This window comes from Euleptes europaea, chromosome 14 (assembly GCF_029931775.1).
Source record: "Euleptes europaea isolate rEulEur1 chromosome 14, rEulEur1.hap1, whole genome shotgun sequence".
NCBI lineage: Eukaryota > Metazoa > Chordata > Lepidosauria > Squamata > Sphaerodactylidae > Euleptes > Euleptes europaea.
The window spans coordinates 32281219-32352760 of NC_079325.1; the positions used below are offsets into that span (position 1 = coordinate 32281219).

The 71542-nt window shown below is 46.1% G+C and overlaps 2 protein-coding genes across 2 annotated transcripts; both read right to left on the reverse strand.

Moving 5' to 3' along the window:
- Positions 1–5738: 5738 nt before the first annotated feature.
- Positions 5739–33864, reverse strand: LOC130487035 (1,5-anhydro-D-fructose reductase-like). The gene is made up of 10 exons (XM_056860404.1): positions 33656–33864; positions 18722–18889; positions 17492–17608; positions 15958–16035; positions 14893–15009; positions 12948–13054; positions 11282–11360; positions 10407–10490; positions 9476–9564; positions 5739–5790 (listed from the first exon to the last, which is right to left on the reverse strand). The coding sequence occupies exons 1-10, from the start codon at positions 33725–33727 to the stop codon at positions 5748–5750; spliced, it is 954 nt and encodes a 317-aa protein (XP_056716382.1). The 5' UTR covers positions 33728–33864; the 3' UTR covers positions 5739–5747.
- Positions 33865–60103: 26239 nt separating this feature from the next.
- Positions 60104–68337, reverse strand: LOC130486799 (low molecular weight neuronal intermediate filament-like). The gene is made up of 4 exons (XM_056860097.1): positions 67612–68337; positions 62351–62668; positions 60741–60865; positions 60104–60335 (listed from the first exon to the last, which is right to left on the reverse strand). Exons 1-4 carry the CDS (start codon positions 68335–68337, stop codon positions 60104–60106), a joined length of 1401 nt encoding a protein of 466 aa, XP_056716075.1.
- Between the last annotated feature and the right edge of the window lie 3205 nt (positions 68338–71542).

Consider the following 71542-nt stretch of genomic DNA (forward strand, 5'->3'; position numbering starts at 1 on the left):
ATTTAAAAAAATAATAAATTAAGTCGGACCGACTCCAGTGTTCTGAGTTCAGTCTCTCGCATATTCATGAGAAAAAGGGTGAAGTGACAATCTCTTGTCATAAGCTGGCAATTGTAAGTCTGAAATATGTGGGTCAAATGGTCCATGCCCTAATTTACCTCTCCTCATACATGGTAAAACCCAGGGTGGAGTGAACAGGATGTGGCCTCAACCTTGCCATCTATATAGGGCTGGCCAGCCTCTAGGTACTAGCTAGAGATCTCCTGCTATTATTACTGATCTCCAGCCAATAGAGATCAGTTCACCTGAAAACGGCCATTTCAGCAATTGGACTCTATGGCATTGAAGTCCCTCCCTTCCTCAACCTCCACCCTCCTCAGGCTCCGCCCCCAAAATCTCCAGGTATTTCCCAATCTGGAGCTGGCAACCCTACATCCAGAGCGGATCTACTGTGAAACTAATGAAGCTTAAGCTTCAGGGCCCCTAATCCTGGAGGGGCCCCCTGAAGCAACTTTTTTTAATAGTGAATTTCTCAACAAAATCGATGGAATTTTTTAGTGATCGTATCATAAGCCAATGGGTTAAAGTACTTAATATTGACTTTAGAATATGCTCTAATACCCATTTCATATGGCCTAAAAATGTTCCTGTAATTGGTCAAATTTCAAAATTTTCTCGGGGGCTTGCAGAGTTCGAACCCCCAGCTGTAAGGGCTCACTGAGCTCGCCAGAATCTATTCACAGCCTACATTTTGGCAGCTGGCTCCTCAAATGCTTCGTTGGTGCGCGGCTTAATAGTTCTGTAGTTATATTTCATCACTGTACGGCCCATTTTCAAGGAATCCACCCCACCCACCCCCTGTGCTCCACCATTTCGGCCTCAAGGTCCTTGCAAGGGCAGCAAGGCCCTGTGGACCTTGTTGGACGATGCCCTATTGTTGCTGGTTGCGAAGGGCCCCCCATAACAGTTCAAGCTTCAGGGCCCCCAAAATGTAGGTCCGCCACTGCCTACATCTATAGCAAACAGTGACTAGTTTGCTGACGGTGGAACCAGCGATGCTGGAAGTGAACATCTCAGCAAAAGTGAAGGTGCATCGACTGCAGCCCTGGAGCCCAGGGGTCAATTGAGCCTTAGGTCGGTTGAAATGTAGATAATATGCAGCTTGCAAAAGGTAGCATTTTGTTTTTGAACTCTTAAATAGGGGAGGAATGGGTTGGGTTTCAGCACGGGCCTGATTCTCCTATTCAAGCCAAAACGATTTTTTAAAAAGTTCTCGCATGTGGAATACTTTTATTTTGCTCACAGCAACCACAAGTAAGGTCAGAGCTACATGTTACAGGACAGTTACCAACCTCCAGGTAATAGCCGGCGATCTCCTTCTATTACAACTGATCTCCAGCCGATAGAGATCAGTTCACCTGGAGAAAATAGCCGCTTTGGCCATTGGACTGTATGGCATTGAAGTCCCTCCCCTACCCAAACCCCGCCCTCCTCAGGCTCCACCCCCAAAATCTGCCGGTGGCGAAGAGGGACCTGGCAACCCTGTGTTACACAGATCACGGGGCTGCCACAAAAAACAGCAGCCCTGAGTCGCGTTCCCTCCCCCAATTCTGAAGTACAGCACAGCCATCATTTGATTGACATGATACAGGATTCCAAGAAAATAGGTGTCCTAATAACATCGGGCAGCAGTTGAGGGCAGCAGGAAAAGAGGAAAAGGTTGAGGGCAGCAGGAAAAGAGGAAGACCCAACAAGAGATGGATTGACTCAATAAAGGAAGCCACAGCCTTCAATTTGCAAGATCTGAGCAAGGCTGTCAAAGATAGGACATTTTGGAGGACTTTCATTCATAGGGTCGCCATGAGTCGGAAGCGACTTGACGGCACTTAACACACACACACAATAACATCGGGACACGGTAGGTTATGGAAGGGTGAGGAGGAACTCCGAGGACTGCCACAGTTGGAGGCAGAGCCATAGGAGTTGCAACATGGAGTCCTGCCTTGGGTTGAAGAGTGAGAGTTAGAAAGTGTTAGTTAATGACACTAGGGGGCAGTGTTTGACCAAAGAAGGAAGCACAGGCTGTTCCTCCCAGGTTTCCTGGATACCTTTTTGATGGAAACCCAACAAAAAATACCAAGCTTCTCCTCTCTATCCATCTCCCCTAGGGTTGCCAGGTCCCTCTTTGCCACTGGCAGGACATTTTGGGGGCGGAGCCTTAGGAGGACGGGGTTTGGGGAGGGACTTCAATGCCATAGAGTTCAATTTCCAAAGTGAACGGATCTTTATCAGCTGGAGATCAGTTGTAATAGTGGGAGATCACCAGCTATTACCTGGAGGTTCTGGAAACAGCAGCACGAAGGCTCACAATAATGTAAATATTATAGATATTACTAATGCAAAAGAATTCTGAAGAACTTGACAATTTATATAATATTTATAACCGAAAAAGGAAAAGCATTACTTCATGCATATTAACAAATTCAACTCAAGGTAAGTGCATCCAAAGCAAAATACATGTATGATGGGCAAAGTGCCCTCAAACAAATTAGGAGAAAGTATTCCACTAGCAAGTGGTAAAAAGTCTCTGAGGTGCACTTGGTATGTCAAAGAAAGCCGAGGGAAGCCGAGACGATACCTCCGGCTTTCTTTGACATACCAAGTGCACCACAGAGACTTTCCAGAACTGAGTTATTATCAGCATAGGTGTAGTGTTTGTTGAGATTACCTGGAGGTTGGCAGCCCTAACACACACACAGGAAGAAGTCAGCTCCAGTGCAGCACTGCCCAGCAGGTAGCACGTGCCTGGATTTTGAACAGACACCTTCCTTGTACTGTGACATTCGTGTCATTTAAATTAATGAAACTACCCAATTTGGCTTTAATTGACTTTACATTCATGGATCACCTTAAATTTATCTATGAAATTGTTAATACAATGACTATCAAGTAATCCCTTTGCTCTCGTCCAGAAAAGGCTCTGTGAATGGTGTCAGAGAAATACAAGGAAAATTGCTGGCCTTTGTAATTTCAGTGGAGAGGCACCGTTTATTTTGTCTTGTTCACAGGAACCAGGGTACAACCTGACACCAAAGGCACCATGTCATGGCTTCTTGCCAGCCAGTGTGAAGCACGGGAATGCTGGTGCAAAAGGTCCTCAAAATCATGGCCTGAAACATGCCATGCCCCTTTAATTTGTTACACCCAGCCTGATGAAGAGTTGTGAAGAACTTGAAAGCTTGCACAGTTTTGTGTTATTTTGGCTGGTCCTAATAAAAGGTATTATTTGAGCTGTACTTTGTTTTTGGACATTGATTTTGAACCAGCACTGCGGCAGACAACTTGTATTTGAATTAATTCACTATCAACTTTGGCTGTAGCTCAGCACAGGCCTTTCGTCTGTATAGATGAGGTTGCTAACTTCCAGGTGCAGCATGGATTTCTCCTGAAATTACAACTGATCACCAGATCACATAGATCAGCTCCCCCCAGAGAAAATGGCTCTTTGGCATCACAAGCCTGCTGAGCTTAGGGGTGTCAACCTCCTGGTGGTGGCTGGAGATCTCCTGCTATTACAACTAATCTCCAGCTGATAGAGATCAGTTCACCTGGAGAAAATGGCCGCTTTGGCAATTAGACTCCATGGCCTCCCCTCTCAGGTTCTGCCCCAAAATCTCCAGGTATTTCCCAACCTGGAGCTGGCAACCCTATGTGTAGATGAGTGAAGTGGATAGAGAACTGGTTGCAGAACCATACACAAAGAATATTTGTCAATGACATTTCATCTGAATGGAGAGAGGTATCCAGTGGGGTGCCACAGGATTCGGTTCTGGGTACTTTTCAATATTTTTATAAATGATCTGGATGAGGGTGTGGAGGGACTACTCATTAAATTTGCAGATGACACCAAATAGAGAGGATAGAGGATAGAATTCATTGAGATCTGATCACACTGGAAAAGTGGGCAAATGTGAACAGGATACAATTCAACAAGGATAAGTGCCGACTGCTACATCTGGGTAACAAAAATGAGGGAGGGACATGCATACTGGATGGGGGATACAGTTCTGGGCAGCAGTGTGTGTGAACAGGATTTTGGGGGTACTGGTAAACTGTAAGTTAAATATGAGCAGCCAGTGTGATGCAGCAACAAAAAACACTAGTGCGATCTTGGGGTGCATCAACAGAGGCATAACATCCAAATCACAAGATGTCATAGTTCTGCTGTACATTGCATTGGTCAGGCCGCACCTGCAGTATTGTGTGCAGTTCTAGAGGCCTCACTTCAAAAAGAATATGGACAGAATTGAGCAGGTGCAGAGGAGAGCGATGAGGATGATCAGGGGCCTGGAGACCAAGCCCTATGAGGAAAGGCTGAGGGACTTGGGAATGTTTAGTCTGGAGAAGAGGAGGATGAGGGGACACACGATTGCTCTCTTTAAGTACTTGAAGGGCTGTCACCTAGAGGAGGTCAGGGAGCTGTTTCTGTTGGAAGCAGAGGATAGGACTTGCAATAATGGGTTTAAATTGTGGGAGGAAAGCTACCGGCTAGATATTAGGAAAAATTTTTTACAATAAGAGTTGTTTGACAGTGGAATCAGCTACCTAGGGAGGTGGTGAGCTCCCCCTCACTGGCATTCTTCAAGCAACAGCTGGACAAGCACTTGTCAGGGATGCTCTAGGCTGATTCTGCACTCAGCAAGGGGTTGGACTAGGTGGCTTGTATGGCCCCTTCCAACTCTATGATTCTATGATTCTAAGTTTCTCCCCCTGGGAACAGCTAAGGGAGAACAGTTCTGCTTCTACTGTACAGTTGTGGCCCCCTCCCCCAGTCCAGTTACTCAGAAATAAGTTGTTCCATTGAATTCAGTAGGACTTTTGCATCTGTCTTTTGGATTGAAGCGTATACGTCTTAGCCCCTTCTTCATACTGTTTAAAACAGCCTGCATCTTAATGTCTGTGTTACGCAACTTTCAGCTGAACAATCCACAAAACTATTTCTCCATCTGCTAGTTAAATCTCCAAGTGCTACAAAAAGTCCAGGGAAAGACTGGTCACGAATCAGAAAACAATTAAATTTGGCAATAAAGCATAGCACACATTCAGTTTGGCAAATGTAGCTATTTTATTGAGACAAGCGGAGGGAGCGTTCCCGGATAACTTGCAGAGTATTTCTCGCCATCATATAAAAATACCATTGCACTTAAAAAATAAAAAAAAGCAAGCTCAGCTTGTGTATAAAATCTATATTTTTAAAGTTCAACTTTTCTTTCCTGAATGCGCATTTCTCTGGTTGGGTCTGCTCAGCTGCTTCCTCCTGCTCTTAACATTTGGCATTTTGGTGCTCAATTGCAGCAGGTACAAGAAATGTCTCAAGGGGGGGTTCCTCTTGCTCAGGGACACGCCGGCCTCAGTACTGCAGAACTCCCTGTGGGTTGGTCCCCCTCCCTCCATATTGCAGTGCTGTGTGGATGGATTAAAGGATAGAGGGGTCCAGAGTAGGCAGACTTCAGGGTCAAGCGAACACTGGATGCACATCCGATGCCCTTCCAAATCTTCCTGGAGACCCAAACCCTTTAATCACCAACCACTGATGTTTGTTTGCTGCTGTTTCATCACCGGAGAAGATCAGTCGCTACTGCGCTAGCAAAGTGAACTTAGCTGAACTTAGATACGAAATGCAAAAAGCCGACTCTGCTGTTTCTATGCCTTTAAGATTGTGGGGACGCATGCCATCACTTATGCAATTACTCATCCTTGCTGAAAGGGTAGTGCTTATGGGTGCCCAACCTAGAACAAAAATGACAATTATAAATCATTAACAGCCCCTAATCTTTTTTAAAAAATGTTTTGCTTCTAATATTAATGGAACCCAAAACATGTGACTACTCCCAGTCTGAGTATTGGTATCAATGGTTCGATATGAATGCAAAGACATTAAAAAGGATAAACAAGTCACTTAAGGGCCATCTGGAGGATGAATATGCCAAATGTGGCTGTGGGTGCCACCAGTGGCAGAGGCAGCAGGGGGTTCTTACGCTGATGGGAAGAGCAAAGGCCCGAGGACCTCACAAGGTCAAAGAGTGGAGTCTGTGGTCCTCCCTCTTTTTCCAGGGCTGCACTGCCCAGATCAGTAGGCGAGAGTCAATAAGTAATAATGTGCATGCATTTCAAAACAAGAGGAAAAAAATGAAAAATCCCCATTCATTATATTCATAGCATAATGAAAATCCTAATGAATGATTAGTTTCTTTTGTTTTCCTGGTGACTGGCGGCTTGGTTTAGAGCTAGGGTTGCCAACCTCCAGGTACTAGCTGGAGATCTCCTGCTATTACAACTGATCTCCAGCCGATAGAGATCCGTTCACCTGGATAAAATGGCTGCTTTGACCATTGGACTGTATGACATTGAAGTCCCTCCCCTCCCCAAACCCCTCCCTCCTCAGGCTCCACCCCAGAAACCTCCCACTGGTGGCGAAGAGGGACCTGGTAACCCTATTTAGTGAAGGGGTGTCGAGCTCATTTGTTACAAGGGCCAGATATGACATAAATGTCACTTGGTCTGGCCGGGCCATGCCTCACCATCCCAGATCAAGAGTGGGGTGGGGGTGGCTGGTTCGTGGGCAGGATAAGAGCTCTCAAGGGGCTGGATCCAGCTCATGGGCCATATGTTTGACACCCTTGGTTTAGATCATTCAAGGAAAACGGGAGTGGGGGGAGGAGAGATGAAACTGACATTGATGTTTTCCAACCATCAGAGTCAAACAGATCTTGCAGCAGAAGAATATTACATTGATCAGCCTGTCTTTCCAGTTTTTCTACTAGTTACTGCTGGTACAGGGGCTTGGGGTGCTGCCTGTCTTCCTAAGGCTCAAGAGTGCTAGCTCCTGCCTGCTCTGTTGTACTGTCACTTCTCTGGGGCGCCAGACTGCTACCTCTGCCCACTGTGTAGCTCTGCTTCTCATCTTTAGATGGCTAAAGGCTTCCTTCTGCTTGCCCTGTAACTACACCAGCTGCCTGGGAGTGCTGAATGTCTGCCTCAACGCTCATTTTAATTTGCCTATAAAACTGGGATTCTTCCTCTCATCTCTCTGAAAGTTGGCAGAGGTGGTCCCTTGAGCAGTACCATCCCTGGAAAATTTCGTTCCATTTTGGATAGAACACACGTTTGAGCTGGAAATCTCTTTCCCATTACGACCAATGGAAATGAAAACAAACGTAACTGTCCAAAATGAACAAATATAATTTATATAATTAAGCTTTTGAAATGCAAACAAATTTCAAATCTCTGAAATTCAAAACCACATTACTCCCGTTGTGCATCAGAATAGCTCTGCCTCGTCCTATGGACTGGCCAGCAAAGTTGACCCCCCCCCCACTGCTTTTGAGACCATTAACTCATTCCAGAGATTATCTTTAGCACTGCTGACCTGGGGTCACTACAGTTTAGATGGCTGATGGGTTCCACTGCTGTTTACCAAATCTGGCAATGATGACAGATCTGTAAATTGCTTCCCCTGAATAAGCAGCAAATAGGGTGCTGGGGAGGCCTGATCAATCCGACAGGCTCCTCTAGTATGGTATATCAACAACCTTGCAGGAGGAAATGGCATTAAACAGTGACACCCCCGACCCAGCACTTCACTTTACCTGACAAATGCCACCAGGGTAGCCATGTTAGATCTCTGTGGTAAAAATAACAGGGAGGCTTCAGGCATCTTGGATTCTGATTGTGACATAATGTCTCTATAGATCTTATCACTTTGCCTGTTTCTTCCATTTACTGAAATCCACTCAGGCCAGCAAGCCGGAAATCAGTGCAGGGGTTATAGCACCACTAGTATCCCATGGGAACTTGGTGACATTGCTGTGGCTTAATATTGAACCCTAGTGGACTTTGTTATATTTTGGAATTACTATGGAATAGATGATATAATGTGGGGCTGAAGAAACCAAGGTGAAACGGCCGTCCCCCATCTTTTGGATTTATACCTAATGGATATTCAATGGAACTGATCATCTTTGAAATATTAAGAGGACTTTTTTGCCTGTGAAATTACATTGTGACTTCTTGTGCTTTAATGTAAATAGTAGTCACACATTGGTTAGGTTTGTTTGCTACATATTGTTTGTCCTTTGGCTTTATCACTTATTATATGCTTGTTTGATATAACTTGGCTCTGTGCATTTGTCTACCATTTACCCGTGCTAACTACCTGGAGGTTGGCAGCCCTAACACACACAGAGGAAGAAAGCTTGTATCCCGTATGGGAATGTTACACTGCAAACTTGTCTTGAGCAACTATATGAATTGTATATCCATATGTTGGAATCTTTATTGAAAAATTGAACAAAAAGGATATGGTTGCTATTGTACCCTGTGAAGGGATTGAGTATTTTGTAGAAACCAACTGAAGCTATGTGAGCTGAGATTGAATAATAGCAAATCTGAAACAGATGACTAAACGGGGCTGAGGAAGATCTGAAAGACTTGACACGATCGTATCCCTGTTTATCTTTCTGCATCTGAAGACTTCAACCTTGGAGTGATTGTGACTGTACTTTTTGAAAATTGTTGGTGTTTATGCTATTCGATTGGCTTGCTGCTAATTGTTAATTTGAATACACTTTGTTGTTATATATTATTGGTATGCTATTGTCTGTACTATTTTACTAACCTTAGGTATAGGTACAGAGGTGTTGTTTTGGGTTGTAATACTACCTGGAGGTTGGCAACCCTTTCTGTAACTTACTGGGAAATCTTCTAATGGGCCATTGCCTTGATGGGCCGCTGGTGGTCAGGAGCCAAGCCAACCCTGGCCTGTGAAGCTGCAGGAGGAGGCAATGAACGAATCTCCACCCATTGCCATCACTGCTGGCCAAGTCTAAGCCACAAGGGCTTCTGGGCTCACCTTGCTCCTGGACCATTTTGATGTCAGTAAACCCCACCACCACCACCACAAAGCAGCCAAGGTGCCCTTGTTCTCAGCATGGAGCATTTTGTTTTTGAATGTGCATAACATACACTTGATCTATTACACTGCTTGATGTATACACATCCTTAAGAGCCCGGCAGGCAACAGAAGGTTAGACTTGGAAGCTACGTTCTAGTATATAAGAAACAAATAAACTCACAGGGAGCTTCACTATACTAGAAGGGCTTTTATACATTGTTTACTGTTCTTTATGATATAATCATATTATCAGGATGTGTGCTAAATTATACCTATATTACTGACCACTGAGGAAGGCCTTCTTAGGCCGAAACGCATCTGGTCCTTTTTTGGATCCTACTTTGGTCAATGTAAGATTGTACATTGCAGGTATTCATGTTTGTATACATTGAATAGGAAAGTCTTGTCTATGCTAGAGGCCTTATGTTTTTAACTTGAATGTGCACCTTATTAAAATTTATATATTTGTAATTTTAGCATTTTTCAGCTCAACCTCTTCGATTTGGAATGTGCATAACATACCCCAAGAGGTCCCAGGGAACTGCTCGTGCCCCACAATGGAGGGATTCCAGCTTTTTCATCTCTTCATCTGTGAGACAGAAATCAAAGACCTACAAAAAACAAAAACTCCACTTGAATAACTTGGCTTACTAGACATGATGTTCGTCATGTGCAAATAATGCCCCACTGGGACCATTTTGGTTTCAGAAAATGGCATGTAGGAAGGCCAACACCATTTGATTTGGTTCTTGATACTTACAGGACAATGATTAGCACATTACCTTTGATACTTTTTGTAAGACAATGACTCTGCTCAAACCCAACCCCTTTCTGACTATATATTACTCTTCCTACACACTTGACACTGAGAGACACTGTCCTTCAGTGTTACTCCTCTGAAGATGCCTGCCACAGTTGCTGGCGAAACGTCAGGAAAGAAAATACCAAGACCACGGTCACACAGCCCGGATAGCCTACAAGAACCAATGCTCTGACCATGAAAGCCTTCTAAAACCATTTTATTTGTTTGTTTGTTTGTTTTATTACACTTCTATCCCACCCTCCCCAGCCAAAAGGCCGGCCTCACGGCAGCTCACAAAAATATAATATATAATAATATATAACATATAATAATAAAACAAGATAAACGCCCCATAAAATCTATTAAATGAAGGACAAAAATGTGTGATGGCAACGTGGGGGTGATATATATACATCTGACAGAAGTGATAGCACATCTTTGGATCTACATTTGCATGTTATTTCAATAAAATGTATTGCATGGGTCTAAGTTTTTAATAATCCATTGCAGTGGTGGGAGACACAATAATCCATTTCTCTAGCAGCATTCCCACCTTCTGGGCTTTTAAGTGGAGAGGCTGACCAACCTTTCAATCCACAGGATCTCAGGAGTGGAAAGGCATTAGGCAGAAGCAAACAATTTGTACTCTACCTTGGTGTTCTCGATGATGTGAGCAGGCGTTTGGCTCTTTGGAATAGTTGCTATGCCACATTGTATATTAAAGCGGATCAAAATCTGTGAAGATATCAGAAAGGGAAAAGTGGAGCTTGTAACTCTTGGAACTGCACCTTCTAAACTCTTGCAACTGTCTGTATAGCATAACAGGAATTCTGATCCCACTTGCTTGGCCCCTGCAACCCTCACAGGAACTATGCTGATAGGTCATGGCAAACACCTATGGCATAACAAAGAATCTACAAAAGTGATTAACCCACAAGTACCCTTGACAGTTCATGTCAGTGGAGAAATTGACTGTCTTCCAGGTAATGAAATGCTTGCATGCTTGCACATGAGCTCACATGCACACGCACCACATGCTTGTTGGCATATCTTCCTTGCGGTAATCTTTAGTCTTCTTCCTGATTCAGTGCCATCTCCACAGCACTAGATCATCTAAACACATCCGTAGAGCAACCAAGAGAGCCCTTTATGTATCAATGCATCTAATTCAGATAGCAAAGGCATGAAGATAAATAGCCTAGACGTTTAGCTTATTATGGAAGTGCACCAAAACCAGAGCCTCGCCATCTTCCAGCAATGTTCTAAGAGCTGGTTATAGGGAGGAAGGGATAGGCCTCCAACAGAGGCTACAGCACACATGATTTGGCTAATTTTATTGGATCATTTATGCTTGCTGTTTCTAATCCATGTGAAGATCTGCATGTCTTCCCAAATAAATTTGCACATACAAAAAAAATTTATCTAATGGTTCCCAGTTGCCATATACTGACATACATGGGGGGGGGGGGGGATATATGAAAAGTCACCCTAAGATCCCAGATATCCTTCCCTGAAAGTCATTTTACCTGAGCAGGAGATTTCCCATGCTTCTTAGCAATTTCCTTCACCACTGGTTCTTCCATGCCATTCTTGAGACCTGAAAGGCTAGAAAGAGGACACAAGTCTTCCAAACCAGCCCAGTTCTACTGTTCTTTTTACTCAGTGGATTGAACCATCCAAGCTTTCCTTGAATCTAGGATAGGAGTTTTTAGTGGCAACAGCGAGTTTTCCTCCACGAGGCTGCAATTTGTGTGCACAGATTTAGTTTTTAGGCTGTTTCAGTTTCACTGAATTAATGTGGAAAGAAATGAAAATACTCAAGATGGCCTGACAAAGGAATGGTCATTTTTGCTTACTAAATTGGAAGCCACACATTTCCTCAAAAATCTGTTTTACAATGAGGTTTTAGTAATATGCAAATATCTGTTTTTACAATCAACCAACCATCTGTCTTTTAACCAGTTAATCCTCTAAAAACCTTTTTGCCAGTTGACGATCTGGGTCATTCTGGTTTAGGACATTTTCTGTGTTAGGGTATACCTGTGTGGCACCTTCATCCATTTAGAGAAACTCAGAAATCTAGGAAAATGCTGCCCCAATCTGGGCTGCTCGCCCAATGGAGACCTTTACCCTGCTCAGTGGGTCATGTAGACATAGAGTTGCCAGCTCTGGATTGGGAAATACCTGGAGACTTTGGGGGTGGAACCTGAGGAGGGCAGGATTTGGGGGGGGAGGGACTTCAATGGAGTATAATCCCATAGAGTCCAACTTCCAGGGTAGCCATTTGCTCCAGGTGAACTGATCTCTGTTGCCTGGAGATCAGTTATAATCCCAGGAGATCCCCAGCCACCACCTGGAGGTTGGCAACTGTATATAGAGACAGCATTGTACACAGAGGTCCTGTGCTCTCAAGTCTGCCTCCTCTGTAGGGTTGCCAGGTCTCCCCTGGCCACTGGTGTGGGATGGGGTGGTAGGTTGCCAGATCCAAGTTGGGAAATTCCTGGAGCTTTGGGGGTGGATCCTGAGGAGGACAGGGACCTCAGTGGGGTACAATGCCATAGAGTCCACCCTCCAAAGCATCCCTTTTCTCCAGGGAAACTGATCGCTGTAGTCTGGAGGTGAGCTGCAATACCAGGGGTTCCCCTGGTCCCACCTGGAGGCTGGCATCCCTACTCCTCTGCTTCCTGTCCACTGGCTTTGAGTGGCCCAGGCACAGGGTCAGCTCAGCCAGTTTTGCTACCTCAAGCAAACCAGCAACAATAGTGCACGTGGGAAAGCGCCTCTGCTTGAATAGCCCTCTGGTCTGCAGCCAGCCTTGAATGCCTGGGATGTGCCTCCTCCCAGGTGCCACCTTCTGTGGGTTTTGGTGCCCCAAGTGGCCCCTTGGGTGGTGATCTGGCCCTGCCTGTAGACTCTGTAGTCGGGATGGCTGCGGGAACCACGTTCCTTTACAAAACTGCACAGGCATTGTGTGCTAAGGCCAAGTCCCAGAAGCTGGCAGGCAGGAGCAGTGGCAGAAAAAAAAAGTTGCAAGTCTGATAACAAGAGAAGCAGACGTTCTTGCAAAGGTGACAGGGGTGTTGTGGCAGCCCGGCTGCTGCCCGTGAACAACAGAGATGAAGAGAGCACAGAAAAAACATAAGCCCTGGTGAGCGGAACCAGGGCTACTGTTCCGAAAGAGGCGAGTCTTACAAAGGACTCTCGGGGGATGTCAGGGGGCTGTATGCTGTCATGGCCATCCCTTTGGACTTGGTGAAGGCAACCAGGGTCTTCTGGGTCTGGAAGGGATGTCGCTCCACCTGTTGAGGAGATTGTTTAGAGATTATCCTGAACCTGTGAAAATGTCTGTTTCCTAGGCCTAATCAGCTTGCCTCAGGAAAAACCCATCCCAAAAGGGACTGAAGGCCTCTCAGGGAAAATACCAAAAGAAATGGGAGTGGAGGTGGGAGGCAGAATAGACTTTGGCCACAGAAGGACTGTGCTGTAGGTTGCCTTATGGCTACCGTCTGAGAACAGATGAGTATGAAGATGATTTAAGTTTTCTTTTCATATAGGTTGCTCTCGCATTGGCTGTTTGGTCCAGCTTTGGCACTAATGTGAAGTCGATTTTTTTTTCCTGTTCCCCCCATAGTATTGTGTTGTTCTCATGCACCTTTCAGCTTTTCCCTGGCTTTGCTGTGAGATCTTTCCCAGGCCTGCTTTCCTTTCCTCTTTTTTTGAAAGATCACAGCAAAGCTGGGATGACTGGGATGTGGACAAGAAAGTCTGGCTCTTTCCCAGTCCTGCCCACATTGGTGCCACTTCCCCTCCCTCCATACTCCATAGATGCCACACACCTCATGCCACCAGAGGACTTTTTCAGTCAAAAACCACAACTGGTAATTGAAATATTGCTGTAGTGTTTTAATGCTACAGAGATGTATCAACTACCAGGTAGAAAAGAACTTCCAGCTAGAAGAAACTTCCAGTGGCATGAAGCGTGTGTGACCATCACAGAGCAGGGAAAATGTGGGGCATTGTGACATGTGGATGCTCGATTGCTGCTGTGAGTGCCTCAGTATTCACAGTAGCAATGAAACCCATCACCATCTGGAAGCAGGCTTCACTGCCCAGAAGCTATTGTGAAAAGCAAAACCCCGTTTGCAACTGCCGCTGCCCATGGTGCTGCATGAATGCCATTCTGCTCGGCCTCCTGCCCACATTAAGCCTCTAAGCAAGCTGTTACCTAGCCTTTCCTAGCTGAAAGATGCATGAGAGCACCACACTATTGTGGGGAATCAGGAAACAAAAACCTACTTCACTAGTGCCAAAGCTGGACCAAACAGCTTAAAAATCTGTTGAGTTATTTCACATTTTTTTCATCAGTTTAAGTTATTTTAATTGGCATATTGCATGGTCCTTAATTCCCAGTTTGCATCCCCTGCTCAACTTGTGCCGAAGAAGAGGATCTCATCCATTTTTATGATTATACTGCAGCTTTTGCATGCTTCCCATGGACTTTTGGCTAGCTGTTATTGGAAACAAGCCCTGCAACAATGGACATCTTGCTTTGAAGCAGCTTTCGTTCTGAAGTGCCTGGCTGTCTTATAGAGTCCAATGAACAGACAGCAAGGAGGAGGTTAGGTTTAAAAGCACCAGTTCTTTATTTAGCTAAACACAGAGCTGGGTGGGCCACCACAGATTAGGCACAGGGTTACCCACGAGAGAAAAAAAGAAGGTAAGCATCGGTTCATTTATGCATTAGAATGGGGTAGGCCCATAGCTGCTTACAAGCAGATTGATACACAAAAGCTCCAATACACGTTAGGTGTCTACTCCACGTTAATTAGCATAGCCTATAGATATTGCCCGAAGGCGTAACTGAGCAAGTGCTTGATCTTGCGAGCTAGGAAATTGAATTACCTCTAACCTTAGGAATGCAGTTTCTAAGACAGCTTTCTCTCTACTGGTGAGAGGCAGTACCAGGCAGAAAGAGTATGATTTGTGGGCTCAAAGCCTTTGGATGCCAACTTCCCCAAAGCTTCTATGTGTGTGCATATGAGTACATAGTGTTTTATACCAGCCCTTATATCTGGGCACTACAGTTCTGGTACTTTCTGGTATTTGCTCACACTCTGGAATCAAAGTCAGACATTACCTGAAGGACATCAGGCTTAATTCTTGCTGCAGAGATCAGCCTTTCTAGTTGACACTTGTTAAAGTTGGCCACCCCAATGCTTTTCACCAGGCCTTCATCCACCAGCTTCTCCATCGCCTGCAAGCAAAGAAAAATTGCTCAGGATCAGGTCCGTTGGCTTGTAGCACTCGCAAGGTCAGAGTCATGGTGCATTTGAGGAGCCTGGGTGGGGCCAGAAGGGCCAGATGAAAGGAACTGCAGCACAGCGCAGGACCCCGGAGAACCCACAGATGTACCACCAGACTTACCCCTTCCAGATCTAGGGTTGCCAGGTCCGTCTTCTCAACCAGCGGGAGGTTTTGGGGGTGGGGCCTGAAGAGGGCGGGGTTTGGGCAGGGGAGGGACTTCAATGCCATAGAGCTAAATTGACAAGGCAGCCATTTTTCTCCAGGTGATCTGATCTCTATCGGCTGGAGATCAGTTGAATTAGCAGGAGATCTCCTGCTACTACCTGGCAGTTGGAAACCCTATCCAGATCTCATAAGTCATCACAGTACACTTTTGCACAAACACAGCAGCACTGCAGAATGTGATGTGGGGGTGGATGGGTTTCAGTAGTCAATTGCCTGAGAAATATCTTAGAAGAAAAGCAAGGGTGCAAATGTGTGCTTGAAGGAGAATGAAATCCTGTCTTGGGACCTGACTTGAAAGGGAAATGGTGACAGATGGGACATTGTAGCAGCCCCTTCTGGGACTAGAAAAATCACAAGACACAGGGGTTGTTTTTTTAAAAAATTGTAAAAGAGATTGCTGTGATCTTTTATGTGCCCCACTTCAATTTCTATGTAGGAAACAAACAGGAGAGTTTTCAAAAAGTGAGCCAGGCATGGTGGGACTTTAACGCCCAGCACTGTACATGTGCCAACCAGTTGTAGAGCACCAAGGTAAGTAGGCAGGGCATAGGAAGATGGAACAAGGACCGATGAATGACTCTGGCTTTCTAATTGGCATCTGGTATCAGTTCAAACTTTCCCCCCTGGTTCCATACTGTGACTCATGGTAAATTGTGTGATGGCTGCTTCTTACCTTCCATGTGTCCACGTAATCAACATCTGTCTGCAGTATTTTGCCATCCTTCTGTGGCATAAGTTCCCCCTTGACGTTCTATGGCAGACAAAAACACACATGAACACATGATGCTGCCTTACACAGAGCCAGGCCATTGGTCAGCCAAGGTCAGTATTGTCTAGTCAGACTGCAAGCTGTTCTCCAGGGTCTCAGGTCAAGATCTTTCACATCACCTCCTACTGGATTCTTTTAACTGGCAAGGGCAGGAATTGAACCTGGGGCCTTCTGTGTGCAAAGCATATGCTCTACCACTGAGCCATGGCTCCCACCCTTTGTTGCACCTGAAGTGGAAAAGTCTCCTGTTCAACCCCTCTAGAGAGGGGCACAGGACCTACACAAAACTTTCCATTGCATTATACTCCGTCGGGCAGATGTGTCCATCTCTTTTGCTTTGCTGTCTTTAATGGCTCCCAGATTCCACAGCCTGCCACTCATTCTGTTCCTGATTAGCTTCACATTGGGAAATCTGTCTAAACATTTTATAAAGTAAAAGGTAAAGGTCCCCCGTGCAAGCACCGGGTCATTCCTGACCCATGGGGTGACGTCACATCCCGAAGTTTACTAGGCAGACTTTGTTTACGGGGTGGTTTGCCAGTGCCTTCCCCCAGTCATCTTCCCTTTACCCCTTATTTATTTATTTAGTAAAACATTTGTTTCCCACCTTTCCTCATGGTTCAAGGCAGTTCCCTGAAGCCAGCATACATGGTTTCCCCCACAATTTTGACATCACAACAACTCTCTGAGGTCATTTAGGCGAAGACAGAATGTGACTGGCCCAACATCACCCAGTGATTATGGCTTTATGATTGCGACGGGATTTGAACCTTTCTTTACGTTAAGCTTCTTTCCCAGGTCAGCACCCACTTTCAGCTTTAGGGCTCTTCCATGGAATTTGAAGTATGAATGGATTAAACAGGTACAGAATGTATTTCCCTCTCCACTGAGTAACCACACAGAGAGTCTGCAGTTCAGAACATGGTGTTTCTAGGGAAACTAAGCCCAGGCATAGCTTCTTCTACAATTTAAGGATTGCTACAGAGTTTCAAGAAGGAGCCCCGTGGCGCAGAGTGGTAAGCTGCAGTACTGCAGTCCAAGCTCTGCTCACGACCTGAGTTCAATCCTAACGGAAGTCAGTTTCAGGTAGCCGGCTCAAGGTTGACTCAGCCTTCCATCCTTCTGAGGTCGGTAGCTTGCTGCCTTACACAGAAGATGATTAGGGAAGGCACTGGCAAACCACCCCGTAAACAAAAGTGCCTAGGAAATGTCGGGATATGACATGGGTCAGGAATGACCTGGTGCTTGCACAGGGGACCTTTACCTTTTACCTACAGAAGTTCAAGAGACAAGAGTTATGTGCCACAGTAAGAAACAAGCATCAAGAGGTTCAGCCAGCTCTCGCAACAATGGATATTGCCACTTGGTGCCCTACATAATGACACCCTTCAAATAACAACAGCAGCAGCAACAACCAGAACACACTGGCTTGTTTTACCTTGATGCTCATTGGGGAATGCATTAAGTACAGATCCAGATAATCCAGTTGTAGCATCTTCATACTTTCCATGCAAGCTGGCTTCACATCTTCGGGAGCATGGTAGGCATTCCACAGCTGCCAAGGGAAGAATATGCCCATGAGTCCCATTGATTGTCATATAAGCTTTCACAGTTAACTTGGTTTGGAATTCTGTGTTAAGACGCTGAAAAGGGACAGGCCCTGCTGAATATGCTAAATCTTGAACCCATTCTTCAGATAGGAATGCTTAAGGGCTCTTCTTGTGTGAGTATAGGATTAGCTCTTGTAGGTTATCCGGGCTGTGTGACCGTGGTCTTGGTATTTTCTTTCCTGACGTTTCGCCAGCAGCTGTGGCAGGCATCTTCAGAGGAGTAACACTGAAGGACAGTGTCTGAAGATGTTACTCCTCTGAAGATGCCTGCCACAGCTGCTGGCGAAACATCAGGAAAGAAAATACCAAGACCACGTTCACACAGCCTGGATAACCTACAAGAACCAATGAACTCTGACCGTGAAAGCCTTCGACAATATATAGGATTAGCCTTTTGATTCTTTCCTTACTATTTTGCCTTTAATCCTCTGTCTATTAATTTGTTCCCAATTATCAGTACTTTCTGTGATTTACGTGTGGTTACTAAAGTTTCTTTTACTAACAATACTAAGAATCTCATTCATTTCTTTTGTATACCCACCTCAAACTCCTGGTATTCCAGAAAGCCAGGAAAAGCCCCTTATATACCAAGGGAAAATCTTTTGATGGTGACAGCTTCTATTAGGGTAAGGATCTTCTTAGCCATGTGTGTGAAAGTAAACAGTTTTTAAACACAACCAGTCCCACTGGGCTCTCAGCAAACCTAGGAGCAGGGGGCTAGAGACTGAAGATGCACTTGTAACCAATGGGACTGAGTATCATAAGTAATTTGGGCCTCAATCACAAGAGCATCCTTCTTCAAAGAGAACAAATGTGCCCGGCTTTCCTCTCAGTTATTCCCAGTCAAACAGCTCTATATCACTTTTCATCACAGGTTCCCACACACCAGGTCAACCAGAGAGCTTCCTTGTTACTCCCCCACCAACTCCCATTTCCACCCATGTGCTCTGTTCCCTCATGAACAGAGAGAGCGACCAACAAGCTAGTTCCTCCAGTCACAGTGTGAATGCCAGGGCAGAAGCAATCCTTCGTATCAATTTTTCAAAAAGTCAGCTCACCTTGCTAGTAATGAAAAGCTCGTCCCTCTTCACTGGACATTCCTTCAGGACCTTCGCAAAACCTTCACCGATTGCCTGCTCGTTTTCATATAAATAAGCACAGTCAATGTGCCGGTAGCCATTTTTGATCGCGAATTCAATGGCGCCTTGAACAATACCTGGAGGAGACTGACAGGAACAGAAGACACCCCCCCCCCCAGTTGGCATTCATTAGAACAGTGATGGTACAATTGAGAGTCATTTGGGACATACAAAGCAGCCTTATACTGAGTCAGACCACTGACGTCTATGAAGGTCGATATCATCTACTCTGACTGGCAATAGTTCTTCAAGGTTTCAGGTAGACATCTTTCACATCATCTGTTACCTGATTATTTTAACTGGAGATTGAACCCAGGAACTTTTGTATACAAAGCAGATTCTCTTCCACTGAACCATATTCCTAGCCTTTTCTCCCCTTTGGGGAGTGGCTGTGGCGCAGTGGTAGAGCCTCTGCTTGGCATGCAGAAGGTCCTAGTTTCAATCCCAGGCATCTCCAGTTAAAGGGACTAGGTGACTTGGTGATGTGAAAGACCTCTGCCTGAGACCCTGGAGAGCCACTGCCTGTCTGAGTAGACAATACTGACTTTGATGGACCGAGGGTCTGATTCAGTATAAGACAGTTTCATGTGCTCCTGAAAGAGATTATGCATCCATAGACTGGAAAGAAGTCTCCATGGATGTGCTTGAGGAAGGGATGAAATAAATATTTCCAATACCCCTCCCCAAGTTACTAAGACATATGTGGTTGTCATAAAGAATATTTCTGAAGATGAAAACCATACCCATTACGCTGACAGCACAGAAGTCAATTAATACAAAAGGAAGACTGGCTGCAGATTTTGAATGTAACACTGGTGTGTGTGCACATATGCACACCATTCTCAAAGGGACATGTAGGTTCTAGTGCCTGATGCACTCTGATGGATGATGCTTTTCAGCAGGCAGTGCATTAGTTACTGGCCAAGTCAAGATTTCAGAGGGGATAAATTTTTAATCCACATTCAAGTGGAAAGGAACATTTGCCCACATTCCAAATTTCCCAAATTTTCCAGTTCAGCCATTCAGATTTCAAAGGTTGCACATTTCAGAGGGTAGCCATGTTAGTCTGCTGATGCAACCCCCCCCCCCCCCAAAGGAGTTTTGTGGCTCTGGTGCTTCCAATAGAATAAATATTTATTTTTGAGGTGCCACAAGACGCCTTTTTGTTCTTAGCTTTCCAAGATGAAACTTTAAGCTTCAACCTTATTTTGAATATGCCATTTCCCCTTTAGAACTCAAAAGCTTTAAACTTGGCAGGTTTGTATTGCTCTCATTTTGGCAGGTGTCAGCCCATCACACGAAGCTCCAACAGGCTGTGCCAAGAAACTCAGCTAATCTGTTGGTTTGTTTGCTGTGGGGCCAAGATGCAAAAGGGAGCTCTGGGCCTCTGAGTCACGCAGCACCCTAGCACACCCAGCCTCCTTTGCTGTTGACACATTTCTTTCTCAGCTGCCAAGCCTAGCTTTTCTGCTTCACTTGCAAGAAAGGTGACCTAGCACCACTGTATAATAAGACACATTGATCAGAACTAGGGTTGCCAACTCTGGGTTGGGAAATACCTGGAGATTTTTGGGGTGGAGCCTGAGGAGGGTGGGGTTTGGGGAGGGGAGAGACTTCAATGCCATTGAGTCCAATTGCCAAAGTGGCCATTTTCTCCAGGTAAACTGATCTCTATCAGCTGGAGATCAGTTGTAATAGCAGGAGATCTCCAGCTAGTACATGGAGGTTGGCAACCTAATCAGAACTTATGGGGGGAAATTCTAGATAGAACGTCAACTGGAATTATTAACAAATTTAAAAAGTTTTAATTGGAATGTTAAACCCAGAGAAGTTGGAATATGTAGTAAGTTGTTCACATAGGGTTGCTAAACTCCAGGTACTGAGCAACCAAAATGAACACCACTGCACTGTTACCAAAGGTAAAGAAGGAAGTGCAGGATGGGCTATTGGTAATAAACGAACAACACAATATTGTAACAAAGTGTATATGGTGCACAATTTAACATCTAAATATAAACAGACACAAAACTATGTACAGAAATATCTCATAGTCCAAAAGGTACAAAAGTCTGGTTTCAGAGTTAGGAAGAAGGTATTCTTCATGTAGAAGTTGCTAGGAAGACGATCGTTTCTATTTCTTCATCAGTTCCATTTAGTTAAAGCTTCTATATATGCACATACAAGTATCCAACTTCAATTCAGTCTCTCATAGAATTAAGTGTAGAACTGTGTCGAATAATACTTTTAAGGTTCCAATACATGATACAACATTGTTGATACACAGTTGTACAGATGATTCTGACAAATTGACTATTCCCAACGGGATAACGCAAGTAACTATTCCCGTTGGGAATAGTCAATTTGTCAGAATCGTCTGTACAACTGTGTATCGACAATGTTGTACCGTGTATTGGAACCTTAAAAGTATTATTCTACACAGTTCTACACTTAATTCTATGAGAGACTGAATTGAAGTTGGATACTTGTATGTGCATATATAGAAGCTTTAACTAAATGGAACTGATGAAGAAATAGAAACGATTGTCTTCCTAGCAACTTCTACATGAAGAATACCTTCTTCCTAACTCTGAAACCGGACTTTTGTACCTTTTGGACTATGAGATATTTCTGTACATAGTTTTGTGTCTGTTTATATTTAGATGTTAAATTATGCACCATATACACTTTGTTAAACTCCAGGTACTAGCTGGAGATCTCCTGCCATTACAACTGATCTCCAGCAGATAGAGATCCGTTCCCCTGAAGAAAATGGCGGCTTTGGCAATTGGACTCTATGGCATTGAAGTCCCTCCCCTCCCCAAACCCTGCCCTCCTCAGGCTCCGCCCCCAAAACCTCCCGCCAATGGCAAAGAGGGACTTGGCAACCCTACATTATTGTTTTCGTAAAGTTTCCTGGAGGTGTAAAGGACTGAATTTAGCATCATCAGCTTGCAAAGCAAATGTTGTACCAGTGTGCCATGATCCCTCCCTATATATAGTGGCCATGGCATCCCATATGAGGCAAGCCTATTCTGCTGCATTGTATATCTGGAAAAATATGTTGTGACGGGCCTTGCCACAGTGACAAACTTAGCGGGCCTCTTACAGTCTCTCATTGCTCAGCAGACTGAGTCAAACGCTGTGGAAGAAGAGCAGGCTGGCCCAAGGGGTCCTTCCTGAAGAATCAGAACAGCTGCAGCTCTTCCATCAATGGGAGCCATAAGCATTATCTGGAAAGTGGAGCTACACTTCCCTCTTTCTTTTTGGGCCTTTGCTGTTTAGCATGGAATTGGCCTGATGATTTCTTCACTCATTGTTTTAAAGACAATTCAGGTTACCTAGCTGCAGTCCTGTTTTTTCTGTGTTGCTGTCCCATTTTTCAGACTTGCTTTGTCGTATATCTTTTAGTCTTTACTTAAAACGTAATCGTAGACCCATTATGCGGTGAATTAAAGCCATGTAACAAGTTACGAGTTGTAACATCGGTTTAAGTGTATACAGCACAATGACTTTTACACAAAATATCAAGCAAACTACCAAAATATTAAGAGTCAAAGCTCTACTGAGGGTTTTGAGTCACTTATCTTCCTTTCAAGCAATTTGTAAGCAATATATATAAAATAATAGTGATTATTGGCTTGCTATAAAGGAAAACTTTGAAACCTTGTGGCAGGATGGAGGACTAACTCTGAAAGAGGGTTGATTTTGTTTTGTGAAATAGAACTGGAGATAGATTTTTTTTAAAAAAGAAGAGCAAAAGGTCTAAGATCACAGAGTGGAAAATGTTATTTTGAGCTTGACTTTGGCAGAGCAGGAGAGAGGGAGATAGCGGCAGGCAAGGAATGTTTGTGTGAGGCTGACAGTGGGGAAAGAAGAGGAAAACGGTTCAAACACAATGGGACACACAAGCCAAAATTATTAGGATCTCAGTGTTGTACGTGAATGGCGAATTACAGGTTTAGAATGGGGAAACAGCACAATATAAAGTGTGATGTAGGAACGACTGCTGTAATTCTGCTTCCTGATGACTGCGGAAAAGACATTCTTCAGCCAAATGGCAACACAAAACAACCTTCATCCTGGATAGTCCATATAAAATTTTTCAGTGCTGTGTATTCCTTGCTGGTGTGACACGGGATGTTCAAGGTATTTGGTTCCTGTATGTGTGTAATAGTCAACAGGGATTTGATATTACCACACTCACGGTATTCATGATCTCTTCAAAATCTTTGCGTGAAACATCTGAAGAAGAGGTTCTGCTTTGAAACAGGAAGATTATCAGACTCCTCTTACCTGCTTGATATATTTGTACACCAGTATAAAAACTCTGTTGTTCTTGTGCATACTTTTCACAATTCTTACACTGAAACACACAGACACAAACACACATGTCTAATTCTGGTCTATATGAATTTGTGTAGTGATACGTTTTGGCTTATATAATTGTGGTCTAAATATATTTGTGCAGTGGTGCGTTTTAGTATTTGTGGTTCTATGGTAGAGCTGGATGGGACTTTTGGACAGGATAAAAATTGGCAGCAGGTTTGATGCTTGTTTTGCAAGCCAGCTATATGGTCCAATTAGCTTGCCACGCAGGGATGGGATTCAGCTGGCAAAAACAGCCGTTACATCACGGAAAGCTGGCGTCTGTGTCTCTGTAGTCTGGCTCTGATAACGCTGCACAGTGAGTGCTGCTAGCCCGATGGAACAATGCAGGCTTTGAGTCAAGCGTTGGGGGTCTTGCCCTGTGTTGGTGGAACAAATGTCTGCAATGTGGGAGAGTCTTCTGGGGCTGATGGCATGGCCAGAGGCATAGGAGGATGTTGAGGCCTCATCCTGTAAACGGAAGAGAGGCTGTTCTCCACCTGCACATCGGCCTGTCTAACTGGCAGATTATCCTTGGTGGAGATGGAAATGAATGACATCTGTCCTGACAAACCTCCCAGGGATTTAGGATGCAGCTCCAAAAGAATGGTTAGAGTGGGAATAGGAGAACTTCTCTTAACAGCATCCATTGCAAGAAACACAGCCAGGGTTGCAAGCCTTACGCGGGAGATGCATCCTGGTAGCAATTTAGATTGAAGCAGCAAATGGCTCACCTCGAGGCATTTAGCCCTCTAATCCTGGTAGTCATCATCTTATAGAGGAATTAATTTACAAATTGCTTCGCAGTCAGACTTGCTTTAGTGACAACCCTGTGTGGTAGGCCACAATTCATTCTGCTTTAAGATATGGACATGAAACTGAGAGTTGAGGGTTTCCTAGTGGGCTTAAGACATTTTGCCCCTTCTTCCAAGCATCCACATCACAGGATCTAAGAATCTGTACCACAGCACCCTCTGTGATAGAGTTGCCAGGTCCCTCTTCACCACCGGTGGGAGGATTTTGGGGGCCGGGCCTGAGGAGGGCGGGGTTTGGGGAGGAATTTCAATGCCATAGAGTCCAATTGCCAAAGCGGCCATTTTCTCCATAGAATCATAGAATCATAGAGTTGGAAGGGACCACCAGGGTCATCTAGTCCAACCCCCTGCACAATGCAGGAAATTAACAACTACCTGCCCCCACATCCCCAGTGACCCCAACCCTCCTCCCGCCATGCAGGATCCCACAATATAGAAACTGATCTCCAGATGAACTGATTTCTATCGGCTGGAGATCAATAGTAATAGCGGGAGATCTCCCGCTATTACTTGGAGGTTGCCAACCCAACTCTGTGATGTCACAAGGGACCATGCACTGCACTTGTCAGCCTGTGGATGCTTCCATATAAATGGTTTTCTCTCCTTTACTTCCAGGCTGAAGCTTGTTTCGGGTAGCATCCACAGGACATCATCCTCTAACCACTTTCCAGTTTTCCCCATCCCTGGCACACTCTTTCTCAACCTAGTTCACTATTATCTTTTCTGAAAGAACATTGTCCGAGAGAGTTAGCACACTGCCTGGCTGGGGTATGCATTTTTGAATGCCTCACCTTCATCAGTACCATCTACCAATTTTTAAAACAATTCTCTGGTGCCACAACAAGTAAAAATGTTGCGGGGGGGGGGGAATGTGTGACAGCTGATGGAGGAAAGTACACATAAAACTCCAGTGTGGACACTTCATTGCCAAAGCTGATGAATGCAGAGCACAGAGTCCTCACCATGTGAAAGCAGCTGGCACACCGAAAAGTATTGTCTTCCTCCCTTTTGTTGAGTTGGGGACAAGCAGAAAAGACTGCTTGGGAGCGAGAAACAGTTAGTGGGTTCTTTAAATACTCAACTATTTTCAATACTAACCAGAGCCGACCCTGCTTAGCTTCTGAGATCTGACAAGATCAGGCTAGCCTGGGCTATTCCAGCGCAGGGCTTTACAAATTTTGTTGCCAGGACTTCTTTCTCAACTCAAGCATGGCAGCAGGGAAGATTTCAATCCTTTTCCTCTCTTGCCTCAAGGAGGATTTCAATCCTTTTTTCCTCTCTTGCTGTTTTCTCACTGGAAACGCCCCCCTTCCTCCATTATTATTTTTACCCCACTGGGGAAAACTTACAGGTCCCTGTATGCCTCTATGTGCAAAGCCCTGCTTTGTATGCTTTCTGATCCATATTGCTGTATAATGTATGCACTGTTTGATTAAAATAGTTGTGCTGAACTTTCCAGTACTTTCATAAGGACTCAATTAATTTTGGGTTTGGCCTGAGAAAGAGATGTTTACAGCACGTCCATCAAGTGGGTGACTAGGAATGTAAATTCATTCGAAAACAGAGCCAGTGGCAGCCATTTCAAAAAGTTAAAACAATGTGCCATTTTCTGTGAATCACATACAAATGTATTTAGAACTGCCCTAGCTGCTGCTAGGGAAGAATGACACCACTTCTAGGACTTTTTTTTTTTTAATGAGTTTCTGGTATCTGCGTATCAAAGAAAAGATTGATTACATTTGATATTTAATTTAAAATGGCTTGTCTGTGATTTCTCTCACCATCGGCAACGTTCAGAAGTGAGACACAGAAACTAACAGCCTGCTCATCAGTTGGTTGAGCAGAAAACAATCCCACCAAGTTCAGAGGGGCTTACTTTTACGTAAGCATGCATAGGATTGCAGTTTAAGTCCATACCATATTTTTTATTCCCCATGTCTTTCTATAAAAATATTAAATATGCATTGGCTAGAATGCTAATTCTGGTTTTAAAAAGGCCTGCCTGCTGCTTCCCATCCTTCATTAACAATATTTATTTAAGCTAGTGGAGAAGGAGCTCAGAGCCTAGGCAGAAGAGGCAACCTTGAGGCACTAGCCCTATTCATATGTTACAGTTAACACATGGCCATCCTGTATGTATACACATATGTGTGTTGGTAAAAAAACAGCCAACATGCATTCATTTTGCAATTGAAACCAGGGACCGATACCTGGATAAATGAGGGGTTGATATCACATGTTCAGCAGTACATGCATTGAGTGTAACATGAGAATAATCAAAAAAAAAAAAAAACACCTGAGCGTACACTGTACATGGATTGTACATGCATTTGCTGAAACTTGTGAACAGGACTCCTGTGAATCCCATTCAGGGTTTCAAATCTTGTAAAGATCACTTTGCAGTGGGCTCAGAAACAATGTAGTTTGAATAAAATGGGATTGGATTATCCCGGCAGTGTGCTGCACCAACAGCCTGGCAGCCATGTTTGGGCCAATTGCAATTTCAAAAGACCACTTAAAGACAGTCCCACAGTGAGCATGTTGCAGTAGCCAGGGCTAGACCCCCTCCTGTTTAGAAAGAGACACAGCTAGCAAATTTACCCAATGCGATTCAAGGCATTTGGCCATAGCCACTACAATCCATGATAAGAAGTGGATCAAAAAATACCTCCAGAGCGTGGACGTATGTCTTCCAATAAAGGTACGGAAAAAAGAATGGGGAGAAACCTCTGAATGAAGTAAGGAAAAAGGCGCACAGCACCAGAGGTTGCAAAGTGTTTATATAACCGATTGTGGCTAATAAAAAATACAATATAATGGCTGCAAAGATAGCAAGTCAAACAGATATAGATAACATGAAAACTTTCCAAAGGCTAGCCAAAAAACATTTTGGCACATAGAGTAAACTGTTACCCTAAGTGCTAACAGAGTGAATGTGACTCATATGTTACAGTCCAATTATGATTAACAGAAACAGAGGTATTGGTGATTATGCTCAAAACCAGAGCAGCACAACAGTCTCATGTCCAATTATAATGAAACAAATGTGAGAGTCCCAACCTAGCTGTGCTAACTTCGCAAAATCACTTGCTCAGACTTGGATGCAGAAACAAAGGATTTATTGAAGGCTTCAGATAGTACAAGACAGACACGAGTTTGAAGTTGCAAGTGAGCTAGCTTATCAGAGTTACAGAATATATTGACTACAGGGCACTGGGGTTCACACTTCAGTCGTGGGAAGTTACAAAGGAGATTGGTGTAATACAAAACATCAAACGGGTCCCAGCGAGGCGGTTAGGAGTATCAGACCCTCAAGGCCATAATCGGCCCGAGGGAGTGCTTGCAGGAAGCGACGCAGGGGAGGGTAGGAGCGGCACCTGGGAAAGGCAGAAGAGGCGCCGGGGTCCAGGAAGGCATGGGGAGGTGTGAACTGCTTTTACGAGTTCAAAGGAACAGAGATGGATGATACTAGGGGGAAGTGGAGTCAGGGACACATGGCTCTCACAACAAAGCAAAAACATTGGTTATAGTTGTACTGTATGTTTTATTATATTGTATGTTTTTGTATGAGCCATAACCTGTTATATAAGCGCTTTGCAGCCTCTAGTGCTGGTGCACCTTTTTTTCTAACGCAACAAAGGTACAACATTCCCTGCCCCAGGTCAATTTTATTTCTGAGCTTCCGTGCTTTGACTATTGCAGAAGTTAAGGGTAAGGTTGGTGAAGGCCGTTATTAGGGGAGCAAGGGGGTTTCTAAATGCAATATACAAAGGTAAATCAAATTTTAATCTGTGCTATATGCTGTGACTGAAAGATGGGGGAGTAAAGGGAAATGGGGTATTTCTCGCCCACTTCCCCTTGTAGGCAATCTTGGCAGCGCTACATTGGTGCTCTTTCTCTCCTCTTAACCTCTGAATCTTTCCTAGACTGACCCCAGTCGCTGTTTATTTGCTAGCTCGTGCGCTAAGCTGACAGGCGATCTGGTTTGGGTTACGGTTTCCAGAACGTGAGTGAGTTTGTTTTTTTGTCCTCAAGAAATCATGCCGCAAGCCAGGTTTACTCCAACTGGAAGAAATTTGTTTTTATGTAAACAAAGGAAATTGGTTTCCTGGCCAAAGAGAAAGGCAGGACTGACGTGGATCAAACTGGGCTGGGAGTCAGAGCTTCGTAGACGGAGCGCATTGAAAAGACCCTTCGGCCTGGGCCCTTTCCCCAGGTCCGTAACAGAGCCCACTCTCTGTACCGCAAAAGCACCATGGGGAAGCCAAAGTCAAGCGGGGTGAGGCTTGGAGAGCCACTTCCTCCTCCGGGCTTGGCATTAGCAGCCCCATCTTGCGAACTGGCAGAGGAAGCCTTGACCGGAATTTAGGTGGTAGATGCTTCGTGCCATGACAGGCAGCAGTGTCTCATATGGTGCTCACAGGGCGGCACAAAAGGGGAGCATGAAAGAGATGAGCTGAACCTTTGTGGCGTTCTTCCCTTCAGCCCCTCCCTGCTGGACTCGCTGCCAGCATCTGAGCTTAGCTGAGGACATGCACGTGGGTGGAAAGCTTAGGGTTGCCAATTCTGGGTTGGGAAATTCCTAGAATTGGGGGGGGGTGCCGCTTGAGGCAGGCAGAGCTTATGGAGGGGAGGGAGGTCACCTAGGGTTGCCAGCAGGGCCGGATTTAGGTTTGATGAGGCCCTAAGCTATTGAAGGTAATGGGGCCCTTTATATGTCCAGCTGTCCTTTGCCAACAATAAACTGTCGCTGTTTTTTGTGTTGAATATATGCTATATGGTAATTTATGGACCTAATAGGTATCTAAAGCCATTTGCACATAACAAAATATGTATTTTATCAAAGTAATTGTTGAACTGAAATACAATTAAGAAGAAGTATATTAATAGTGAAATAATTATTATTTCCTTTAAATTTTGGGGGGGGGGCCAAGAGAGTGGGGCCCTAAGCTATAGCTTGTTTAGTTTATACATAAATCCAGCACTGGCTGCCAGCTCCAGGTTGGGAAATACCTGGAGATTTTGGGGGCGGAGCCTGAGGAGGGTGGGGAGGGACTTCAATGCCATAGAGTCCAATGGCCAAAGCGGCCATTTTCTCCAGGTGAACTGATCTCTGTTGGCTTTTTAAATAACTTTGTGGTGCATCGCATGCAACTTTCCTCCAGGTCTGGACGTGCTGGCATTGTCCTGCAGCAACTGGCTGTGTGCTATTTGTGGGTCCATCTTGGAAGTGCTTCCCCAATAAGTTTCCTTGATCTGGGGAGCAAAAACTCCTAGCTATCCTGTGGTTCCCCCCCTCCTCCCCTCGGCTGTATGGCGCGTTGCCTTTTTCTGTTCGGTTAATTGGGGCCAGACCCGAAGGCAGAATAGATGCTTTGATTGCTCCAGAATTCAGGTACAGCTTAGTTGTGGTGGGGGTCAATGAATGAACAGGCCAGTCTGTGAGCAAAGAAAGGCCAGTTTGTTCCAGTTCATACCATCCTCTCACTTTTCACATTTCCTACCTTGCCCCGAAGGCACTTCCTGCCTGTTCAAGGTGGGTTAAGATTTCAACTAGCAACATTTTGCCAAAATAGCAGTGCAACGGCTCTAGCAAACAGTTTCTTATTTCCTTAGACTGTTCAGCCAATGTAATCTTCCCACCTGGCTCAGTCCAGCTCTTTTGGACAGGACAGAAGGGAAATGCCTTAAGGGCAAGGTGGTGGTAGAAAGTGCCGTCAAGTTGTAGCCAACTTATGTTGACCCTGTAGGGATCTGGCCTTCTGAGAGTTATTATCTGGCCTGCGAGCCAGCTGAGGCAGCCGCCCCCCTGCTCCAGATCTGGGCTGGCGATAGGGTTGCCAGGTCCCTCTTCGCTACCGGCGGGAGGTTTTTGGGGCAGAGCCTGAGGAGGGCGGGGTTTGAGGAGGGGAGGGATTTCAATGTCATGGAGACCAATTGCTAAAGTGGCCATTTTCTCCAGGGGAACTGATCTCTATTGGCTGGAGATCAGTTGTAATAGCAGGAGATCTCTAGCTAGTATCTGGAGGTTGGCAACCCTAGCTGGCGAGCCCGCGATGGGCTTGCCAGCCAAGGCAGCCACCCACCCACCCCATCCCGAGGTGTCAATGATCAAAGACTGTTAAATAAAAGAAAATACTGTAAGAGTGTTATTGTTTTAAGCATGTTTGTAATGTAAATAAAAAATAAAGTTTAAAAATATCATCAATTGGCTTTGCCTGTGTCTTCTATAAAGTTTGTATCTCCGGTACCTGGCATTAAATTTTATGGTACACATGTCATATCTGGCCCTTGTAACAAGAGTTTGACACCCCTGCTGCAGGGTTTTCAAGGCAAGAGATGAACAGAGGTGGTTTGCCTCTGCGTTGCAATCCTGGGCTTCCTTGGTGGTCTCCCATCCAAATACTAACCAGGGCCGACCCTGCTTACTTTCTGAGAGCTGATGACATCAGGCTAGCCTGGGCCACCTAGGTCAGGGCCCTCAGGGCAAGTCAGGAACTGGAAAAGGAATGTGTGGGGCAGATCGCCAGCTTCTCTCTCCCTCATGCTGAGCCACAGAGATGTAGGAATCTACAAGGTGGCCTCAACGTTTGTTCAGGGAGCAAAAATGCTTTCTCACTAGCTTTCTGGGTTGGGACGGGTTGACAATATTCAAGTGGAACCTGGATTTCTCCTGGAATTGCAACTGTTCTCCAGACTACAGAGATCAGTCCCTCTGGAGAAAATGGCAGCTTCAGTGGGCAGACTGTATAGTAGTCCAGAAATTCTAGGTAGAACCCCTCCTCAAATTTCCCCCTCCACAGCCACCATCCCCAAACCTCAAGGAATGTCCCAGGCCAGAGTTGGCAACCCTAGTTGAGATGGTTCTGGAAAAACCAGGCTTTCCCCTTAGGCGCAACAATTTCATTCTGACTAGAATCTTTATGCATACAAAAGGGAGGAACACACAGGCCTGTCCATAACATTTAAGTCCTTCCTGGAACAGACAAGAAACCTCTAGACAAGAAACGCTTTAAAACTCAGAAGCACCCATGTGCATAGCCCATGACTAGTAATGGGGGAGGGTCTTATTCCACACCATGTGCATAGCCTATGAGCCAGGGCTATGCGTGAACCAGGCTGTATGAACACTGTATGAGTAAATAAAGAGCACAGTGGAAATTCAAACAGTAAACAGAAAACCAAAAATGAATGGTTACATAAGAAGAGGTTTGCTGCATCACATCCTGAGAGCCTGCCTCCTCCAGCATCCTGTTTCTAGCAGTAGCAAACCAGATGCATCTGGAAAGCCAAGCAGGGCCTGAAGGAAAAACCTTCTGAGGTTCTTCCACTGTATCTGGTGTTCAGAGGTATTCTGCCTCTAAACATGGAGGTTCCATTTAGCCATCATAGCTACTGATCAACCTCTCCTCCATAAAAGTGTGTAATATATATATTTTAAGCCAATTAAGGCACTGGCTGCCCTGACCTGGATGGCCCAGGCTAGCCTGATCTTGTCAGATCTCAGAAGCTAAGCAGGGTCAGCCCTGGTTAGTATTTGGATGGGAGACCACCAAGGAAGTCCAGGGTTGCTGTGCAGAGGGAGGCACTGGCAAACCACCTCTGCTAGTCTCTTGCCATGAAAACCCCCAAAAGGGGTCACCATAAGTCGGCTGCGACTTGACGGCACTTTACACACACACACAAGGCACTGGCTACCATTATGCCTTGTGCCAGTGAGTTCTAAATTGTATATTTTGCCTGCCTACCAACAAACTTCATTTGGTGACCACAAGAGGTGGAACATGTCTCTCTATCCACCTTCTCCATAACAAGCATGAGTTGTGCAAACCTCTAAACTGCCCCCAGTTTTCTTTTTTCCCAAAATATAAACGCCCCAGACATTTTAGCCTTTCCTTGCAGGGAAGATACTTCAGCCACCATTTTGGGCTGTTTCCACAAAGGTGGATTTCCTCCACCTTTCCTCACAAATGGGAGCAGTTAGAAGCATCCCCAGAATGTCTTCACTCATATAATAATAATAATACTCTCAGCTCTTCTCATGGTCTTCTGTAATTTCTCAGGGTTCGTTCCCATCATTCTGGAACCATAAGAGTCAAACTACTCCACAGTATCAACAGAACAGTCTGGATTTCAAACGTTCTCACCCACATCTGGGGCATTGCCCTTCTAACAGTTAGAGCAGTTCTTCAGTGGAACAGGTTTCCTCGGGAGGTGGTAAGCTCTCCTTCCCTGGGGAGTTTTAAGCAGAGGCTCGATGGCCATCTGTCAGCAGTGCTGATTCTATGACCTTAAGCAGATGATGAGAGGGAGGGCAACTTGGCCATCTTCTGGGCATGGAATAGGGGTCACTGGGGGTGTGGGGCGGGGAGGTAGTTGTGAATTTCCTGCGTTATGCAGGGGGTTGGACTAGATGACCCTGGTGGTCCCTTCCAATTCTATGATTCTATGATCCCTTCATGCCCACCATTTCCTTCCCCCACAGGGGCTTTTTGCCAGCTTAACCCATAATTGGTACTAGGGATGTCACTATAACACTTTAACGATGTACCTACTACTGATTTTTTTAAGTTGCAAAAAGCTCTCTAGAGGCATATGGAGGGTAAACAGGAGGGATCAGGATGAAAGAACAGAGATTCACCCAGTGTGGATGCTCTGATGCTACTGCGAATGCCTCTGCATTTGCAGCAAAAATGAGTCCACGATGGGGAATCACTCGTGTGTGGAAGCACCTCTGGGTGCCATGTTCTATACTTTTCCCAATCCTGCAATACTTATTCTTCCACTTATGGGAATGGCATTTGCCTGCAGGTGCGTTCCCAGGTCACCTTTTTAATTTTATTTATTTATTTATTTGCAATTTCTGGAATAGCTTATACCCACAATACACAATGTGGGAGTAACTGCTGAGCATAATTTGGCATTGAGGGGCTGCTGGGGCTCAAGCATGCTTGGAAGGTATGCTCATTACGAAGGTATTATATGCTCATTACGAAAACATGGGATTGGCCTGTTTTCTTCAGGGAGGAACTCTGAATATGCTCCATCACGTTCTTGTCTCCCACCAGAGGAACTCTGAATATGCTCCATCACATTCTTGTCTCCCACCAGACTGAATGTATATATATTGAATATTGATGGTACGAACCTTCGTCTTCAAGAGAGGTTTCGTTGCGAGCATGCATTCAAAGCCCCATAGGCAAAAAGCTGCTAACAGGAGGGGTGAGCAGGACTGAGAAAATGGCAGGCAGGAAACGAGTTCCGTAGCCCCTCTTCTCTAGACGCAATTTCTCCTTCCTAGGAGATCATCAGACCATCATGACATGCACATGGGTGTAATGTGTAGTTTGGCCCAATAAGCCCAGAATGATGAAAGCTAGAGTGACGAAATGGGCTTGAGGATTTTGTGTGCCTGTCAGCGCGCGCATGACACTCATGAAACATTCACACATTGTATTTCTTTTGTGTCCATCTCATCCCTTCACTGCTGCCGATACCTCCCCTCGCCCGCATATCCCTTGGGTATAACAGCAGTGTCGAATCTTTTCCATCACTGACACTGGAGAAGCTATTGACAAACGCGCCTCCCCTCTTACACTCTGTTTCCTAGAGCATGTAGCAAAGAAAGAGAGAGAGACAGACAGAGTGGAAGGAAGCTGAACAAAGGACTTACCAGCCATGTCCCCAGGCCAAGCTGAGGCATCCGCTTCCCAGAGGGCAGCGTAAGGAAAGTGGTGGAAGCCATTTGGACTCTTCAGGAGAAGTTTGGTATGCTTCTGCTTCAGCACTTTACCATTGCAAGGGCTGGGGTTTTTATGCATTATCAAGCCCACCAGAAGTCATGCTCACAAGTTAAGGGACACCCCCATGGTGCCCGATCATTGGCTGCATTAGCAGCCAATAGGAAGGCTAGAGAGGGAAACTTTTATATAAGACTCAGACAAAGAAGCCCCACCCTTGAATCAACATGAAGAAATCCAAAACCCTTTCTGCCAGCATCTAATCAGAGAACTCCTTTAGGCGGTTTGGCGGGTGACAGTGATGGGTGACAAACCGGATTTGGGGGCCCTGCAAAATTCCCCGAGATCTTAGAACGTGTGTGAACACAAAGGGGGCTCCCTTGCAAAAAAAAAAAAAAAAGGTTTACATTGTTTCAGAAAAAAATAATTCCAAGAAGCAGGAAAGCAAGCAGAAACACGTGACAAAAAAATAAACAAAGGTTTGAGAGGTCGGGGTGGAGGAGCAGGGAAGAGTGAAGGGGGGATCAAGCATGCTCAAAGACACAACAGCTCATCTGCTGAAGTGAAGAGTCAGTAGGGTTAAGATAAGCAAACAAAAGTATTTTTGTCCCCAAACATGTGGAGTGGGAAGCAGAGCTGTGGTATCAGGCTCCGCCTTCTGCCCATTTTATCAACTGTTTTGCACAGTCAGGGCTATGCGTACTCTGCCATTATGTGCAGAAGGCAGCATTGGCTGCAGAATGGCCAGAGACGTTCAGTTTTCATTACAAACAAACTTGTTTCTAGCCCTTATGGGTGCAAAGATATGCCTTAAAGTGTGTGGGCAACTCCAGGAGAACTCTGAAGGTGGAGGAGTTCTGGAATGAGACTCAAAGAAGCCAGGGGTGAGGCCCCCAGTGACCTGCACAACTACCTGCTCTGCCCCATGATCAGCAGAAGAGGGTTAACTATGAAAAATAAGGGAATGTTTGCAAATATTCTCAATGTGCATGGCTATGCATATCGCAGAAGTCTGCCTTTCTTCTTGCAAAATTCTTTTGATGCAGAATGCTGATTCTTTTTTAATTGCTGCAGAACACCCACAGTACTTCAGATATGAGACAACTTGCTGTAGGACGCTGAGCTGGCTGCGAATGTAACCCTCTTTCTAAAAGTTTAGAGAAATATCCTTTGGATTTTCATATTGTACAGTCACATTTATGCTCCTTCCAACACCACTACAGCAGCTGGCGCTATCCACTGGGAAGGGTGCAAAGTGCCTGAGAAACTAAGCACCAAAGCAGCTATTTTGGCTTCTGGGGCGCAGTCTCCATTCCAGGGAAATGGAGACTGCTTCCTTGTTTAGCTAGAAGTAGGGATGCTGAAACACCCACTGGTTTGGCTCACATCCTGTTCGCCAATGGTGAACGAGGCAGTTTTCTGACACTGTTTGTTCACCAATACAGTTCAGGGCTGCTTGGAAGGTTGCTTTACCATAAGCATAGTGTAGTACTTAGAGTAAAGGATATGGGACACCCAGATTTGAATCCCCTGTCTACCATGGAGGACCACTGGGTGACCTTGGATCAGTCATTGTCTTTCAGTCTCATAGGCCTACTTCTCGGGGTTATTGTGAAGATCAAATGGAGGGTGGGAGAATGATGTTGTAAGCTACTTTGGGTTCCTGTTGGGGAGAAAAATGAAGCATAAATGTGTAAATAAACAAATACCTTCCCAAGAGTGCAGGGTCCTGACCTGGATTGCCCAGACTAGTCTGATCTCATCAGTTCTCAGAAGCTAAGCAGGATCAGCCCTAGTTAGCACTTGGATGGGAGACCACCAAGGAAGCCTAGAGATGCTACACAGAGGCAGGCAATGGCAAACTGCCTCTGAATGTTTCTTGCCTTGAAAACCCATAGGTCAGCTGCAACTTGATGAAAGAAACCAACGAACAGTGCAATATAGGGCAATCAGCTGTGCACGCATACATACATGTTCTCACACAGCCATACTACGCTCTACTTCCCCCTTTTGTTGCTGTGCAGCTGCTCTGCTCATCAGGCAGTTCGTTAAAAAGACTGTTAAATTAGTCACACATCTCATCAATTAATCATAAATAAATGCTATGTTTTTTTTTTAAATCCTACCATTCAGTGTCCTCAGTAACATTAATGGATGTTGATCTGTTTGGAGCTGCAGCATTATCATGTATTTGCTGGTTTGAAAAAAAATCTGATGCAAACCTGTTCAGCAAGCATTTGAGATGTTTGGTGCCGAACCAAACAGACCCGATGATGAACTCACATCTGATAGACATAGTCGAACAAGATAAGCACTGGTTTGCATTGACTTACGCTGTGCAAATTGCCTTGAGTCTCAGTGAGAAAGGCAGAGTATGAAAAAAGTAAATAAAAATAAGTACAGCAATAAGCGCAACTATCAAACACGTTCAGCATGAAATTTGTAGCATTCCCTAGCCAAAGTGAAGACCTCAGAAAAAATCCTGATAGACTGGAGGAGGCATTAATGAAGTCTAGTCTGGGCATCCAAAAGGGAGACAGCAACCAAGAAATCAGAAGGAGATTGAGACTGAGAAAAGCAGCCATGGAGGAGCTAGAAAAAATTATTAAGATGTGTCACTGGCGCCCAAGATCAAGTTAAATCATGCCATAGTATTCCCTATAACTGTGTATGGGTGTGAAAGTTGGACAATGAAGAAAGCTGCCAGGAAGAAAGTAGATTCCTTTGAAATGTGGTGTTGGAGGAGAGTTTTACAGATACCCCAAAAAGACAAATAAGTGGGTTTTAGATAAAATCAAGCCTGAACTGTCCCTAGAAGCTAAAATGACTAAACTGAGGTTATTGTACTCTGGTCACATTATGAAAAGACAAGAGTCACTGGAAAAGACTATAATGCTAGGAAAAGTTGAAGGCAGCAGGAAAAGAGGAAGACCCCAAAATGAGATGGATTGACTCTATAAAGGAAGCCACAGCCTTCAGTTTGCAAGACCTGAGCAAGGCTGTTAATGATAGGACTTTTTGGACATCATTAATTCATAGGGTCGACATGAGTCGGAAGCAACCTGATCGCACTTAACACACACAGTCTGGGCGCACACAAAAACCAGCAGCTGGCCATGCGATCACAATGCAAACTTTCCTTAGTGGGGAAGCTAGGATGTGAACTCTATTTCAATGCCTTCCCTGCCTCACCCACTTCTTGCTGCTGCAGCTGAGTGAACCTTGTCGTATGTGGATCTGTCTGGCAGGGCTGCTGCTGCCATTTTTAACAATCAGTCTGAAGAATAGCTGAGAGTATTTGAGCTTCCAAATCTCCTGAGATTAAAAACTTACAAAGAAAATGCTATATGCCTACCTGGGGGTGAAGGAGGTGGCAGATTTGGGAAGCCTTTAATGGTGGGAGAATGGGCGACAGATTGACCCAGCGGGCACCAATCCACTGGAAGGTTTTCTGGTCTCATACAGCTCTCATTCATCTCACTGAGGCTTGCGCTAAGCAGATGAGTTTTCAGTTGGATGGATTGTGCTCCATGTTAATTTGGAAAGGTAGGTGTTTGCAAAATCACATTGCTTACAGACCTGCTTATGCAAATTTCACAGTGGAGCCAATAATGGGACAGTTTAAAGAGGAGAAAACAGACTGGAGGAGAAGGCTGCAGCTGCTTCTGCCTGTGTGCCCTTGTCTCAAGGAGAAACAGACTGGCATGAGTCTGGGAGGCACAAAACTCCCACTGGACATTGGCTTCAAAGTCTTTGTGTCGTCCATCAATCAACACAAGGATTTTGTAATATGTGACTATAGTGTAGGAACGGGGGGGGGGGGAAGAATCTTCACAGGCATAACAGTAAAGAAAAGGAAAAGGAATATTAAAGAACCAGCAAGAACCCCAATAAAATATGTGTGTGCACATCATTATTTAGCAATTTAAACTTCTAGCCCACGTAGGGTTGCCAGCCTCCAGGTACTAGCTGGAGATCTCCTGCTATTACAACTGATCTCCAACCGACAGAGATCAGGTCACCTGGAGAAAATGGCCGCTTTGGCAATTGGACTCTATGGCATTGAAGTCCCTCCCCTTCCCAAACCCCTCCCTCCTCAGGCTCCACCCCAAAAACCTCCCACCATTTGTAAAAAGGGACTTGGCAACCCTAAGCCCACGTGACTTAAGACTGTCAGCAACTGTCTCCCGAGGGAAGGATTATGTATGTGGGACAGCATTTCATTTCGTGGGTGGGGATGAGAGAGGGCTTGGGCTTGGTGCACATGTGTGGATTTTGTCTTTTTTCAGACTGTAGCCAAGAAAGCTAATTAGCTAATTGAAGTGAAAGGCGAGAAGGGCTTCCTTTGTTCTTGCAGAGTTCACACGCATCCAAGAACAAACAAGGCTGATGACATGCTTTCATCTTCTGCTCCAACATGCCTTCCCTTTTCATCAAGCTTCTTTTGTGACCAGTAGAGACCTTTGGGAGTTTTTTTTTCTTTCTCACACGAGTTTTCTGTCTCTGGACTTTGCACAAGAAGTAAGATGTGACCTAATACCCAGACCTCTAGTAACACTGACTCGTTTCCCTATCCCTGGTTGGACATTTTAATATGGGGTTTTGGACAACACCAGAGATAGATTGTTGCGCTTGGGCTATGGATGTTAGATACGGTTTGCGATGATCCCGGTTTGAACGTTATCTGTGGTTTTGTATCTCTGTGTACACATTGCTTAGGAATTGCGGGTTTTTTCATGCTGCAGGGGAGACAGCTGCTTGAATCCGTCAAACCCCATGATCACCTTGATACATGACTTGAAGGTTTTGAGATCTGAAGGCCCATATTCACTTCTAACTTTTAATAATTGATAGGGTTGCCAACCTCCAGGTACTAGCTGGAGATCTCCTGCTATTACAACTGATCTCCAGCTGATAGAGATTAGGTCACCTGGAGAAAATGGCCACTTTGGCAACTGGACTCTAGGGCATTGAAGTCCCTCCCCAAATCCCGCCTGCTTTGGCTCTGCCCCAAAAACCTCCCGCCGGTGGCGAAGAGGGACCTGGCAACCCTAATAATTGGCACGGTGATGTGTAGTGGTTAGAATGGTGGATTGGGATCGGGGAGGCCCAAGTTCAACTCCCTGCACTGCCACTGACATTTGCTGGGTGACCTTGGGTCAGTCGCACACTCTCACCTACCTCACAGGGTTGCTGTTGTGAGGATAAAATGGAGGAGAGGAGAATAAAGTAAGCTGCTTTGGGTCTCCAGTTGGGGAGAAAGGCAGGGTAAATATGAAGTAAATAAATGATTGGGAGAAGAATCTAATCCCTTCCTCCACACACCTTCCCAATGGACTGGTGGACAGGGCCGTCTTAATGCATGGGCACGTTGGGCAGTTGCCTGGGGGCCCAGTGAGCATAAGGGCCCCACGCTAATCTACGTATGTTGTGATTTGCTATCAATGAATACACATGCACACACGAAGCTGCCTTATACTGAATCAGACCCTTGGTCCATCACAGTCAGTATTGTCTACTCAGACCGGCAGCAGCTCTCCAGGGTCTCAGGCAGAGGTCTTTCACATCACCTACTTGCCTAGTCCCTTTAACTGGAGATGCCGGGGATTGAACCTGGGACCTTCTGCATGCCAAACAGATGCTCTACCACTGAGCCATGGCCCTAACCCTAAATAAATACTATACTAAACTATAAATATTCGTTATTGGAAAATGCATATTTAGCATGTGTTTTGCTAAACACTGGTTTTGTTGGAAGTATCAATAAACATATCTTTCATTTTATCGACTATTTACATTTTTATTCCTGTGAGTGGTTGTGTAGTTAGGGGCCCCAGTGCACTGCTTTGCCCAGGGGCCTATAACACTGTTAAGACAGCCCTGCTGGGGGATCCAAGTCATTCGGCAGAAGATCCAAGTGGCACCTTCCACAAATATCTGAACGTGGGGCCCCATCAAGACAAAAGTTCTTCTAAGAAAGCCTTGCTGAAATGAATGGAAAGTCCACAAGCCCTCTTGCACATCTCCCTCATTTCAGTGGGGCTTGTGTTTTTCCAGAAGGTGAGGGGACATGGCTCAGTGGCAGAGTGTCTCCTTTGTATGCAGAAGGTTGCAGGATCAATCCCAGGTATCCCCAGTTAAAAAGATCTGGTAGCAGATGATGTGAAAGACTGTGCAACAGCGGTGATCACACTGGGGGCCCCACTTCTCCCTCACTTTTTCTTTCCCTGTCGAGCAGCACTGTAGCATTACAGCATGGCTTGGCATGGAGAGCAGAAAGAGAACAAAAAGAGGTGGGGCTGAAGGGAGGGGAAAAGGGGTGGAAAGCAAGCTGCTCTCCCATGCCATGTTGAAAGCAGAGCTTAACTCCCCCCCCCACCCGCCCCTGTCATGGCGATTGCGAGAGAGATTGAAACTCCCTCTTCACTCACTCCAGGGCAGAAAGACCATGGACGGGGAAGGGTTAAGAAGTCCTTTACCCATGCCAGCCTTCAACTGCTGCATTTTATACAAAAATTGGACTAGGTTAGGGTCTCCAGGTCCCTCTTCGCCACTGGCAGGAGGTTCTTGGGGTGGAGCCAGAGGAAGGCGGGGTTTGGAAAGGGGAGGGACTTCAATCCCATATAGAGTCCAATTCCCAAAGTGGCATTTTCTCCAGGGGAATTGATCTCTATTGGCTGAAGATCCGTTGGAATAGCAGGAGATCTCCAGCCACCACCTGGAGGCTGGCATAGGGTTGCCAGGTCCCTCTTCGCCACCGGCGGGAGATTTTTGAGGCGGAGCCTTAGGAGGGCGGGGTTTGGGGAGGGGATAGACTTTAATGCCATAGAGTTCAATTGCCAAAGCGGCTATTTTTCTCCAGGTGAACTGATCTCTATCAGCTGGAGATCAGTTGAATTAGCAGGAGATCTCCTGCTACTACCTGGCAGTTGGCAACCCTAGACAGGGTGTGGAGGGAAGAGACTACACTTAGTGGAGTGTTACCTATTGTTTGGCCTGAAGCAGCTGCAGAACATACACGGAGTTGCCAATCCTTGAAATCAGAACAAAAAATCTGGTACCTGGGCAGGGCCTGGAGGCGGAATTGGAGGCCCCCTGAAACTCAAGACCTTGTTTGTGCTCCATGACTTTTGCTCTCTATGCTTGTTTTGTACCTTGGTTGCCCTGGTGCTTTCAACACTCTCTCAACGAAGCTTTTGTGCATTCATGGGAAGGCACGCGATTTCCTGCTTTCCGCTACAGATCACGATGGGTAGCCGTTTTAATCAAGCACTCCAAAATGCACAGATTTCCTTTCAGATATCAACCGTACAATACCCCCCCCCCACACACACACACATATTGGGGAAGGGGAATCCAAAAGGCGCGGGAATCTGAAAGGCAAGTATGGTAGCATCCAGTCAGCATAATAACCCATGTATTTTCTTTATCCATGTTTTTGAGACTTGGGAAAAGTTTATGTAATCATTGCTGGCAGTGAAAAAGTTCCAGGTGGCAATTCCTCCCGACCAGTTATTCTCTTCCTTTTGAGGGTTCCTTCAAACAGAATGCTGTATCCTACATGCATATCACTTCTGCATAGGTATAAAAGCATGCTCACTGTGCATATACTGTTGTGTGTGGCAAACTCATCCATGTTCATCTTGCCACGTGCACAAATGCTGAGCGAAGAAAAATATTTTGGTTTCATCATGATGAACTCAATGAAAACCTCTGCTCAGTGTGTGACAGCAGCAGAGAAAAAATGGCAGGGATTATTGGGACTGTGAAAGCTCATGAGAAGTATATAAATTAATAGTATGCATTTGGAAGAGGACTTTGTACGGTAAGACACAAATTGCACCAACTCAAAGGATATCATAGAATGGGAAAAGGGGTACAGAAAAGAGCAAACAAAATGATTAACTAAATTGAGCACCTTCTCAGTCCCAGAAAATTTGGGGGGAAATAGGGCCAACAGGTCCAGACACTCCCCTTGCCATGGTTCTTCTGGGTGAGGAGGCCTGTCCCACTGCACCCTGCTCGGCTGTCTGAGTCATGCCTCTGGCTGGTCCCATTGTATGCAGTTGGACCCCTTCTCCCACTAAGGGGTGCCACGAAGGCATGGGGGCCAAAGACTGGCATAAGAGAAAGACACTTCTCCCCACAAAGCTTTGAGCTTCTGGAGCCAATGCCCCTGCAACTGAGTCATCATTCAAATGAAAGGCTCAGAAGCCAGGGCTTTATTTTCACTTGCTCAATGATAATCTTTCTACTGTTGAATGAAGGCTTGGCTTAGTTCCTTTCAGAGTTAACTCCTGCTGATAGCGTTCTGCCAAGACAGGATAAAGCCAACAAGCCATTTGGGCCAAACCCACTTTTAACAGCCACATAGAGCCAGTTTCAACGGGGAGGGGGGGGGCTTCTTGTACTGACCACCTGACTGTGCTTCTTTGCTACATGAATACAATGTGGGGATCAGCCACAAGGAGTGCCAACCAGTATCACATGCTCCTGGAAGTATGCCACAACATCCACACTGTTTCTCAACATGCACGCCAAAGACATGTGCGTCTGGTGGCCATTTCATGACGGTTTTGCTATGCATACGCTTGACCCACCAGAGACCTCCTGCACAATTCAAGGCTTGTGCACCCAGACCCCATACCATGTTGCAACAGGGTGCGGCATACAAGATGGGGAAAGGTACAGGAAAGGGCAGCCACCGTGACCAAGAGGAAGGAACATGTTCTGTGGAAGCAGCCCTGCACTGCTATCCATATATGTTCTTTTGCACAGTAAAAAAAGTAGCTTATGGGGACTGATTTTTAGCAGAAAAATCATGGACTGGGAAAAGAGGGTTCTGAATTGTGTGTGTGTGTTAAGTGCTGTCAAGTCGCTTCTGACTCATGGTGACCCTATGAATCAAAAAAGTCCTCTAAAATGTCCTATCTTTGACAGCCTTGCTCAGATCTTGCAAATTGAGGGCTGTGGCTTCCTTTATTGAGTCAATCCATCTCTTGTTGGGTCTTCCTCTTTTCCTGCTGTCCTCAACTTTTCCTAGCATGACTGTCTTTTCAGTGACTCTTATCTTCTCATAATGTGACCAAAATATGATATCTTCAGTTTAGTCATTTTAGCTTCTAGGGTCAGTTCAGGCTTGATTTGATCTATAACCCACTGATTTGTCTTTTTGGCCATCCACGGTATCCATAACACTTTCCTCCAACACCACATTTCAAAGGAATCGTCTTTCTTCCTATCAGCTTTCTGAATTAGGAGAGGTTAAAGTGTCTGTATTTTTTTTAGTTTAGAAAAGAGAAAGCAAAGGTAGGACAGATATGATAGATGCCTAATCCATCATTGTATGGAGAAAGTAGACAATGAATATATTCCCTCCTCTCTTGCAATGCTACAACTTGGTGTATTCCATGAATGAATTGGCAATAGATTCAGGACAGGCAAGAAGAAGCCCTACTTTGCACAACTTGTGTATGGAATTCACTGCCACAAGATATGATGATGACCAATTGTGTGTGTGAACAGCTGTCAAGTCACAGCTGACTTATGGCAACCCCTCTTGAGATTTTCAAGGCAAGAGATGAGCAGAAGTGGTTTGCCATTACCTGCCTGTGCATAGCAACTCCAGACTTCTTAGGTGGCCTCCCATCCAATTACTAACTGTGTATAGTGGCCTCAGGTCGCAGCTGATGTATGGTAACCCCAGCAAGGAGCTTTCAAGGCAAGTGAGAAGCAGAGATGGTTTGCCATTGCCTTCCTCTGCAGTGTCGTCCTTGGTAGTTTCCCTTCCAACTAGTGACCCTGCTTAGCTTCCAAGATCTGATGAGATCGGGCTATATCATGCTGCATTCCCTCCTAATTACTAACCAGGACCGCCAATTAGATGGCTTCAAAAAGGGAGGGGGGGTCAGAAAAACTTGCAAAGAAGGACAAGTCTATCACTGGCCATATATAAAATGTTCAGGGATGAATGGCCACAGCTAAGCAGAACCTCTGTGTTCAGAAACAGCACACATCTAAGAGATGCTGGGTTCAAGCAGAATGCTGTAGTAGATCTCTGATCCAGCAAGGATCCCCCCCCCTATGCAGTTATATAATATTTGTGAATTATATCCAAGCACCCTCTGGGGAGCCCCATGCTTCTGTGCACCTCCAATTAATTTTAATAAGTCTTCAGCAGAACTTCCCAGTGGATTGTTACCATGGGTTAGCTCTGCCTGGTGCCCTTAACAGCCCCCCAGAGTTCGCTATTGGAGGCTGCAGCAGTTGCCTCCTTTTGCCTCGTGGTCAGGCTGCCTCTGGACTGCCTTGGGGAGGGAAAGACTTTCAGCAGTAAAGCCCAGCACCAAGGAGAAGGAAGTCAGCTGTGCTGTCCAGCTGGAAAGGCCAATGAAAACGACAGAGGCTGGCGCAGTTTAAGATGAGGGTAACGCTGACGGGACTGTCCACTCAGAGGGTGAATCTGCCTTCAGACACAATTGTGCGCTTGCTGTCTTGCATCAGTCAGGTGAGTCTGGCTGAGCAAGCATAAGACTGCCTACCCTGCAGGAATACGTCACCCTTTTCAGGAGATCAACAGGGGAAAGTTAAGAGATTTCAGGAATATTAAGTGCCAACCCATCCTGCCATTAGAAGTGCCATTTAATTGATTTTAAAGTGTCTTGACTTGGGGTCCCCCATGCCTTGGTTGTGGCCTTCTGATGCATTTGCCCTCTTGCCCACGAAGCCAAAGGCAACACATGGGAGCCGAGCTCTCAGGGGCCCTGACCCAGGGCCAAACTAGCTGTGATGGTGTCCTTGTGTCCGCCGCTATTTTAAAATGATTTAAAAATGCCGTAAGGACCTGATCCTGATCAGGCCTGCAGCACAGTAGCCTGAGGCGTTCTTGTTTTCTGCCCCCCACATGCACCTTTCCAAGTGCTGAAATGGGGGGGGGGGTCAGCCATTTCATAATTTGAAAAGGAGCAAGAGGAGGGAAACAAGGGTGACTCAACCCACTGCGCTGCTGGGCCAAATCAGAATTGGGCCCTTGCAGCATTTTTAAATCACTTTAAATCGGCAGTGGCGTCTCAGTGGCAGACATGAGGACGCCGTCATGCATTAGAAGAAAGAAATGTACATTCAGCAGAACCCCTCCCACCAAACCAAACAACCTCTAGATCTGGCGATTAATCCTTGGGTTAATATTTGCAAATGTGCTCATTTTTTGTATTTGTTCTCATGGAACCTGAGGATCTGGGGTTCTAGAAATCCCACATTTTTTACAATAAAGATTCTGAGCTCTCTGGTCATTGTAATACCAAAGAAAGGCTGTAGGATCTTCCTTCCAAACAAATATATTTCTTGGGATTTCACATTGCACTACCCCTAGTGGCTGTGGAATGAAACCTAAATCACATGAATGAGTGAGGGTCTAAAGGTCAGAAACAACCTTGAGACCCTCTTTTCTCATTTGTGGAAGGCTGTGCAGTTTTATTTGCTGATGCTTCCATTCATTGCACCAGAGAAATGGAAATAAAATTAAGCAAGGCAAGCCTGTGACTTTGTCTGCATGGGAGAAGAGACCTTGATATAAAGGGGTGGGGGTGGGGAAATAAGCACCAGAATTATTTGGTCAAGATTTTGAGGTATGTTCATGGCAGTTTGGAACATTTCATAAGCAGCCTCTGTAGATGACGGTCTCTTTTTCAAAGCAGCCATCAATTCAGCACAAATAAAAAGATCGGTCTGACCCATCCACAAATCTCTTTGCGTTTGATGGCTAATGGAAAGTTACACAAGGAAAGGAACAAGACAAAAAGGAGCATATGAATGACAGGATTGATTTCAGACCTAATTCTTTCACACATACACACAAAGGAACAATTGAGAGGAACCAGGGGACAATGTTACACTTTTGAACATTTCAACCAGACAGGGCAAAGCTATTTTGACAACATATACATGCACCCATTCAGAACTGTTGCTATGACCGATGGTTGGAACAGATGAATTCTATTGGGCGTAACAGTTGGATTCACTAATTCACTAGCTTGAGGCTTACCTGGCTTTTATCTTTGTGCATACCTGCAATAACTGTTTGTTTTATGGGCAGGGCTTCTTTTTGCAGGCTTCCTGACTTTGTATGAGTTACAGCACTTACCAAAGTAACAACAGGGCTCCAAAAGGGGATTGACTTCTGTACAAAGCATTCAACCATTGCAGGGCGGGCCTGAGAGTTTTTAATGCCTGAGGCCAAAAATTCAAACAGCATTTTGCTCGACTTTTTAGTACATCATTAGTCTGCCTTTCCTTCAAGGAGCTTGGGACCATGTACATTCCCCTCTTCTCCATTTTCACCTTTACAACAACCCTGTGAGGTAGGCTGGGTTAGACAGGCAACCAACAATCTTCATGGCTAAGTAGGGGTTTGAACTCGAGGAGGGAAGAGTCTGCCAGATTCTAATTAGATGCCTGTAACCGTTAATCCACAGAGCTTGGACATTTTCCTGCATAATCTATTTGAAAAACCCATTCCCTCATACAATTTCCACTAATTTTAATGGTGTATACCCAGAAAAACAGCTTCTTGGTTAATTTTGCTCAATGGGCCACCTCTCTCTCCCTCTTCCATCCTTAGTCAAAAAGGGCAAGAGTCCAGTAGCACCTTAAAGACTAACAAAAATATTTTCTGGTAGGGTATGAGCTTTCGTGAGCCACAGCTCACTTCTTCAGATACAGCTAGAATGTGACTCCATCGGTCTTTAAGTAGAGGAACAGTATGTAAATGTGAATAGCAGGCTTGATGGGATTAGGTGTGATATGCAGAAGAGTCTGTGATGTCCAGGGGAGATGGGTGTGGAGAAATGCCAATACTGATTTCTCCACACCCATCTCCCCTGGACATCACAGACTCTTCTGCATATCACACCTAATCCCATCAAGCCTGCTATTCACATTTACATACTGTTCCTCTACTTAAAGACCGATGGAGTCACATTCTAGCTGTATCTGAAGAAGTGAGCTGTGGCTCACGAAAGCTCATACCCTACCAGAAAATATTTTTGTTAGTCTTTAAGGTGCTACTGGACTCTTGCCCTTTTTGACTACTACAAACAGACTAACACGGCTACCCACTGTGAATTATCTTCCATCCTTAGTGGCAGTCAAAATCTGCCTGCTTTTATGCTGCCTTTCCACCCAAAAAGGATTTTCAAGGCAGCAAACATCAAGGCATTAAAACATAAAAAACATTAAAACAATAGATTAAATGTATATGTAATGATACAACAGAAACATACACACAACACAGAGAGGAGGGCCAATAAGCATTTACTGGGGGCACACCAAATGAACAACAACAAAAAAGTCCTCACCTGCTGGCAAAAGACAACGCATGATGGTCGCTTTATCCTCCTTTAATCCCTGTTTCAGCCAGGATTCAGCCAGGACTGAACGCATGCGTTTCGCCTAATGTGAGTTCGATCCTGGCTAAAACAGGGATTAAAGGAGGATAAAGTGACCATGCATTTTCGCCCAAATGACAGAGGGAGACAGATGAACCTCCCTGGAGCGGGAGTTCCAAAGCTTACATTTCCTTTGCCTCTCATGGATATATGGTTGGGATATTTCTAAGCAGGGACAACCACAGATATTTGTGGCCCTTGAGGAAGGCTTGCCATGGGCACCTTCTGTTTCTTCCTCCTCACCCATTTTGCAGCTCCTTTGCCTGCCCCATCATCATTCTCCCAGAGGGGCAATCTCCCATTTATGGTACGAAGGGCATCTGGAGGAGGCATCAGAGCCGCCCTTCCACTGTTGCCTTTGCTGTCACCAGACACCTTCAGGAAACTGGCTGGATGTTGGTGGTGCTGCCGTCTGCCAGGCCATTGGCATTGGCAGGTACCCTACCATGCTGGCTCTTGATGCCAGCCGTTTCTAAGCAGAATACTCTGGGGACTAGTGACAATTAAGGGCAAGGTTGCTGCCTCAGCCCTTCAAAATGATTCCCCAAAGTCTGTGCAGGTTCCATTTTTTCCTCTCTCTTTGTGCAAAAAAGTCGATAGAAAGTGGAGCACCACCTTGAGAGTTGCCTGTGAATGTTATTGTTTTATCGTTTTAAATTCTGATGGTTGATGTGTATTGATGTGTATTTTAAATGATATGACCCGCCTTGAGCCTGGCCTTGGCTGGGGAGACTGGGCAAGAAATCGAAAAAATAAAAATAAAATAAACGCAATGAGACTTAAAGAAGACTGTACAGTCCTGAGCAGAGTTACACCCTCCTAAGTCTGTTGAAGTTAATGGGCTTCGAAGGGTTTCGTTCTGTTAAGGAATGCACTGTTGGTCATGTCTTGATATCTAGTGCAAGAAACTTACCTATACAGTGTTCGCTCTCCTCTAACCTGCTCCTGCCAAAAAAAAAGGGGGGGTACCCAGTACTCTTTTATTTGTAGGTAAAAATGCATATTGCAGTATATGCCCTTGAACATATAGTTTATTTGCTATTCTAGTGAAAACTATTTGTTTCGGTAGATGTGGCGGAAGGCATTCTCCACTCTGGGGACCAAATGAAGGAAGTTCTGCAACATTTTAAGGGGAAAAACTGGATATATAGCTAGTGTTGTTTTTTATTGGTGGTGTAAGGGCTTGTAACCACAGCACGACAACATGCTTGTTAAATCTAGCAAGTGTGATGACCAGCCATCCTCCGAATCAACTTCTCAATGGGCAAAACCTCTCTGGATTTCTAGAGGCATCAGCACCCTCTACAGACCAGATGGAGGTACTAGCCAGTGTGATATCTGACCCTCGTTGATGGCTTTTTGTGCGTCTGCATGTGAGAACTGATTTGCCAAGGCCACATAGTAAACTGTGCACAGGGTGTACAGATTCATCCCATTTGGAGCATTCCCTTCCTCCAAGTATCTCAGGGGGTTATCCTATTAAAGCTACCCTACAAGTAGGGACAAAATGTGACAACCACCCTGTGCCTTGGCAGTAGCTTTCTTGGAAACAGTGGGAGGGGAAATACAAATGTAAAATTTATTAATACTCAGTGTTTCTACAATCCTCTGGAGTGTTCAAAGCACTTCCCATGCATTAGCTTGCCATAAGGCAAATCAGTGCAATTATCCCCATATTGCAGAGATGGACGGGTGCTGATGGCTCTGTGGTAGACCATAAGCTTTGCACAAGGAAGGTCCCCGGTTCAATCCCCAGCATCTCCTCTTAAAAGGCTCCAGTTGTAGGTGTTGTGAAAGAGCTCTTCCTGCCAGCCACAGTGGACAATTCTGCCCTAAATGGTCTGACTCAGTATAAGGCAGCTTCATGTTGAGGCTGAGAAAGAGTAGCTTGCCGAAGGCCACTGAATCAACTGATAGTAAGGGCAAGATGTGAATGTGGGGGGGAATTCCTGATTCCTAGCTCAGACTTGCACCTTCTAGGCTACACCATCTTTGTGGGATCCATCACTGCACAGCTTTAGTCAATCAGTTAGCAGGAGCACAAATACATTCCATACAGAAAATAATAATTTGCTTAGTAAAAGTTGGTTGAAGTTACTTTACATTTTGCAAGCAAATACGTACAGCTGGCGTTGAAGCTCCAGGAACAGGTGCGAGTCCAGCCTATGAGCCTCTAACAGGGAGACTCCTCTCTGCTTGGCTCCTCCCAAGACTATCAGGGTCTCTCATCCTAGGAGGATAGGGTTACAGCACACCCCACTCAGCCTCTGCCCCAAAAGAATCGCTACCTTTTGTTGTCCTTTTGGAGGCTCTGATACCATTTTCATTTTGATTCTTGCATTGCACAAAAGTGGGACTGTTGACCATTGGGGGTGGGGGGAACCCTTTGTCAATTTATTTATTTAATGCATTCCTATTCAGCCCTCCATCAAAAAACCTCAGTGTTGGCATTCATGGTGGTATCTCATCAATGGTTTTTGCAAACATTTCTATTAAAAGTAGTGTCTTTTTTAAAAAAAACAAGCTGTCCAAGTAATCAGGGTTACCTTCATAATTGATCAAAAGTTTTCAGTTGTTTAATCAAACAATTTAATTGTTTAGCATTGTGTCCCTACATAAAAGTCACAGGATACTTTTATTTGCCTTAATTCTCGCACACAAAGTGGTGTGTGAAGTTTCAAACTACACAGAACTCTCCCTTGGGCTAGATGACAACACAAATCAAAAGTGAAATAAAAACCTGGCCATCTTTTAAAATGTGCAGCCAGAGGAAGAGTGTTCTGCCCCAAATCCCTCCTCCATCTGTTGTGCACCAGGTAACATAAATAATTCATTCTCCCACCCCGTCCCTCCCCTTCTCTCATTTCCTTTTCCCCTGGACTGATAACTGCTTGATTGTAACATAAAACATAGCAGAGGAGAGCTGGGAACTCAATATGGACCAGCTAACCTTGTTTTTCTAGCCAAAGGGGAGTCTTTGAGGCACCAGCGGCTACGTCTGAAAATGGAAATTGATATTTAATTCTGCTGCTAAGGCAGCAGCACCACATCCCTAGCTCATTGGAGGCAGCAAATGAAAACTAAGTGCCTTACCTTAACAGTAGACAGCCTGCCAGAAGCCTGAGCCTGTGACCTGCTGCTACTAGGCAAAATCATTCTGCATTAAACAGAGCAGTGGGTGGGGGTGGCAGGGTGGATTGTTTTTCTTCCCTTTTGTGAATTTCTTGTCTCTATGGACTAGCATGGGGTTAAGATTCATTTACATAAGAACATAAGAAAGGCCCTGCTGGATCAGACCAAGGCCCATCAAGTCCAGCAGTCTGATCGCACAGTGGCCAACAAGGGGCCTCTAGGAAGCCCCCAAACAAGACGACTGCAGCAGCACCATCCTGCCTGTGCTCCACCGCACCGAATATAATAGGCATGCTCCTCTGATCCTGGAGAGAATAGGTATGCATCATGACCAGTATCTATTTTTACAAGGTGACATAGTACATATTGTGTCTCTGCTTTCAAGAGGCCTCTCCATCTGGTCATCAGAACACTGTAGCTACAGCTGGATGTTCCTTGTAGAGATGCTGGCCAATTTTGCAGCGAACATGTTCAAAGGCAAACTCTCCACGTTTGACTGTTGATCAGTAAGGTTGGCAACCTCCAGGTACTAGCTGGAGATCTCCTGCTATTACAACTGATCTCCAGCCGATAGAGATCAGTTCCCCTGGAGAAAATGGCCGCTTTGGCAATTAGACTCTATGGCGTTGAAGTCCCTCCCCTCCCCAAAGCCCTGCCCTCTTCAGGCTCCGCCTCAAAAACCTCCCGCCGGTGGCAAAGAGGGACCTGGTAACCCTATTGATCAGACCTGAGCCAGTCACTGGGTCTGTCTGGTTCAGTACCAAACAACTTGATCAGGTTTGCACTGGGGATTTTTCAAAACTGCACATGAGCAAAAACACTGCCAGACAAGACACATCCACATCAGTTGAAGCCACTAAGAATAACTGAGACAAACTCTGAAGGAAGAATTTAAAAACAAAACAAAACACTATTTATTTATGTCTTCTTTATATGTTTTGTGAGTGCTTCAACTGTTTATTTAAACAATTGCCTGCTGAGAAGAGCAGCGGTGCAGCAAGTACAGAGGGAAACAGAACTTCACAAGCAGGAACCAGCAAGGACTTGTGAGGGGCATTTCATTTCATACACACACACACGGAAAGGCCCCATAGCCTCTCTTTTTGCTTCCTTATCTACTTCCCACCCAACAGCCAACCTACCTTTATCTACCCATCTACCCCTTTGTCTTCAGCTTCCCCGCCGTTCTGGCAGCCTCAACCTAGGAAAACTATCCCCCGGGTATGCAGAGCTGGCTGCTGGGCCAGGCCCACTTGCATGGTAGCGAACCCTCAAAAACATCTGGGGGGCATATCACTTTCCCTTGTGAGTGGGATGGGATCTCAAGCATCCATAGTCCCTTGTCTTCCTGACACTTCTAGTCTGCTCTCGGTTGTGCTCTTGAAAATCACTACTTCTGGAGGCAGAGAGTTCCATAAGCCAACAATGGCAAAGTTGCATTTCAGCAGCTCTGCCTCTAGGAAAAGTGAGGTGGAAAAATCCAGGAACCATTAAAGCACCAGAGTGACAAGACTGACAGATAGGACCCATTAGGCATGGGGAACTGGGGAATTTCCTTCTCTATGGCAATGAATGGGAACTGAACCAGAGGAGTGTAAGTAAATAGATAACAGAGTTGCACTTACCTGTAACTGCTGTTCATTGAAGTCTTCTGTGCAGACACACATTCGGGACTGCGCCTGCGCACAGGCCTGCCACCGGAAACTTTTACTAGCCTCAGGCCTATGACGGGGATGCCCCTCCCACCGAGCCAGCGGGCCCGGCTTCCCTGCAAAACCACAGCGTGCTCCTGGGCGGGGCATCCCCTCCCTCCTCAGTTCGTTGCCCGCCGCCGACCGATTTAGCATCCAAACAGGGTTTTTTAACCCCCTTGCTTAATTCACCTGATACCAACGATCAAATCTGACAATTTCCCATCAATCTCTCTTCTTCTTTTTTTGGGGGGGTCAACAGCGGGGTAGGATGGGAGGGAATGTGTGTCTGCACAGAAGACTTCAATGAACAGCAGTTACAGGTAAGAGCAACTCTTGTTTTCATTTTCAGTCTTCGGTGCAGCCCCGCATTTGGGATTTTAGCAAGCTACTCACATCTTGGAGGTGGATGTCGAATTACTGGAACAAGGTCTGGAGGACCGCCTTTCCCACTTCTGCATCTTTTCTTGTTTGCAGGTCTAAGGCGTAGTGTCTGATGAACGTGTCCTCACTTGACCACGTCGCCGCCTTACAGATGTCTAGGAGTGGTACCTTCCTGTGATGGGCGGCTGAAAACCCTTGGGCCCTAGTTGAGTGGGCCCTGACTTCTAGGGGGCATGTCCTGCCTGCCTCTCTGTATGCAGATCTGACTGCCGACACCACCCACCTAGCAATGGACTGTGCTGAGGCAGGTTTCCCTTTCTTGGGGCCCTGATAGCAAATAAAGAGACTCTTAGACCTCCTGAATGGCTTTGTTCTATGTATGTAGTAGAGGATAGCCCTCCTAACATCCAAAGTGTGGAGGGACTCTTCGGCTGACGAAGACGGGTTTGGGTAAAAGACTGGGAGTACCAGGCCCTCAGCCATGTGAAAAGCGGATATCACCTTGGGTTTAAATTGCAAACTAGGATGTGGGACCACCTTCTCGTTGAACACCTTTAGAAAGGGGTTGTCTCTCTTAAGAGCTGCTAACTCTCCTGATGGAGGTGACAGCTACCAGGAAGGCTTCCTTGGCTGTGAGAAAGGCTAGCTGGGTGGAGCCCATAGGTTTGAAGGGAGGCTGCATAAGCTTTGCTAATACTAAAGATAAGGACCATTGAGGTGTGATCCTGGGCATCTGGGGGGACAAGTTATTAAGTCCCTTCATAAAGCATTTAGCTAAAGATGAGAGAACACAGTGTAGCCCTCCACCTCGTCGTGGACTGCTGCGATGGCTGCTAGGTGTACCTTGACCGAAGCCACTGAAAGACCCCTCGAGCTAGTTCTAGGAGGTAGTCTAAGACACTAGGCAGTGGGCAGTTGAAGGACGACAGACCCTTGGACTCAGCCCTTTGGTGAAACCTATCCCACTTTAGCCCATAAGAATGGCGTGTGGAAGGTTTGCTGGCCTCTAGAATAACACCCTTGACCCGGAGTGGGACTCTTTGGGCACTATCCTCCAAGCTGCCAGGTGTAGTCTGTCTACATCGTGGTGTAGGAGTGTGCAATTGCCACTTTAGCAATTCTGGGGAGTTGGGGAACATCCTGTAGTTTCCCTCTGCCAGTAGTAACATCTCCGCATACCAAATCTGGCGGGGCCAACACGGGGCAATCAGGATACAGGAAGTACGGTCTGCTCTGATCTTCCCTAAAACCCTGGTCAGAAGGGGAAATGGGGGAAAAGCATAGAAGAGGGGCCCCGACCATCTTATCTGAAATGCATCTCCCAGTGATTCCAGGTCGTGGCCTGCTATCGAGCAGAACTCTAGTGCCTTCCTGTTCTCTCTGGATGCAAACAGGTCGATCTGGGGACCTGGACCGGATCGAGTCGCTCGACTTGTCTCTGTGTTTGGACTTGCTCTTGTGTTTCCTGGAATGCTCCAGGTTCGATTTCTTTTGAGTCGGATCCGAGCACTTCGGATCCGAGCCGGATCCAGGGGCCGGAGTGGACGGCACCGAGTGCACTGATGGAGCACGTTGGGGCGTCCCGGAACCAGCAGAGGGAGATGGGGCCAATAAAGCCTTCTTCCACAACTCTGCATTTAAACGGTCGGCGCGAGCATTTCGCGCTCGGGTGGAAACCCTTTGGCAGATTTTGCATGCTGATACGTTGTGTCCCTCGCCCAAGCAGATCAGGCACAACTCATGCTCGTCTGTGTGTGAGATCTTAGTAGAGCACTTGGGCAGCGCTTGAAGGGTGATTTAGGGGCCATACCGGCCCTCAGCATACGGCCGAGGGGACCGAGGCGAAAAGTTCTCTTTCCCCCCAAATTAAGAGCTGGATAGAAGAGGGGGGAAGGGGCTGGTCAGGAAGCCCTGAGCGGCAGCCGGATGATGGAGCAGCGGCAAAGAAGGAACTGAGGAGGGAGGGGATGCCCCACCCAGGAGCACATGGTGGTTTCGGTGGGAAGCCGGGCCCGCTGACTCGGTGGGAGTGGCATCCCCATCATAGGCCTGAGGCTAGTAAAAGTTTCCAGTGGCAGGCCTGCGCGCAGGCTCAGTCCCGAATGTGGGGCTGCACCGAAGACTGAAAATGAAGAAATACTTCAGTAGGTAAGCACTAAATAACAGCTTAATATAATTCCTTAATATAAGAAATGTGCTTGAATACAATGGAAAGAAAAACGTATCTGAGAGATGACTGTCAATCAGACCTACCAATTTACTCTGGGGAGTCCATTCCTTAGATATAGCCTTAAAATGCACGTGTGCAAAGTGGCTTCAAGTCGCAGTTGACATCTAGTGAGACCAGAAGTCAAAGTGAGAAGCAGAGGTGGTTTGCCATTGCCTTCCTCTGCAGTTTTCCTTGGAGGGCTCCCTTCAAAGTACCGACCCTGCTTAGCTTCTGAGATCTGATGAGATCGGGCTGTACATAAGAACATAAGAAAGGCCCTGCTGGATCAGACCAAGGCCCATCAAGTCCAGCAGTCTGTTCACACATTGGCCAACCAGGTGCCTCTAGGAAGCCCCCAAGCAAGACGACTGCAGCAGCATCATCCTGCCACTGTTCCACCGCACCCAAAATAATAATCATGCTCCTCTGATACTAGAGAGAATAGGTATGCAGCATGACTAGTATCCATTCTAACTAACAGCCATGAATACCCCTCTCCTCCATGAATATGTCCACTCCCCTCTTAAAGCCCTCCAAGCTGGCAGCCATCACTACATCCTGGGGCAGGGAGTTCCACAATTTAACTATGCGTTGTGTGAAAAAATACTTCCTTTTATCTGTTTTGAATCTCTCACCCTCCAGCTTTAGCAGGTGACCCCGTGTTCTAGTATTATGGGAGAGGGAGGAAAAACCATGCCACCTTCCCTCCCGAGTCTTAAAATACAGCTGACAAACAGCTTCTGCCCATGAAATACTACAGCTACTCACACCATGCTCATCTTCATCATTTCATTAGCCACAAGCTCCTGAGTCGCTTCCGCTGGCAGTTTACTGCGGCTTGCGGTCCATTAGCCCCCGGAAATGCACCTCTGTTATTGCCAAACAGGGATAGATTTTGCACAGCAGGGATCTTTGTTTCATGGAGCCAAAGTTATAACCCTATCACTTGCTGCTAATAAAAAAAAAGGTCAAGCCAAGGCTAGCGGCATCAATCACAGTCCCCGCAATACGCAGCCTGAGGATAAAGAGATGACCAGCCACCCGCTTCTAGGAGGGCACAAGCAGAGTACTAATTGGTGGGGACCGTTTGGCAGAAGCTTCCCCCATTCCAGATTTGTGGGATTTTGCATGAGAGCGTTCAAGTTGGGCGACTGTGCAAACCTTTTAGGAGCCTTTTAGGGTTAAACTAAACACACCTGAAATGAATAAGAAACAGTGTGGTGGGAGTCTGTCTGAATCAATTATGAAGCGTCTGCTAATGGATTCTATTGTGTTATCAGTGGCTGTCACATAACTGTGGAAACGCACTCCACATTTGTCCTTGTGATAAATGTTCTGCTTCTGCTTGCCTGACAGCCTCACAGTTCATTGCCCGCCTTTGCATTGTGCATTCAGGTATTCTGTGGCTCTGACTGAAACACAAGATCTCCCGGAGATATCGCCAGAGCAGAACGCAGAGATTGCCACCAACCCTTCACCAAAAGCAACTAGGGATCTGTGGACGCTTTCTCCCCACCCCATCTATTTGCTGTAAAAGTGCAAGAGGGTCCCAGCAGCAGAAACATCTAGGTCAATGGGCAGAGTACGGAGTTGTTTGGATCGCATAGCACTGGGGCACAGCCAAAGGTCCTTTATGGGCTGTAGGGGCAATGCCCAGTGCAAACACTGCCTGTTCACCACATTAGGCACACAGCAAAAGATAAAATTGGCAGCTGGCTCAAAAGGACCAAAACAAAATCTACAAACTGGCCAGACTAGTTCTGGGTGCTCTGGCAGCCTATCCAAGAAATGTTCTTTTGGCTTCCATTACAAATCCTCAGATCAGAGTTTATTTGAACAGACAGGTAGACACATTTTGTACAGTGAGGGAAACAATCAGAGCAGCAAAAACCAAGTTCTTATACAGTTGAACAGATGGGGTTTAATAAGGAGCTAGGATGTTTTTTTAAAATAAAGAGGAGAGAAAGTGAAGGTAAATACTGTACTTTTGGTTTTTCCTTTTGGTTAGAAAGCGTTCTGGTGTGTGCTTGCTCGGGAGTTAGGGACAGGTGTGTGATATACCAGCTGCATATGCTGTGAGAAAAATTAAACCTTGTACCTCTCATGTTTCTCCAAAGAAACCACCATCACATTTCCTTCAAACTTTGCTTTCAGTATAATCAGTTGTCAACCTAGCAAGGTGGAAAAATCTCCACCCCACCCCCGAATTGTGGTCTTACCAACTTCCCTCCAGATTCCTCAGGTGTGGCCCCGAGATGAAGCACCCAACACCACCCAGAAAACAACACAAGCCTGTTTGTTGGGTTTTTTCTTTTCCGTTTTATTGGCCTTGCAAATAAATAAAACATATCTAAATGTATAAAAAACAATAAAGAAGCATCACATGAAGTCATTTGGAATGGAGCATCATGCACAAACCACAACAATTATTAAATCAATACCACATGAAAAGACCCCACAGCCATTCAGTTTGCATTCCATTATGTACAGATGTGCGTATATACATACACACATGCACTCACAGACTCTCTATATTTGGACATGCAGAGCACTCTAATAGCACCTGACTTCAGAAACATTCAAAGGGGGCAGGGCCCAATCTGCTAGCAACCTGTCTTCCCGTGTGCAAGCCTCACTGAAATGAACGGCAACAGTGCAGGAACACGGTCTGGTCTCTCTGAGTCAACCTTGACTAAGAATATTCTGCTAATGAACTCTATTGTATTTTCTGTGGCTGTCAAACAATGGTGGAAATGCATTCCCCATTTGACCTTGCAATGAATGTTCTGCTTTTGTATACCTGAGAGCCTCTCAATTCATTGCCAGTCTTTGCATCTTGGGAGACTTCAGATGTTCTTTAGTTCTGGTTGGATCACCCTCCCCTCCCCATTTTTTCTGACGTTCCCAATTCTTGGAAGACCGCACTTCTACTAGTACCCAATTAGACAGGATGGGATCCACATCCATTTATACCCGTTGTCTGCCTCTAAAATGGAAGAGGTTTATCGGAAGTGAGCCAGAAACCAAAGGACAAATGTTGAAGGCAGCAAGGCTGGAGAGGAAAGCAGGGGGAGCGAGCAGCATTTAACTCCCCTTGCCTACACAGTTTTTGTTAAAAAAGACCCCCCTCCCAATGTTGTTTTATATCCCTCTCTCCCCCCACCAAAGTGGGGCTCAGAGTGGTTAGACATACATGTATACATACGCACACGATTCCTCCCAAGACTCTGAAATTAGCAGAATTGTTTCCCAATATCTTTACAGTCACTTGAACCTCAAAAGGTCAAGATCCAAGAACTTTCACAACAAGCATTCTTCTCGCAAGAATGTTTTGGGCTTGCCTCCCCCATCCCACAGTTTCTGGAACTGAGGTGACTTTAGGAACCACTTTATAATATGTTGGGGGGGGGGAGAGTTTGAAGGAAGAAGTTCAAAAATCCCAGAGTGGACATTTGGATCACAATCATTTAAAAACAACAACAATTAGCACAAACTAGCACATGATCCTGGTATACTTCATACTTGGATTACTCTGAACTTTTGCTAATTTTTGTCGTTCTTTTAATTGAGAAAAACATTGCCAGCAAAATTTCAAAACAGCTGAACCAATCTCCAATCACCTCAACCTTTCTTCAAGGCTCGACCATCCCTTGGGGATCAGCCATTGTTGGCGGTACATTCAAAATATCCAGCTAAACCTTCTGACTACTTGCGCAATACACATTTTCAACTCTAGAGCACCACTCACACATCTTTGGATGTTTGACAATCTGTGTACTATAGCAGTCACTTGCAACTGGATTTTCCTGTGTGTATAAGCCAATCCAGTTGTGAATGATTGCTATAGTGTGACGAGAGCAGAATATCTAATGACGTGTGGAAGCAGCCCATTTCCTAGAGCCAAACTGCCAGCAAACTTACACTTGAAACCTGGGGGGTTACCATATTTACTCAAAATGAAGATGACCCTGAATATAAGATGACCCCCCCCCATAAAAATGGTATACCACAACAAAAATTAATACCTACATAACTATAACTTGGATGTGAATGTAAGACAACCCTCTCTTTTTTATGGCATACCTGGGGGAAAAAAACTAGCCTTGCATTTGAGTTAATACTGTAGCTCTTGCAGAGAAATGATTTGGAGGAGGGAAATGGTAGGGTTGGAAAGGCAATTGTTATACATGGCTGAGTAACTATGGTTGCAGTCCTTATTATACTTTCCTGGAAGTAAGCCCCACTGAATAAAATGGGATTTATTTCTGAGAAGATCAGCTTAGGCTTACTCCCAGTGTGCAGTTTGGCCCTGAGACTGGACACGCTAAAGGGAGTGAAGACACTGAAGGCCACATGGAAGTTCTACAGATGATCAACACTTTATTGTTTGTTCAGTCCTTCTCCTTCTGAGTACTTTAGCATCCCACTGAACATACTACAGAAACCAACCAACCCCCAATTTTTAAAAAAACGAAACAAGGAACTACAAAAACACCAGTTGTCCCTACATGTATCAGTGCATGGATATAGATTTTTTTAAAAGGTAAAGGTAGTCCCCTGGGCAAGCACCGGGTCATTCCTGACCCATGGGGTGACGTCACATCCCAATGTTTACTAGGCAGACTTTGTTTACGGGGTGGTTTGCCAGTGCCTTCCCCAACAGGCCTTCAGAAAAAAAGGAGAACACCAGCTGAGGTCAGTTGTGATCCTTGAACTGAAATGAGGTCAGCTTTGCCAAAAACTGATGAGAGAATTAAAACCATTGCTCTGGATGTTCAAACACTAGTAGATTCACTTAAATGTTTGTTGATTAGAACAAGCAACAGGACACTTTGTGTCATTCCAGCCCTGGTTTGGAAATCACAGGGTTTCGAGAAGTAGTCACACCATAAAAGTAGTAAATAAATAAATAAATAGGAGAGGATTCGTAATGTAGAAGCCTCTTGGGATTTTTTCCATATTTGATTCCTGCTTTAAGTCAAAAGAGTATTTTAATAAAGGGGCTGAGTAATTTCAAAGTATTAAATTATTTACTGTAGCACTGAGAGAGTTTGAGGACCAGCTACAAACAGGGCAAGGACTGAGGACTCTAAAGTTTATAATCTATCACGACAAAGGGTTTGAAGAGAAAGAGAGGCTAAGAAGAGATCTCTTGGACACAACCCCAGCATTTTGATCCTTCACACAGGCTTCCTCTTCAACAGCTACATCTCATATCAAGTGTTTCAGACCTGGGGAGACTTACAGGGCTAAAGGGCCCAGGCATCTATTTATTTAGTACAGCTGCCCTGGAACCCTGCACCCCTGAACGCAACATGCAACCAGGTCCCTGATATTCCTGGAAAATATGCTGCCAGGAGTGGGGAGGGTGTGTCAAGAGAGCCGTGGGTATGCACCTGGATTTCTGATGTTTATGGAGCCATCTCCCAAGAGCCTTCCCATGTCTGAAAAACCAACTGTGAGAAGCAGCCTGCGGTGAATTCTCCCTTGCGAGGAATTCTGGAGATGCTTCCAGCCAGTCTAGTTTGCTTTGTCCACCTTCTCATCTCCAGACTCCTCCTCCTCCGCAGCCTTTGGGTCCCCTGAGAACTTGGCCTCCTCGGGGCCATCCCCCTTCTCCTTCCTGACAGTAACCCTGCTGGTTGAGAAGCCCCTGAAGCTGGACAAGGGGCTTGAGGAGTAAGGATAGCTGAGGGCAAATGTGCTGCTGCTGATGGTGCTGAGCCGGGTCTCCTCTCCTTCCAGCAGTTTTCTACAGAGAAAACAAATCAAAAACATCACTCAAGATGGTTAAAAAGACCTCAGCAAGCTTTCCAGTGGACACTGCTGACTTTTTGAAAGCCATGCTAGCTCTTTCAGGCCAACATTTCCCATGCATGTCATGGAAAACGGTTCAGATGTACTCTTTATTTTCACACGGCTTGTGCAAATCTTCCCAGTGGATTGTGCCCATATCAATCAGCGAAGAGGAAGGGGTACCATTTGGATCATTTGCTTCTGGCATCACAACATACTGGGCTGGCCTCCCCAATGCTCAACTCTCAAAACTTAACAGCGCAAACCGTTTCATTACTTACCTGTGGCAAGGCTGCCTGCCCACCCCATCTCCCACCAAAGGACCATGCCCAAGAGGAGGCATCTGCCCGGCAGGCCTCACCTATATGCTGCTATTTCTATATCCAGGGCCATCTTCACATTTAGCAGATCCTGGTACTCCCGGAGGTGGCGGGCCATCTCCCCCTTGGTTGTCCTCAAGGCATTTTCAAGCTGGTTTACGGTCTCCTGAAAACACATCATTGAACACGAGGGCTATAACACACAACACAGGAAGTCTGGCACGCTCTTCCGAGGCTTTCTTTGTAAACGAAACTCAGCCTTGTGGGAGGGGGCTGACCATTTGGTCAGGACAGCAGCCAGGAGAGAAGGCACCTGATGTTTCTTAACTGTACTGTCTCTCTCAAGGGGCTCAGAGTAGGACATATCACTTCAGCCATTTCCATACCAGCACTTTGGGATCTACCTCAAAAAGCAGCACTGGGGAAGGGATGCTTAACCCTTCTCTCGGTCAGCATTTTCAAAACCAATCAAATCTTTATTTGTTACAATCACAGGTCAGTCAAGACTGATCTTTGTCCCTTCCAAGCCGCATTTCCACGAGGCACCTACATAACCCCCCTGCTTTGACATAAAGGCCCAAGCCCTGAGCAGTACATTCAGGAAGAGGCAACCTGGCTTCAGTTCCTCCATTTTGGCCCCTGTTGTCTCCTTTACTGTGATCTCCACTCTTCTGACTCTTCACCTGCCTGAAGTCTCCAGTTCCATAAATGTCTTTTGCCCATTCTTCCCCACTCCTACTTTTGCTCTGACGTCCAATTGAGCGGTTGAAGGGGAGGGGCATAGTTTCGCCAGCTTTGCCCATGGGCAATCACAGTATACTATAAAACATTATGTTAAAAACCGCCTCTCTGCGAGATCCAAATTCTGTACCAAGAGAAACTACAATCTGCACCTAGCATAAATCACACCCACCGTGCTCTTTCAACTACAGACAAATTAAACATGACGCCATTTTAGAAACCAGTGTCATTTTTTTTAAAATTGCTGTGGGGCCCCAATCCAGATCAGCCATGCAGCTCAGCAGCCCTAGGAGCTCTTGTTCCCACCCCCACCCTTTCAGGTGCACAAACAGCCCACCGTGGCTGTTTCAGCACCTGAAAAGGTGTAGTGGGAGGGGACAACAGGAACCTTCCGGGGTTGCCGCACTGCATGCCCGATCCAGATCGGGGCCTCACAGCAATTTTTTAAAACCACATCCGCTTCTAAATGAAGGCAATGGCCACAGGATGGATTTGTAGCCACCATCACGTTTAGTTTGGCTCTTATTCTCTACCCTTTCTTGTGTGTGTACTGTGTGTGTTAAGTGCCATCAAGTTGCTTCCGACACATGGCGACCCTATGAATCAGTGTCCTCCGAAAGGTCCTATCTTTGACAGCCTTGCTCAGATCCTGCAAACTGAGGGCTGTGGCTTCCTTTATTGAGTCCATCCATCTCTTGTTGGGTCTTCCTCTTTTCCTGCTGCCCTCACCTTTTCCTAGCATGACTGTCTTTTCCAGTGACTCTTCTTCTCATAATGGGACCGAAATACTGCTTGTATAATTCATTCTGATTTTGCTGATCCTGCTGAGGAGGTAAACACTTTCAGCCATGAGAGCTAGCATCTGGCTTTTTCTTTTGAATGAAAGGCACACCCACCAAGAAGCTCCCACCTGCAAGTTGCGGATCTCCTGGCCGTTCCTCTCCTCTGCCTCCTGCAGCTGCCTCTCCAAGGACTCGTTGGCGCTGCGCAGGGCCTCCATCTCAAAGTTGTGGGCTTGCAGCTGGCGGCGGTACTCCGAGATCTCCTCCTTGGCCTGGCGGATGCTGTCACTGCTGCGGGCAACTTCCTCGGTGAAATTGGCAAACTTGGATTTGTACCACTCCTCAGCGGACTGCTGGTTTCGGGCAGACAGCACTTCATACTGAGTACGGATCTCCTTCAAAGCTGCTGTGAGGTCTGGCTTGCTCACGTCGATCTCCACAGAGACCTTGAGAGGAACAACATGAAGAGGATCACATGTTATGAAAGTCATTCACTTCCTCTGACGTTTTTGTCTGTGACCCTTTCAATGTGATTCCCAGATAATCTGCTGCTGTTTGGAATGTGGTCAATTGATTGACCATAAGGGGGTTTGAAACAGACAAGAGGGGGGACTTCTTCATGCACAATGCATAAATTAGCTTATGGAACTCACTGCCACAGATGTGGAGAGGGACAATAGTTTAGATGGCTTTGAAAACAGGTTAGACAAGTTCACAGAAGATACTATCCTTATAGAATCATAGAATCGTAGAGTTGGAAGAGACCACCAGGGTCATCTAGTCCAACCCCTTGCACACTGAAGGAAATTCCAAACTACCCCCCACACCCCCATGCCCATTAGATGGTCAAGGTGCCCCTCCTCTCATGATATGCCTAAGGTCATAGAATCAGCATTGCTGACAGATGGCCATCTAGCCTCTGCTTAAAAACCTCCAGGGAAGGAGAGCTTACCACCTCCCGAGGAAGCCTTGTTCCACTGGGGAACCACTCTGTTAGAAAAATCTTCCTAATGACTAGATGGAATCTCTTTTGATTTAATTTAGTTATTAGCCACAACGGCTACATACTCCAGACACAGAGACAAGGTATTTCTGAATGGCAGAGAGTTTTTTCTTGTTGCACGGGGATGCTGGGAAATCAAAAAGCCAACATATTTCCTGGTATTGCTCTGATTTGATAACAGGGCTCATGCAGCAATTGGCATCCATTCTGTTCCCCCGGACTGAAACTGGCAACTGCACCAGGAAGGAGCTTAAAAAAAAAAAAAGTTGAATTAATTATTTCCTTCTACTCCCTGTCACCAAAAATATTCCTAAATGGAGCTTTAATCAGTTTTTAAGGGTTTCAATTATTATCTATAACTCTCACTGAGGCTCAAGACGGATTTTAGGGGAAGGAATTTAATTACAACTTTTGTCTTTGTAGCCAAAGGGATTTTTTAAAATTTATTTTTAGCACCATAGTTGCATAACTACAAAATTATAGTCCTGCTATAAAAACAATACCCCCATAATTAATTAATCCCTCTGGTTGCAAAACACAAAAGAACTAAAACCTCCCCCCTCCAAGAACCCAGAAGAGGATTAATGACTGAAACAAAGTCGATTAATGGGCAGAACTTCTGGGTATCCTCCAACCAGACAGAACAGCCTGGTGTGGCTGTTGTGCTGAAAGTGGGGAAATGACCACAAATTAGATCTTAGAAAAACATGACAGAAAACAGGGAAGTGTTTGACTATATGTAATGCCTGTGGTGTTATCCAGACCCTCCTTAAGAACAGCATAAACAAATCATGACAATTGCAGCTGAAACAGCTGTTTCCAGCTGTTTCTGCATGAGAAAATGGCCGGGGTGGGGGGGAATCCAGGAGCCCTTCTTCCCCCCATGGTGGCATTCTGAGCCTATTTAGGATCTCGTCCTTAAAAGAAGCCATTCCCTGCACCTGCTGTGAGACTGCAAGGAACCCAAGTTGGGTCCAGGGAATCAGGACCCGTCTCTTTTTAAAAAAGCAACATGTAGTTTGATCCTAAGAACCAAACTAAATATAACAGGGACTGCCAGGTTTGTTTATTCACAGCTCTGTCTCATTCATGTCTAAAAAAGAGAACGGGGGTTGGGGATGTCTGGTTTTACCCTGCTGTGCTCGACAGGCTGAAGCCTTTCCTGCCCTGCCCACTCAGGGCAGCCTGGGAGAAAAATGCCATCAGGCAAGGCGGGTGAGAGTTCAGCCCTCCAGAACTATGAGCACATTTTGCAGCAATACCTCAGCTTCTGCCACCCTCCAATGACAAGGTACATTTTGATGAGGCAGACCTTTGTGGCAGCCCTCCACCCCTATCTGGTTTGGACCTAAGAGACCTTTGAAAGCTCAATGACATCCAGAAAGCCTGCTGCTTCTGAGTAGGGGTCTCCCCCCCACACACACACACACAAGGTAGCACCTGGGCACTATTAGCCCTTGAAAGGAAAAGATGGGTGCCACCACCAGCCCTTCTTGTGGGGAGATGCCACAAGCGGAAAAGCTGCAAGGCAGAGAGAGGGCCAAGAGCAACAGAACAAAAGGAGCCGCAAAGCCACATGGCTGGAGCATCACACACACCTCCCAAGGTACTGGGCGGCTGCTTTCTGCCTCTTCTCCCTCCAAGAAGAAAAGCAAGGTCACCTGCCGTGTTGATGGACAAAGAAGGAGGGCGGGGGAGAGCTTCCTCCAGGCATGGTCAGCTGCCTGTTCCCAGCGGTGCAAAGACAGCAAAACCCACAGAAGGCTTTGACTGTGTTTCCCACACACATCAATAGAGACCTTGACCATCCCTCTCCAAGGCCACTGATGCCCTGCTCCATAAAGGCAGCATTCACTCACAACAAACGCAGCTTGAAACAACTCAAGGCTGACTCCAGAGGGCATTAAAACACTTTCCCCTCCTCTCTTGGCTGTCTGTGTGCAGAGCACGTTAATTGATCAGGAGACCACTTTGTCCTTGTCATTTATTTGACATTTGTCACTTCCTGTCCTTTATAGCAGCATCCGTGCCATGGGCAGCTGATAAGAGACCAGAAGCCTCTCATTGGTGTCAAAAGAACATCCCATTCATCAGCCAGCAATCCGCTGAGCTGCCTCTAGAGGTGCGGGAAGCATCTCTGTCCAAGTCATCTGAACAGCCAAGAAGAAGAAGAGTTGGTTTGTATACCCCGCTTTTCTCTACCAAAAGGAGTCTCAAAGTGGCTTACAATCACCTTCCCTTCCCCTCCCCACAACAAGCACCTTGTGAGGTAGGTGAGGCTGAGAGAGTTCGGAGAGAACTGTGACTAGCCCAAGGTCACCCAGCAGGCTGCATGTGGAGGAGTGGGGACAAACTGGGTTCTCCAGATTAGAGTCTACCACTCTTAAGCACTACACCATACTGGCTCCCCCACCCCCGGCATCTCAGATGGTGGTCTGGTTTACCTATATTGTGGCACTATTTTACACATAAAGGACCATATTTTGTGCAACAATATACCCTTATCTAGTGAATGAAGGATAAAGATTTCTGATAAGGAAAAAGCAGGAATGTGAAACGTGGATCAGCTCCCAACAAAGGGTGCCAACAGAAAGTTAGCAAAATAAACTCCAGGAATCCTGAGTTCCCAGAGGAAAGGCCTTTGGGAAGTTCTCTGAAAGCACATCCAGACGGCTCCAATGTGGAAGATTCAGTGTGCCAGTTTAGTACATTCCATTCTTGTGGCATGGGGGGGTATGCTAGCCCCTCAAAGCTGGCAAAGACATGAACAGTGGCATCCTAAACAGAGCAGCACTGTTCTCAGTCCAATGAAGACTATGGGCTTGGAAGGGTGTAACTCTGCTGAGGATATCACTGTATGCCACTCCAACAGCTACAATGTAAGGTCTGAGCATTGGGCCCTATGGATCATCGGGGCACACCTTCAAATTGCACAATGCTCCACTGGCATCCCCCCCCCAAAAGGATATTTCTGAATCCAAACAACTATTACTTGGATTGCTTATTCAGCCCCTCCCAGCCCCCTCCCAACAATATCCTGAAGGAGAAAAGGTTGCTTTCCCTAGAACACTTTGGATCTTGCAAAACATCTGCCATCAGAGAACCTGGGGAAGGGCCAGGGGGGCATGCCCTCAAAAGCAGAGAACATCAGCGAGTCGAGAATCCCAGTTTTCAAGTTACTTTGTGGACTCCATAGGCTCTGTTCCCGCTTGGGACTTTGGACATTCCATTGCTCCTATTTAGTGACCTATTGTTTGAGCATATTTTGCCCTTACTTTCAAGCCATATCACATCTTTATTTCCTATCAGTAGCTTTTTTTAGGCTATTAGTTTGCAATCCACAATACAGTGTTTGTGACTTGTGCTACCTATGTAACGTGATACGTGTCTTACTGGGGTCTGTTATACTGATTAATGGCATGTATGTATGAACTGAAGACGAGCACTGTTAGTTACTTTAGTTATATAAATGTTGTGATTATTGGAAGTGTGTGTGTATGTATTATCTATTTATAGTCTAGTGTGGTGGACTACGTTGCTGTTAGTTTCCCTTTTGATTGCTAACCCTTATGTACAGCGAGTGCATTCTCGTTTTTTGCTAGTATCTGGAAGTTGCAAAAAGGAAACCAGAACTAAGCTCTACTAATGATATTTATCAAAATGCTAACAGCAATCTGTACAAAATAAACATACAGTGCAACAAATGTGAAACCATGTGAAACAATTCTGCACCATGTGAAAAATCACAATGACATAAAACATATAAACATATAATCATAACACAAAATTCTTCAAAAGTCCATCTGACTTTCCTTCCACAGATGGTCTGAGATGACTACAACGAAGTAGGTTCTTTTATAGTCCTCTTTTTAGATAGCATTTTGCAGAAACAAGCCAGAAGCTGCTGACAAAAGATGCAAGGAAACGTCCTTCGGATTAAGAATGTTTTCACCACCAGGTGGCTTCATCAGCCTGGCATATCCAAAGAACAGAATAAATATCTCAGTAAGAAAAGTCTTTCTGGCTTGTTTCTGCAAAACACTAGCTAAGAAGAGGACTATAAAAGAACTTACTTTGTTGTAGTCATCTCAGACCTTCTGTGGAAGGAAAGTCAGATGGACTTTCGAAGAATTTCGAGTTATGATTATATGTGCATACGTTTTATGTCATGGTGATGTTTCCCACGGTGCAGAATTGTTTCCCACGGTTCCACATTTGTTGCACTGCATTTTGCACAACAGATTGTTGTTAGCCTTTGGAGAACTATCATTAGCGGAGCTTCGTTCCGGTCTCCTTGCTGCTGCCGGAATTCCCCGGCCCCGGCGAAGTTGTTTGGCCGCCGTCCCTGCAAGTCGGCACCCCGCCCTCCGGGCCCGCCCGCCTTACCTGCGCCTCCTGCAGCTCGGCCTGCAGCTCGGCCACCTCCTCGTCGCGGACGCGGCGGAGGAAGGCGATCTCGTCGAGGAGGGCGTCCGCCTGCTTCTGCAGGGCGAGGCGGGCGAGGGCGGCGCGGTCGGCCTCCCGGCGGGCCCCGGCCAGCGCCCGCTCGGCCTCCCGGCGGCGCCGCGCCTCGTGGGCCGCCTGGCGGGCCAGGCGCTGGAGGGCGCGGGCCAGAGCCTGGCCGTCCAGCGCCGCCTGGCCGCCGTCGCGGCGCAGCGCCTCCAGCTGGGCGCGCAGCTGGCGCAGCTGCGGCTCGTAGAGCTGCCGGAGGCGCGGCGCCTCGCCCTGGCGCTGCCGCAGCGCCGCCGCCTCGCCCTGCAGCAGCCGGTTGCGCTGCTCCAGCCGGCGCACCTGCTCCAGGTAGGTGGCGAAGCGGTCGTTGAGGCCCTGCAGCTGCTCCTTCTCGCAGGTGCGCGCGATCTTCAGCTCGTTGCGCAGCGCGCTCGACGGCGGCGCCTCCAGGGGGTCCCGGGAGCTGCTGGGCGCCGGCAGCCTCCGGTGGGACGCCGAGTAGGACGAGCGGGGAGGGTGATGGGGACCCCCCGGCAGCGACGGGGCGGCCCCGCGCAGCAGGCGCCGCCCGCCCGGGGACAGCCGGCCCGAGGAGTCCCCCATGCCCTTCGGAAGGCCGTAGGACGAGGCTGGGGAGCGCAGGTCGCCGCTGGAGCGCATCCCGCTAGGGCGGGGGGTCCTGGAGGCGGGGGGCGCGGATGGGCGGGAGGGGGGCGGCTCTTATAGATGAGCCAGCGCCAATCCGAGCGCGGCGGCAGCCCCCCCCCCCCCAAACCGTGCCGCGCAGCCAATTGCGGCGCCGAGTGGGGGTGGCCAACGAGGGGGGGGGAGAGAAAGGGGGCGAGGAAAGGCGCTCGCCTTTCCTCGCCCCCTTTCTCTCCCCCCCTACCCGAGGATCGCTGCATCAGCAAATGTTGCCCCGGGAGCTGCATCGTGCGTGTGGCTGGAGCCCTGGGAAAACGACTGGGGGCTGCATGGGGGGGAACCCGGTGTCATTCCCCCAGAGGCTGCATGGAGCAGAAGACTGAGAGGGGGGTTATGATAACCATCTTCAGGTACCCGAAGTGCTGTCATATAGAGGAAGGGTGCCCAGTTGTTTTCTCTTGCCCCAGAAGGTCAGGCCAGACAGTGGATTAAAATTAAATCAAAAGTTTCCCTCTAGACATTAGGAAGAATTTTCTAACGGTTAGAGCGGTTCCTCAGTGGAACAGGCTTCCTCGGGAGGTGGTAAGTGCTCCTTCCCTGGAGGTTTTTAAGCAAAGGCTAGATGGCCATCTGTCAGCAGGCTGAGTCAACCTTGAGCGGCTACCTGAAACCAACTTCTGTCAGGATCAAACTCAGCCTCTCTCTACACATGTCAAATTAAGAATCAGGGTCTCTTTACTGGGCAGGCAACAAGACCTTCATCCAACCACATCAGTGTGTGCCCCAGATGTGGTAGAATGACGTTTCCCAACCAATTTGCCACATCTCCAGAGATGCCTCCCAGCCAATCCATATTTTACTTTCCCTACCCAAGTTCTTGTTCTGCCAGGTCTGAGAAACCAGATTCTGCAAGTATGTCCTGTCCATGTGTAATGGGACCCTCTACACACCTGAAGTTAAACCCCTGCTTAGCCAGGAAATCCACTGGTGATCTTGGTCCAATTGCCGCCTCTCTACCTTGTATGGTTATTGTGAGGATAAAACAGGGCCATGGATATCTTAGAGGAGGGATGAAATGAAGAAAGAATACTGTGCGCCCCATTATAGCTACACTGATCAGACCAAAAGAAAGCTTATTGCAGGAGAACCCTCTTGTAACCTTCTTTCTACTTTGACTATGAAGCAGATTTTTACTGTGCAACCCAATCAATACTGTTTTATAGCACAGATGAAAAGCAGGATTCACTTTCTGACTCGGCTGCCTCTTTCCCCCTATCGTTGGACCATCTGTCTGTTGTCGAGCTGCCCCCTTCCATTTCATTTCTGTGCCTTTGTTTGAGAAATCAATGCTTCATTATTCAAAGGAGGGAACCTCATGGTGGGGAGGTGGAAGGTAGGGAGAGAGTGCACATGCTGAATCAGGCATGTCTCTCACACCTGCTCATTGCTTTGTTAGCCCTTGCAGGGGGAACATTGCCTGGCAATTTATAGGTTATGCTTTTCTCTATAGAATGAGAAGATGCACACCGAGGCCTCCCTACCCTGGAACAAGCTGACCTGGTGGCAGCAAGGCCCCAGTGGCGGACAGACAGATCCAACAGTTCACTGGATCCGTGCAAAGGTCCATCTGGCAAGGACTCCCCTTGCTGGTCTCGTTTATCAAGACGTTCTCCAGCAAAAGCTTTATTGCAATGAATTCTGGCTTGCGAGGCTTTTGTACGCATACTTTGCAATTAGGGTTGCCAGCCTCCAGGTTGTGCTGAAAATAATGAGGATGTGAAAACAGCAGCACGAAGGCTCACAATAATATAAATATTGTATTAATTGCTAATGAAAACAGTTGCTGAAGAACTTAGCAGTATAATTTTGGTTCTGTTACCTCGTTGAAGGACATGAGAACCTGTGGTCTATGAACCCTCTGGGTCAATTGTAAGACATCTGAGAGTTTTCACATGATGGCAACATCCGACTGAAGAAGCACATGCGAAACGAATACCAAACCGGAGGTGTCGTCTCGGCTTCCTTCATCCTTTTCTTGATATATCAAGTGCACCACAGAGACTCTTTACCACTTGTCAGTGGAACATTTTTCTTACATTGTTTGAGGGCAGCTTGCCCGTTTAAATGTATTTTGCTTTGGGTGTACTTACCTTGTGTTGAATTGATTATATGCATGAAGTAATGCCTTTTCTTTTTTGTTCATAATTATATTGCCAAAATTATACTGCTAAGTTCTTCAGCAACTGTTTTCATTAGCAATTAATACAATATTTACATTATTGTGAGCCTTTGTGCTGCTGTTTTCACAGCCTCCAGGTTGTGGCTGGAATTTGGAACGATTGACAAAGAGTCATAGTAAGACATGTTCCTAACTGAAACTGTACAATTTAAACATTACAGATAATTGACAGGTTGATTAACAATCAATAGATTATTAGGGCAATAGCCAGATAAGCTGCAAATCACAGTGATGCGAACTGCTGCTAGTTATCCCTGGCTAGCTCGAGGCAGCAACAATTCCACCCCTGGATGCCCTCAGCAGGAGCTAAAATGCTTAACTATACTTTACCCCTCCGTTAGGGCAGGGGCCGTGGCTCAGTGGCAGAGCATCTGGCTTGGCATGCAGAAGGTCCCAGGTTCAATCCCCGGCATCTCCAGTTAAAGGGACTAGGCAAGTAGATGATGTGAAAGACCTCAGCCTGAAACCCTGGAGAGCTGCTGCCGGTCTGAGAAGACAATACTGACTTTGATGGACCAAGGGTCTGATTCAGTATAAGGCAGCTTCATGTGTTTATGTGTTCAATAAAGCTCCTGCAGCCCAAACACTGGCGGTTGCGAGTATTAGGAAGTGGCATTCACGAGATCTCACAATAAGCATTCTGTATTCATGGGAGCACCCTGTGCCATTGCTTTAGTGCACTGAGAGCCAGCATGGTGTAGTGGTTAAGAGCGGTGATATGGAGCAGTGGACTCTGATCTGGAGAACCAGGTTCGATTCCCCACTCCTCCAAATGAGCAGTGGATGCTACTCTGGTGAATTGGGTTGGTTTCCCTACTCCTCCACATGAAGCCAGCTGGGTTACCTTGGGCCAGTCACAGCTCTCTCTGAGCTCTCTCAGCCCCACCTACCTCACAGGGTGTCTGTTGTGGGGAGGGGAAGGGAAGGTGATTGTAAGCTGGTTTGATTCTGCCTTAAGTGGTAGAGAAAGTCGGCATATAA

Excerpts from the sequence above, each read along its gene's own strand:
- LOC130486799 (XM_056860097.1), bottom strand. The coding sequence starts at position 68,337 with ATGCGCTCCAGCGGCGACCTGCGCTCCCCAGCCTCGTCCTACGGCCTT. Across the intron at positions 62,669-67,611 it reads CCGAGCTGCAGGAGGCGCAG|GTCTCTGTGGAGATCGACGT; the intron begins GTAAGGCGGGCG and ends GTTCCTCTCAAG. Across the intron at positions 60,336-60,740 it reads ATAGAAATAGCAGCATATAG|AAAACTGCTGGAAGGAGAGG; the intron begins GTGAGGCCTGCC and ends TTTTCTCTGTAG.
- LOC130487035 (XM_056860404.1), bottom strand. The coding sequence starts at position 33,727 with ATGGCTTCCACCACTTTCCTTACGCTGCCCTCTGGGAAGCGGATGCCT. Across the intron at positions 13,055-14,892 it reads TTAAGCCTGATGTCCTTCAG|GTGGAGCGACATCCCTTCCA; the intron begins GTAATGTCTGAC and ends TCTCCTCAACAG. Across the intron at positions 10,491-11,281 it reads ATGGGAAATCTCCTGCTCAG|ATTTTGATCCGCTTTAATAT; the intron begins GTAAAATGACTT and ends ATATCTTCACAG.